General features: G+C 37.6%; 2 protein-coding genes and 1 pseudogene across 2 annotated transcripts; all 3 read left to right on the forward strand.

Annotated features, from left to right (window-relative positions):
* The first annotated feature begins 14007 nt into the window (after window positions 1–14007).
* Window positions 14008–18156, forward strand: LOC115918036 (annotated as a pseudogene).
* Window positions 18157–26183: 8027 nt separating this feature from the next.
* On the forward strand, window positions 26184–32819 carry LOC100894007 (centrocin 1-like). Its single transcript, XM_003727775.3, has 5 exons — window positions 26184–26233; window positions 29440–29550; window positions 30660–30824; window positions 31591–31696; window positions 32499–32819. Exons 2-4 carry the CDS (start codon window positions 29457–29459, stop codon window positions 31689–31691), a joined length of 360 nt encoding a protein of 119 aa, XP_003727823.1. The 5' UTR covers window positions 26184–26233; window positions 29440–29456; the 3' UTR covers window positions 31692–31696; window positions 32499–32819.
* Window positions 32820–34470: 1651 nt separating this feature from the next.
* Window positions 34471–44786, forward strand: LOC115922793 (centrocin 1-like). Its single transcript, XM_030982457.1, has 5 exons — window positions 34471–34553; window positions 37557–37667; window positions 38628–38789; window positions 43351–43456; window positions 44306–44786. Exons 2-4 carry the CDS (start codon window positions 37574–37576, stop codon window positions 43449–43451), a joined length of 357 nt encoding a protein of 118 aa, XP_030838317.1. The 5' UTR covers window positions 34471–34553; window positions 37557–37573; the 3' UTR covers window positions 43452–43456; window positions 44306–44786.
* Window positions 44787–50572: the final 5786 nt, after the last annotated feature.

The following is a 50572-nucleotide window of genomic DNA, read 5'->3' on the forward strand; positions in this document are numbered from 1 at the left end:
GTTTCCCTTTCTCTTCTCTTCTCTTTCCATTTCAATTTCCCTTTCCTTCCTTTTCTCTGTCTCTGTTAAGTTTCCTGGGAGGTGGACAAGGGCGTTTCGGCCCTCCCCCCAACCTACATTTTTTTGGCGGGATTAATCGCAACTGATCTCCCCTACGTTTTACCCTTTTCTTCCTCTGTTTTGTTCCCTTTAGCTCTTCTCTTTCCCTTACCCCCTTTCTCTCTCTCTCTCTCTCTCTCTTTTCTTGTGGGGGGGGGGGGGGGCAACAGCCTGGGAGGCCCTCCCCCGATCTCCTTCTTTTCTTCTTCCTCTTCTTTCTTTCCCTTTCTCTCCTCTTTCCCTTTCCCTTCTTTTCCTTCTCTCTCTCTTGTTAACGGGGAGGGAGAGGCCCCCCCCCCCCGCTAGGGACAAGACGTACTAAACGAAGTGAATTGACGGGCCAAGTCAGGCTATCTAAGAAACACCCTAATACACTTTTAGCTCTGTCCCGCGCCGCATCTGTTTTGCTACATGTATGTTGGTGTTCAAAATTGTACCTAAAAATTGATTTTCAGAGAGTAAAATGCTAGAATTTTCCCTACCATCGGAGGGAGAAATGAATTCTTGATATCAAGAAATGAATTTTTGATATCAAGAAATGAATTCATGATATCAAGAAATGAATTTTTGATATCAAGAAATGAATTCATGATATCAAAAAATCGAATTCGTGATATCAAGAATTGAATTCTTGATATCAAGAAATAATTTTCCGTTGTAAAGCAATGGTAATTCTTGATATCAAGAAATATGTTTAAATGATAAAACGGCTTGCCATACTACCGTGCTGTCCGTCATGAAAATGCATAAGATGGGGCCTTGTTCACGAGTATACAGTATAGTCGTGATACAGGCCCCCATGTCCGTGTTGTGGAACACGCAACGCCGTTGCGCGGCCTGTAGGAGACTCTTATAGTATACTGGTCATACACGCCCCCCAACTGCGGGGCCTGTATCACGAGTATGCCTGGAACATACTCGAGACTAGTAAGTTAAAAACCAAATATTGTAGACGAACACGTGGTGGATATCAATAAATATTATGCATATCTGCCATAGGCTTAGGAAGATTTTCAGGATTGGGGGGGGGGGGGGGGGGGGGCTCCATCATTTGTTTTTGACCCGCTGTTTGAAGATTCCCCCCCCCCCCCCCCCGTTGTCACCATTTTAGACAGTCTTCCTTTTTCTTCTCTCTTTGCTCTATCCCCATTTTTAGACCCACTAGGGAGGGGGGGGGGGGGGGGGGGTACGGTGATTAATTTGAAACACAGTATTTTTTGCCTTTTCGGTATAAATTATATACCCAATAGGATTTTTTTCTTCTCTCTCTCTATGACCTGAAATCGCTGCATTCTAAACCCTTGATATTTAAAATAAATCCCCTGAATGATTGTTTTTAACATGGGTTAAATATATTAAAGAAATATGGCGTCGGAGGTTTAAATCACGTTCGGAATTCCATATGCAGTTAAACCATGCGAGCACAAAGCGCGAGCCGAAATGTTTCGATATAATGACTTGATAATGTAGAGTGGGTAGGCAAAGGGCGTGGTTCCATGCGCGTAGCTAGGATTTTATTTTAGGGGGGGCGATAATGAGCACCCTTTGCGTGCGAATCATTTAAAGAGCGCGCAAAGCAGGGAGGGGGGTAGTTTCCCCGCGCGAAGCGCCGAAGCTCTGAAAGAAGACGATTCTTTATACTTTTCTCGACTCTTAATCCTTGTCTGAATTCAGTCTCTCTCCCCCCCCCCCTCCTGCGCGAAGCGCGGAAGCTTTGACGTATTATTAGACAAAGAAGACGATTCGTTGGACCTTTCTCGACTCTTGATCCTTATCTGTAATCAGTTCCCCCCCCCGCCGCGCGAATCGCGGAAGCTTTGACGTTTCATTAATTTATTAGAGAAAGAAGACGATTCGATGTACCGTTCTCGAATCTTAATCCTTATCTGATGTCAGTTTCCTCCAACTCTAGCACGAAGCGCGAAAACTTTGAAGTTTCATTAAATTATTAGCGAAAGAAGACGATTCGTTGTACCTTTCTCGACTCTTAATCCTGTCTGAATTCATTCCTCTCCTCCTGCGCGAAGCGCGGAAGCTTTGACGTATTACTAGCGAAAGAAGACGATTCGTTGTACCTTTCTCGACTCCTTTTCAGTTGAAGAAATTAATAAAAGTAGGCCTACTTGAAGAAATCGTTGAATTGTAAGATATTCAGATTTTTTATATTAAGTTAAACAAAGTAATAGGTGTTAAAATAACACACATTTAACACCTTTGGAAAAAATAATACGCTAGGAACGTGAAAAACAAAACTTTTATTATCACACATACCTATAATCAGACATATTTAAAAAACTGAAATGTGGCACCGCCCAAAAAATAAAAATTTGAGATCCTCCTTCGTCTTTAATTTGCACCTGGAAATAAATTGTTTGTTCCTCGTCTATGTCATCGCAGCGAAAAAATTTCAGACTTTTCTTCTTTTGAGGAGCTTTCACATGCAGCCTCAGACAAATGTGCCAAAGAAGTTTTCTCTTCTTGTGTTCCTGGAAACAAAGTTTTGTTGGCAATAGTAACGTTAGACAGTCATAACCCACATCCAATGAATGAATCGCGGTTAATGGAATGATATTTTTTTCTGACCACTATAAAGAACAAATCATACGATATCATTCCGCCTACATCAGATCTGATTAAAAAAAGGGCAATGAATTATTTAAAAAAAAATTACTTGATGAAGTCCGGGGAGATGAAGATGTGCCTGTGATGATCTTACTCCAATGCAATGCAAGGCTATAAGCCCCCCTCAATCAATCTCCCAATATTTATAAACTGTCAGTTTTAATAATAATTTGAATACTAAGTCGATCTGTAGATTTAGAAACGCATAAAGCTTCTAGCCCAGAACATAAGTGTGCAAATATATTTGGGGAGGGCGGGATCAGTGATAGCCTATCCGAGCCCGAACAAAATATTGGGAGGGGGGGATGGGGGGGGGGGCTCGATGATATCCAAGCCCCTCAAAAATATCAGGGGGCTCCGTGATGTTATCCGAGCCCAACAAAAATATCGGGGGCTCCGTGATATTATCCGAGCCCCACCAACAATAATTGGGGGGGGGGGGCTGATGATATCTGAGTCCCTCCAAAATATGGGGGGGGGGGGCTCAAAGATATCTTAGCCCCACCAAAATATGGGGAGGTGGTGCTCAATGATATCAGAGTCCCGCCAAGAAAATATTTGGGGGTCTCAATTATATCCGAGATATATATATATTTTGGGGGTCAATGTTATGCGAGATCCGATGTCTGAGCCCCCCCCCCCTCCCCAAATAAATATTTATAAAATGTTTATATTTGAATGGTAAGTCTGTAGATTATAGGTATACATGAGTTTCATGCCTAGAATATAATGATAGGGGAGGTGGGGGTTAATGATATCCGAGCCCCGCAATAAGTATTGGGTGTGGCTCAATGATATGTGAGCCCCACTTAAAATAGTGGGGGCTCAATGGTATCTGCGCCCCTAAGGACTCAATGATATCTAAGCCCACCACAAAATTGGGGGCTCAATGATATCTATAAGCCCCGCCAAAAATATTGGGCGGGGTTCAATGATATCTGAGCCCCCCCCCCCCAAGATTTTTCATTGGGGGGGCTGTGCCCCCGCAAGCCCCCCTCCCCGGTTCTTAAGCCTATGTCTACGATCATGACTGAATCACCATGGTATCACCGATTTCTAGCTAGCTCTAGCTCTAGCTATAGAAAAAAAGATCGGTGTGTGTTTCTATATGGCATGCAACGATGGGTATGATTGGTCAACATTAAACTAACGGTAGTGTGTTTTACTTACGCTACTGAATTACTTAGACAGTTGCGTTAATGAAAACTAAAGAGCTTACGTAGGTAAAATAATCCCTAGAATGAGTATACGTAAGCTTTTCATCATTTGACTAACGTAACTGTTTAGTAACGCAAGCGCTACTCTGTAAAATCATTGGATACTAAGTGTACGTTAGTGTTTCCTTATTGGTTACGTTACTAGTTAAGTTTATGGCGGGGATGGCCTTCCATACCCGCCCACCAAAGCACATGCCACTCCCAACGGTGAATGGAGCCACCCGCATCCAGGCACCCCGACAAAGACCCACGCACCCAACCCGAACCCACTGCGAAACTGGTCCATTATGTTGCACATTTTAAAAAACCGGCTTTATGGTACTAATTATGCGTAAAAACAGAGCAGAGGCAAGATTGAACGGTGGGTCAATTGGCAGGTGTTAGAGTTACAATTACAAGGAAAATATAAATATATAACTGGCTAACTGGCTAACTGGCTGGCAAGAGACTTTCAAAAGGGTCATCGCTTGACATTAGCATTGCATGAATGACATTCGGTACAAAGGATTGTCTGTAACGACAGCGGTTGCTCCTCGGTACGCGTAGGCGAATACCTGAGCGATTGAATCCAAAGAAATGATGTAATGGATGTGATGGGTCATTCATTATTGTGTGAACTTTAAGTAACATACGTTTTTCATACACAGTACTGATAGGGGGAAGATCTGAATAAATTAACCGCTGGGCAATTTTCTTGGGTCTATCTAACTTTCTCCGATTTTGTTTTGAAAGATTACCAAAAGTGCACAAAAAATTGAATGTCAGGATACTCTGTATAAGAGATTGGTAGAAGAGAACTAGAATCCTATTATCCACATGAAATTCCTTTAGTTTCCTTAGAAAGTATAACCTTTGACTCGCCTTGCCTGCTACGATTTGGGTGTTCCTATTCCAGTTAAGTTTATTATCAACAGTTGTTCCCAAGTACTTATATTCAGAAACTCGCTCAATGCTTTGATCATGGATAACCAACGAGTCAAGAGGCTGAGAGGAACGACGAAAGTCAAATACCATTTCCTTGGTCTTTTTTACGTTAAGAACTAGATGGTGCCGATCGCACCAGTTTACAAATTGATCAACTTCTCTAACATATGGGCTGGAATCTCCTTGAAGGAAACCAGTTATCACAGTGTCGTCTGCGTACTTAATTATTGAACAATTATTATTGGTGATGGTATAGTCACTAATATAGAGCGAGAAGAGAATTGGTGAAATTACACAGCCTTGAGGAGCACCTAGATTCAGACATTTGATGATAGAGTTCAGATTATTACACTTAACCCATTGTGGTCTGTCTACAAGGAAATTATGGATAATCCTAACTAGACATGGTTTGACATTCATATTAAGTAGCTTATCTATCAGTATGTAAGGAACAATCGTATTAAAGGCACTTGAGAAATCTATGAACACAGACCTAACGTAAGACCTAGGAGTATCCAAATGTTGATACAGACCCTGTAAAAAAACAAGTACTGCGTCTTCTACACCTCTATTGTTCTGATATGCAAATTGAGTCTTGTCGAAAATATTAACCTGATGGTTTCTAAGGTGTTTTAACAATAACCGTTCAAAACATTTCATAGGATTGCATGTAAGGGCTACTGGTCTATACTGATTCAGTTCACTAGGGTTTTTCATCTTAGGAACTGGAATAATAATCGAGGATTTCCAAAGACTAGGGATCCTACCAGCATTCATGATCAATTGGTAATACGTGTAAAAACATAGGCAAGTTGTTGACTACACATGTTCAAAACCTTATTAGAAATGTGGTCTGGACCAGATGCTTTGTTTACATTTGTCTTCGCAAATACATTTCGAACTTCATGTTCACTAAAGACAATTACCTCATTTGAATCAATTACAATATTTGACAGCCTATCTATTATTACATCATTCTCTGTAGAAAAGTCATGAACATCGAATCGGGCATAGAATTCACTAAGACTATCAACAAAATCCTGTTTACAATCCATTACTCTCCTATTAGTGTCCTTATAACCGGTCATTGTTTGCATTTGCTGCCATGCAGCTCGTGGGTTGTTTTCATTAAAGTTCCTTTCCAGTTTTCTTTTATACAGCACTTTAGCTTTCGCGACTTGCCGGTTGATTTCTTTCTGTATCTCCTTAACACATGACTTCTCTCCTGAAAGAAAAGCTTCGCGTTTCCGTTTCAATAACACCTTCAGTTCCTGAGTAATCCATGGCTTGTTGTTTGGATATGACTTTACATCTTTAAGAGGAATCGAAGATTCAACGCAGAAGTTGACGTACTCGGATATAACTGTAGCTGCTTCGTCTATCGACTCAGCTGAATCTACGAAGGTGTCCCAATCTGTGCAATCGAAGCTAGCACGCAGTTCCTCTATGGCTTCGGACAGGCGCGTACGCAGGATTTTTTCAAGGGGGGGGGGTTTTAACATTTATAAATCGGTCCGAAAATTTCGCAACGACTCAGCCAGCCGGGGGGGGGGGGGGGGGGGGGGGGGGGGGGGGGGGGGGGGTTAAGAGGACACATTTTTTTTTTTTTTGGTCCCAAAAAAATCGCAACGACTCAGCCGACCGCTGAATAAGGGGGGGGGGGGGGGGGGGGGGGGGGGGGGGGGGGGGGGGGGGGGGGGGGGGTAAGAGGACACTTTTTTTTTTTTTTTTGGTCTCGAAATTTGGAAATTTGACATTTTGCTCCGTTGGGGGGGGGGGGTAAGGTCACCTTTTTAGGTCGGCCATGGGAATAATTTTTTTTTTTTTTTTTTTTTTTTTAATAATTAAAAAAAAAAAAAAAAAAAAAAAAAAAAAATCCAAAAGGGGGGGGGGGGGGGGGGGTTTTAGGTTTTTTTTAGGGGGGTTTACACACAAAAAATTTCCAAAGGGGGGGGGGTTTAACCCCCCAAACCCCCCCCTGCGTACGCGCCTGGCTTCGGAGCTCCACACACGCCGTTTCCTGGCAACCGGTTTGCTGCTTTTCAGCTTCTGTCGGTAAGACGGGAGGAGAAAAATGTTGTTGTGGTCGGAGTTACCCAACTGTGGACAGGACTTCGATGTGAATGCGTTCGGAATGTTGCAGTAACATAAATCAAGGGTGGCATCGTTACGTGTAGTCTGTTGAACAAATTGATTGTAGGTCGGAAGCACCTCATCCAAATTGCATTGATTAAAGTCACCCAAAATAATCTTAGCTGAATCCGGTGATAGTGCCTCGAGTTCATTGACCTTTGAGGCGATGAATTGACTGGCGATATCAACATTAGCATGTGGCGGAATGTATGCAACTAATACGAAAATCCTGTTAATCTCCCTCGGCAAGTAAAAAGGTCGAAGCCCAACAACTAGTAGTTCGTAGTCGGGTGTACAAAACTTCTCTCTCACAGTCCAGTTATTGCACCACTTATGATTAACAAAGACACAGACACCACCTCCACGGGATTTACCTGATTCTGAAGTTCTGTCACCTCTTATAATCTCGTAATCTCCAATGTCTATGGCGCTGTCCGGGATATTCTCGTGGAGCCATGTTTCCGTAAAGCACAGAAGGCACGATTCTCTATACTCATGAAGAAAACGTATATTTGCACGGAGTTCGTCAATTTTTTTTTTTTTTTTAATTTTTTTTTTATGTGTTTTATTGGTTTTCAAGATACAAATCAACACATGAATCAAAGAAATCAATTTGAAAAAAAAAAAAAAAAAAAAAAAAAAAAAAAAAAAAAAAAGCAGCAATACAAAAATGTTAACATAGAATTGTCGCCAGAAGAATAAGACAAAATGATTTTCATTCATAAAAAAAGACATGTTAGGTGTTTTCCGCGTTACTTATATAACAAACATGGTACATAGTACATTGTACAGGGTATTTTTTTTTTTAAAGCATGTTAAAAGCAAAAATACAATTTGCAAAGGAGCTCAAAGGTAACATATTCAAATGTTAAATCTCCATTTCCGAAAATGAATAGGGAGTTTGTTATTTTTTTGGCAATACAATACTCGAGTTCTTTATTGGCCGTAATATAGCATTTATAACCTTCGAAGTTTGGTGGTTTGCTTTGGAATTTGCATATATAAATATAATATTTAAGTAAAAGAAACAAATATGTAAGGAACCTATCAGATTCGCAACCGAACATTTTTTCAAATGTTGAGACATTTAGAGGTTTATTAGTTTTCTGAATAATAGCTTTAACAGTTTCATCCCAAATAGGCTTAACATTAGGACATTCAACAAAAATGTGACTATATGTCTCAGGGTCAGTATTACAAAATGAACAATTGGGGGAGACCTTCCTTTTAATTTTATACAAAAACTCATTCAAACCTATAGCTCTATGAAATAACTTAAAGTAGAAAGAGCGAATACGAGTACTTATAGTGCATTTAAAGTTATTCACATGAGTCTTTTCCCAATCAACTTCGTCAGGTTCTTGGAGGTCATTCCAAAATAAGATTTGACGTTCTGGAGAACATGACTCTAGCATTGTACTGTATGCATATTTTGGAATTTTTAGAGTTTTCAAGAGCTTAGTTTTAACGTCATCAAATATTTTGTCAGGGGTTAAGTCAGAAGTGACTAGCAAGTCATTTGGTATATTTCTCAATAAAAAATTGTATTTCCGCCTGTCTTTTTTACCAATATCATAATCCAGAATAAGCTCTTCAAAAAGTTTATTACCTGGGTGGGGAGGGTTGAGTAAATCACTGATATAGACAATTCCTTTGTCCAACCAATCTTCATATAAAAAATAATGTTTTGATTTTGAACAGATATTTCTGTTAAACCAAATACACTGACAAGAGCCAATTGCGGAAAAGACTGTACCGAACTCAGTTTTAGCAAAATTTTCTCTAAATATATACCATGTTTGAAGGGATTCAGCTAATTGACATGAACCTAATTTGTTTAATATACTTTGAGGAGCATATGCTTTCCATAGTATATCCTCTCTGCTACTGAAATTATTTAAAATAGACATTTCAATGGACTTCCACACGCTTTGATATTTATCATCAAGAAGCATTTTGACCCATGACATTTTTTGAGCAATAGAGAATGTGTATGGATCTATCATTTTTAAACCACCCAAAGAGTAATCATTACACATGAGCCTTCTTTTGACCCTATCACTGCCACCATTCCATATAAATTTATACAGTATTGTATTTAACTGTCTAAAAAATTTCTTAGGTATTTTAATACACAACACAGAAAAAAAATAAAGAACTTGTGGCAGCAATAGGGTCTTTACGACACAGATCTTCCCGACCAGAGATAAATTTCTTGCGCGCCAACAATTTAGGGTGTTTTCAATGGATTTGAGTTTTATCTTATGGTTAAGGTCATATAAATGATCTGTGGTCAAAGAAAAGTGAATGCCTAAAGTCTTAAAAGTAAATTTATTCCACTTCAGACCTTTCTCACAAAATGGATACCTTTGACAACCCTTCAAAGAACCAATCCATATTGCCTCTGATTTTGAAATATTAAGTTTACAGCCAGAGCTCTCAGAAAAAAACCCAATAGTGTCGAATAATGATTTAAAAGAGTTATCTGAGCCATCAATAAAGCACGTAGAATCATCTGCTAACAAAGAAATTTTCAGTTCATTTTCTGCAACTGGGATACCTTGAATATTAGGATTTTGTCGAATAGCAAGAGCCATAGATTCAATAACTAGCAAAAATAAATATGGGGATATGGGACACCCTTGGAAAATACCTCTTTCCATATTAAGTGGTCTGGTCAAATTACCATAGTTAGATACATAACTTTTCCTACCGGAGTAAAATACTTTTATCCAATCAATGAATTCATTACTGAAATTGAATTTTCTTAGTACACAACATAGGAAATCATGGGAAACACTATCAAAAGCTTTTTGAATATCAAGGAGAAGGATTGCACCAGGAATTTGTTCTGATTCTGTATATTCAATTATATCAATAATTAATCTCACATTGTTTCCAATATTCCTTCCTTTTAAAAAACCAGATTGGTCTGGATGAATCAAATCTGAAAGAATTTTTTTTACACGGTTTGCTAAAGTTTTGGCTAAAATTTTGTAATCTACTGTTAACAGGGATATAGGTCTGAAATTTTTTAAGTAGGAGGCATCCCTGTCTTTTTTTGGAATCAAGGTAATAACTCCGTTTCTTTGTGAGCTAGACATTAGTCCATTCTGTAAGGAGAAATTAAATGAGTCTATAAGCATATCAGAAATATCTTTCCAAAACACAATATAAAATTCTACAGGTAATCCATCCAAACCTGGTGACTTGTTATGTTTCATTGAAGCAATTGTATCAAATAATTCCTTTTTAGAGATGGGTTTATCAAGAAGAACCTTATCAACTTCATTTAATTGAGGGAATTCAATAGAGTCTAAAAAGTCCTCCATTTCATTATCTGAATTATTGTCACCACAGTGTTTTGTGTAAAGGGTTTGATAAAATGAATTAATTTCCTCCAGTATAGCGTGTTGATTAACAATAATATCATCATCTTCATTCTTTAATTTGAAAATACTTTTCTTCTCTCCAGTTCTTTTTTCTAAATTACAAAAATATTTGGAGCTTTTTTCTCCTTCTTCAGCCCATCGAAGTCGTGAGCGAATAATTAAACCTTTGGTTTCCACATCTAAAATATCATTTAAAGCCTGGGTTAAAAAATCCTTTTCATTAATAAGCTCATTGTTATTTAAATCAGCACTTAATTTTTCTCTATATCTTCTATTTCCGCCAAAAGGTATTTTTTTGCAAAATCCTTTTCCTTCTTTTTACGTGTACAATATTCTATACAAATGCCAGTAATGGTGCACTTTAAAGAGTCCCATAAAATATTTGGATTGCAATCGCTTTTGGAATGAATTAATTTAAAATCTTCTATTTTGTCAATGATAATTCTACTAAAGTCTGCATCATTATGTAAATATTTGCAATTCAGTTTCCAAAATCCTCGGCCCCTTAGTAGTTGAGCACCTTTAAAATTTAATGTAACAAGGGAATGGTCGGATTGGATTCCTGGGATTATTTTAGATTGCAAACAATTGGTAACAAAATTATCAGAAACAAGAATGAAATCAATCCTGGATAACACTCTAGGTTTTTTTTGATGTCTCGTATATTGCTTCAGGTTTGGATGAAAACTGCGCCAAATGTCACAAAGATTAAATTCATCCATAAGTGTTATTAACATTTCCTTTGATTTGAAATTTGAGTGGGTGTCCCTACCCCCTTGATAATCCATGGGCCCCAAAACAGCATTAAAATCCCCAGCGCATAGAATGGAGGTGTAATCGAGTTTATCCACTTTACTGAAAACTTCAAGAAAAAAATTGGGGTCATCATTATTTGGACCATAGAGATTAACTAAAATCACAGGTACCTCATTAATGGTAACAGATAAAATCAGGTATCTCCCATCGGGGTCAATAAAAGAAGAGTTAAGGACCAATGACACCCGATTTCGAATCAAAATGGCTACACCTCTACTATTTGAAGCGTGGCTAGAAAACCATGCTTTTTCACCCCATTGTTGTTTCCAAAATTGTTCATCTGATTTAGAAGAGTGAGTTTCTTGTAAAAATATTATGTCACTATTAATTGATCTTAAGTAATGAAAATTTTTTCTTCTTTTGACATGATCTTGTATACCCCGACAATTAAAAGTAGCTAACCTAACATTCATGGTATATACACATAAATACACACCAAATCACTACACTTGTAGATGAAGATAACACTGAAATAAGAATTGTGGTCATAAAAACCAGTCCTATGTAACAAAGCTGCAAAATACTGATTGCTGCATGATCATTTGAAATTAAAAAAGTAATTGACATACATATAGATGTAAGCATCATCAAAACGACAAGATTAAGACAATAAAAAAGAGAAAAAGGTTGCACGAGAACGAACGGCAAAGGCTTCAAATCATAAAACAGCCCAAACCAAAAGTGCAAAGGCATGCAGAACAGTTCTGAGCAGAAAAAAGGGTAAAGTGACTTTTCGAACTCCCAATCTAACTAGGAAAAGAGCATTCTGCAAACATATAACAAAAAATGTCTTGTGTTGTTGGAGTCAGAGGGAGAAACAGTAAGAATTACAGACAAAATGAAAATGGCACAGAACTTTTATACTGTTGTAAATTGTAACTGACCAGGGCCACTTAAACTCCACATCTTGTAAAATAAACTTAAATTACACTCTTATATGTTTAAAAGTTCACCCTCACCAAATAAAGGAGAGTTAGACATCTGTCAATAACATCCAAGTTACTGTCAACTAGCTTGTTAATGCAAGTTCTTTTGTACAGATGACATGAACGTACGGATGTATATTCTCCAAACAAAGTAAGAAACTTTCAAATAATGTGATGAATAAAAAATGTTGAGTGCTGTAGACTCCACGGTGAAATAGCCAAAAGCAATTAATTCACACCTACGTGTATCTCCATAGACCTATATAGGAATTCTTCAGCAGAACGTCATAAAACAAACATAATACTCAGGGATGAAACTGGAATGTCACATGAATGATATTATCCCATAAAAGGAGGACAGCAGAAAGTTAAGCGATGATCATCTTTCCATCTGGATTCCTATGACATAACTTGTCCGGAAAAACGAAAAAAGGCCTTTTGCCCTCTTCCTTGAGACGCTTGAATGAACCAGCCTTAGCTTTTCTGAGTTGGAGAACACGTTGCGAGAGATCCTCCGCAACGAAAACCTTGTGGTCTTGGTATAATGATGTAGTAGCCTTAAGCTTCTTAATGCAGGCTTTTCGGGCCCTCTCTTTCGCAGTGTAGGCGCCAAAACCTAAGTGGATCCTCCTGGGATATTGTTGAAAATTCTCCTTTACCTGGGGCCGAAATGATGGTGTACGGTGACATCGTTGAATATCCTTGATAACATCCTCAGGCACCTCTGCAAAACGCATGAAATCTTGAATCACCTTCCTGCAGTCTTCCTTGTTATCTGATTCCTGGATCCCAAAGACTACGAGATTATTTCTTCTAGAACGATTTTCAAGATCGTCTAACTTGCTTTCCAGCTTTCCATTCTCTATTTGCAAGGCCTGTACAGCATCTTTCATATTATCAACTTCAAAAGACAGACATTTGATCTTCTCTTCATGATCTGCGACTTTAAAAGTAAGGTCACCCAGTTTTTTGTCGAGAAGTGACTCAATACGAGCCTCTTGTCTATTCTCAAAATCAGCAAAGAATTGTACGAACCATTGTGGTGGCTTGTTCATTGATAGGTCGGCTACTGCCGCTGGGGTAGAGTGGGAAACTGATGAGAGAATGTTCCGTTTCGCTGGGGGGTCGCACACTGTAACGTTCCCGGCGGTTGCCGGGGAAGCCTGGTGAGGAACTGCTGAGTCCGCGTGCTCATTGTTCAACTTTAGTTTCTTACTGAGTGGCGAGTTATTCTCCATGATTACGCATAAATCTGCTCGTAATATTGACTATAAGTTTAACACAGTATCACAGAAGAGTTGAAATTGATAGAATTTACCGTTTATAAGTCACACATATTCGTCACCGGTGATAAAATTCTGCTCAAAATTGCTCTCGACGCAAATCACGTCCACATGCGAAACGCGGCCATTTTCCTCCGGAGTTCGTCAATTTTGTTGGGTAGGGATCTGACATTACCAAAAACGATAGAAGGCAACGGTGGTTTAAATCCTCGTTTCCTCACTCGCTGTCGAACCCCACCTTTCTTTCCTCTTTTCCGTGGTAGAATTTCACGCGGGAAATCGGCGAAACCACGTGGTTTGCTACCCGGGGCCTGGGCGGGCCGGTAGCTCAACAGTTCTATTCAATTCGTCGTATATTTATATATATTATAGTAGTATAATAAGTGTACTGTTATACATGTCTTGGGGAAAAATTCCAACCGACGGTGTTTCAGCGTTTGAAAATAGAAAATTGCTATTCTATTCAATTCGTCGTATATATATTCTTGCACTAGCAGTATAATAAGGACGAGCATTTTCGAGAAATGCGGAACCAGCAAAATTGGAATAACGCCCAATTCTCGTTTCCTTTGTTCTTCCTTTTTTTTTAACAAAAAGAAGCTAAACTAGTCAAGATGATGATCAAAGTAGCTCTTGTGCTCTGTGCTATTGTGGCAACCAGTATGGTGTGCGCAAAGAATTTGAAGAGCAAGCAGAGCAAGATGCATTGGACACTTGTAAGTATATAAGTCAGCCAGGGACGCCAATGCTTGAAAAGTTTTGATCGCCCTTTCAAGAAAACTGTCATAAAATCCCTATAGCTATTGTTAGAAAAACTGTGAAACTAAGACATTTCGTTAACACATAATATTGTCGTACGATTCTCTTTTACTCGGGGGGGGGGGGGGGCAGTAAGAATATAATTGGTACACATGACCACAGGTTTTCCATCCCCTCCCCGAAACAAGTTTTTATCCAATCTTCAAAACTTACCCTTTCGATTTTTTTTATCGAAAATTTCCCCACTATACAAGGTTAACCCCTTTAGAACATGTCCTCTTAAAGGTATTATGTCCAATTTGCAGGCCAAAACATGAAAAGGTTAATGTTTCCAACGGCATTTGAAAGATAATATTAATTTAGAACTTCCCTCAAAACGAAAGGGGCTTGAAAATTCTTTTAGTTGGAAAATAACGAGCATTAGTTGTCGAATCGACTACGTGATTGCAATCATTTTAGTAATAGTCTGATTTTCAGACCCTTGTACCGAATGGACGTGCGTTTGTGCTGCGCAAAGATTCAATCAGTTTAATTGTGGCCATTACAAGAAGTGGGTTATTGATGTAAACAAATTCTCATGTACCTTTTCAACTCATTTTATGTATGTTATTACCAAAGAAAAAAAGAGAAGTCAATCGGTCACTCAATAGTGTCTGACAGTAAAATCTAGAAAGTAAACGGGTTCCCTTGCATAATTTGAATAATATAACACTGCTAACGTTTACATCTCACAGATAAGACATACGTCACATATTCATAGTTCCTGCAAATTTCTTCATAATTTGATGTTGGTTGCAAATGGGACATAGGCCTAGTACCTTTAAGAAGATATTATTAATCCCTTAAAAATTGCTTTAAATAACTATTATTGATATTGACAGCACAATGTCTAGGCAAGTGTACTCTAAATGCGTTTCAACAAACACAACAGACCCCCCCCCCTCATTTTTGCCTAGCTATTTGATTCCCTAAATGCGTCACTCGCCTTAACCAGCCGAAACCTTTTTGGTCGCGAATGTGTCTACAGCAATATATATTTGCTTTATTTTCATTAAATCTCGTTTCTATGGCAACCATGCAGTGCTGAATATGATGCTCTCGGAGGAAGTTGCATCTCCTGATGACGCTGTTGCCTTGCAGAGCTGGTTCAGTCGCGCGGCTCATAAAGTCAGTCATGCAGTTAGGAGTGGCATCCACGCTGGACAGGGCGTGTGCTCGGGGCTTGGTCTTTCTCCAGAAGAAGCTCGTAAGTATAGCCGCAGAAATATAATTATGAACAAAGAAAAACAATAACAATAATGGCACTGATGATAATGATGATGATGATGATAATGGTAATTGATAATAATATTTCGTAAATAATAATTATTAGTATTATCATCATTATCCTCATCATCCTCATCATCATCATCATCATCACCATCATCATCAGTAATAATGATACTATCATTATTTCATCATCATTAATATTACTGGAAATAATTCAAACGTTTGGACCAGGTTCATGTGTGGAGACAGCTAAAAAAGCCAACGGGGTTTATTGGTGCTGCCACCGAAACATCGTACCACGTACCCATTTCAATCCTGGGTGGGGAGAAACAATGAAAATAAAATGCCTTGCTTAGGGACATATAGTAAGTGCCTTGATGGCTATTGAACTGACAATCTTAGATTCTCCGGTGAGTGTTTTAACCCCCCCCTAAAAATATCAATAAGGCCCTTTTATTTCTTCTCATAATAGCCGCCCGGCACATTTCCCAAGGCATCCGGCCGGGCTTTTTTTTCATGATGGCCGCTAGCTTTCATGCTTATATTTTCCCCCTAAAAAACATTCTTTTAGCAGTATGTTTTTTTCATTAAAAAAACAAACAAAACAGAACAAAACAGGTGGCCTCAAAAAAAAAGGGAGCGGGCGGCGCGGGGACGCTAAACATGATTTATTGTGTGAATATTTTTCCTAACTAGTCCCCCCTCCTCGTTTCATCATACTTGCAAATTTCATGTATATCTTAGGCGTTAAAATTCTGTCTGCGGTCCCAGAGATGAGAGAAGAGGATCTCAGCGAAGAGGATCTTCGAGCGATCTGCGCTGGTGCACATGCCCTTGGCCGTTAGACTCGGTACGTATTTTAAAGAACAATATTAACATGAAACAATGTTATTATGCTGGTGAGCACTATTTTTTTCTTTTTCGCCGTCGAAAATGATACCCCGCCCCCTTAAAGGTACTATGTCCCTTTTGCAGCCAACCTCACATGCTGTAGAACTTTGAAGGAATTATGGATATGTCATGTATGTCCTATCTGTGAAATTTAAACGTTAGCAGTGTCCTCATATTCAAATTATGCAAGGAAACCCGTTTACTTGCTAGACTTCACTGTCAGACACTATTGAGTGACTGACTGGCTTTTTTCTTCTTTGGTAATAACATACATGAAAAGAGTTGTAAAGGGTACATGAGCATTTGCCTACATCAATAACCCACTTCTTGTGATGGCCAAGATTAAACTGATTGAATCTTTGCGCAGCATAAAACGTATGACCATTCGGTACAATTGTCTGAAAATCAAGACTATTACTTTTGGGCTCTATAGCCCTAAAGTCGATTTGACATCTAATTGTCGTTATTTTCCCACTTGAAGACATTTTCAAGTCCCACCTTTTTTAGGAAAGTTCTAAATTAGTATTATCTTTCAAATGCAGTTGGAATTTAACTTTTTCATTTTTTTGGCCTGCAAATGGGACATAGTACCTTTAAGCACCAGGGGAGGGGGGGGGGGCGTCTCCAAATAACGGTAAAAATTAACGTGTTTTTACCTATTTTTTTCCCAGGGGAGGAGACCCGGGCCCTCCGGATCCGCCTGGGGTGGGGGTGTGGTGGCAAGCCTGGGCAAAACAAAACTATAAAAAAATCCACCACTTATAAACCTTTTACATGTATTTTGCTTTAACAATTTAGATACCTGTCAAATCTCAAGTAAGCAATGTTTAAGAATACAATATTGTATGCCTATACTTACGTTCTTACTCTGACATTAAAAAAGATACTTCTCTCAGTTTGGATGTTCCTGCAGTATCAGTTTTAGAATTGTTGATGATTGCAATTGTTCAATAGTGATAAATATGGAGTCATTAAAAGAATTATCTTCTAATAAGAAATACAACGTACATGGCATTATATAGGTCTATATGCTTCTTTCTTCTCACCGTACCCCCTCTCCCTTTCTCTCGTTCCCTCTCCATTTCCCATTCTTTCTCTGTCTCCCTTTCTCCCCCTCTGCCCCCTCCCCTCTCTCTCTCTTTCCTCTTTCTCTGTCTCTCTTTCTCCCACTCTCTCTCCACCGTTTTATGTCTCCCGGCCTTTCTCTCCCTCTCTCTCCCCTTTTCTCTGTCTCTCTTTCTCCTCCTTTCTCCCGTCTTTCTCTGATTCCCTTTTCTCCAGAACTCCTCATTATGTTTTAAACAAAATCTACTGTCTTCTTTTATTTATCACATAGGAAGGGATCGTGATACAACATTTGGAACGCTTGATGCTGATTCTTCCTTGAGAAACAATGAAATAAAAGCAAGAAATTGTCAACTTCCATCATGTTTTTGCAATTTCCTTATATTAATTAGAATCTTCTTTATCACTCCTGTATTGTTAAAATCCTTAAACCTTGTTTTCCCTCTAAAATGAAATGACGGTGAGTGGTTTTTGATTATTAATACATATTTTGCCTTTAATTTAATGTATCCAATCATTATACATCTTTCAAAGGTGTTTACAAATATGTAGGGTTAAAAGTACACCAACCTTAAAATCTAGCATAACACTACAGCTTTTCATCAAAAGCTTGAAATTAAAAATGTTCCCTCTGTTTTGCTCTTTTTTTTTCCTAAAAAAAAGTACCAACAACAAGACATTGTAAGCATGGTATAAGGGGAATAATAAATAGTATTGGTAATAATGCTGATAATAAAATCACATGAACTTGCATACCATAGCTAGCGTGTTTGTTTTGGATATTTTGTTACATGATATAAAACCAGCAGTGTATGATTGATAAAATATTGTTGGCATGCAGGGAAAATACGAAAAACAACAACACTTTGATGGGAAAAAGTGTGAGAGGCAAAAATAAAACAAAGTAAAAAGGTTAAATAGAAGAATGAAGAGAGAAAGAGAAGAAGAGGGAGCACGGGAGAGGAGAGATAAAGGAAGAGAAAGTGAGAGAGAGAGGAGGGGGGGGGGGGTAGGGAGGCAAGGAAAGCGGACAAAAAGAGAAAGAGGAGTGATAACAGAAGAGACAACTAAAGGCAGAAAGGGAAAGAATGAAAGAGAGAGAGAGAGAGAGATGGGGTGACCAAGGTGATGCGAGAAATATGCACTTGAGGGGCATTTGAGATGGAGAGAAGAGAGAGGAGAGCAGAGAGGTCGGTTTATCTTACCTGTAAACCTATGGCTAGGACGGTCTTATATGCTAAAGGCACTTGCAGTGCCTTAAAAGGATGTCACATGTAGCAGTCCACTATGTCAACGTGCAAATCTAAAAGTCCATATTGCTTCCTCCGCGGCTACTTCGTTGCGGAGGCATACAAACAAAATTTTACAAAAACAAAACAAACAAAATATTACACTGCGATAAATTGTATGAATGGAATATATAGAAAGATCACTCAATCTGAATATATCATCTGCCGATACTTTTGTCTCTTCGATACAGACGGCTTCATGCCCTGTGCTGCCTTCAGGAGGTGGTTTTGACTCACTCTGATCACAAACCCATCTTCTGTGACTGTGTTGTTTGATATCATACCCTGTTATTAATATTGAATTAATGATATGCATTGAGGCAAACAAAAAGTAATGTATTTCTCGTCCGGTCTTTCTTCAAAAATCAGTGAGGGAGGCCTTTACTTTTTTTTTTTTTTTTTTTTATTTCTTTATATTTTTGTCAAGATGGCCGCCATTATAGAATGGCTGCCGAGACAAAGCTTTTGATCATATATTGTATGTATGTAAAGTAGATAATATTTTATCACATAACTTTGTCTTCGATTTGTCAAATCAGAAACAAAAATCAGAAATTGAATGATTTTCTCTCTCTTTCACAGACCACAAACAAGCACTAAATACTAAAGTGAAAAAAGTTAGTGCTTGCCTGTGGTAAATGACTATGTACTACATGTACAAACAAAACACAGTGGCACAGCAGTATATGATTGTTCTTTAATCAATGAGCAACGTTTAAACTACCGAGAACTAGTATAGAGATGTTAACAAATATCTACAGTGCAAGATGTCAAAATTAGTTGTCAATGACTATGATTATGGGACCTCAACATTCAACTGCAGTAGCATAGCTACCTCACATTCGACGCCTTCTGATGACGGCTTAAAAAGATTGCTATTAAAAGAGCTCGGTTTGGGCTGCAGCACTGAGAAAAATGTCATGGTTTTACAAGTTTTAGTCTCACACTCTTTTAAATACTGACATGAGGAAAGTTAAACATTCTCGCAATAATACATGCAGATCTGTATCAAAACTTAGTACCTGTTAGTTTTCAGTGGCCATATCTGACATTTCCGTTTAAAGGCGTAGCTGAGCACTGGTCAACCACATATAATTATATTGTGTAAAATATGTATCAAGCAAACCTGAGAAAACTTTAAAATCCTTACATTACTGCATGTTTATAGAACTTGTCTAAGGAGATGTAGGATGTTTCCCCCTCTTTTATAAGAAAAAATACATTAATAAGATAAAATAAAGTAGCATCAAAGCAATTATGATATAAGCCCATGCACGGCTCTTTCTTTTTCTAAATAAGGTGTAAAAACTACGTGCTGCTGCACATTTACATTTTACAAGCACACATTTCTATACCTGACAATTACACGCGTTTTTTTTTAATACTCTGATGTTTCAAGTATAACTATGATTTCTAAAAAAATAAAATTGAAAAGACAAAATTGAAAATAACAAATATCGGTGCGGGCGGGTGGGGATCACGTAATTTTTGTAAATTGGCCTTATTACAATCAGAGCAGTTTACATTTACACAAAATCTATTGATATCAGTTACACTAAAGTATATATCTGGTTCAACATAATATATGTAAATGTAAAGTATGCTGGATTTTTTTTTGATCCTCAAACTTATGGTTCTATGACATGAAGATACACATAGCACCAGAGGCGGTGCTCGTGAAAGGAGGGGTAGGGGGCACAGTGCCCCCACTCTTTCGAGTACACCCAAAGCGACCCTTTTTACTTAGGAAAATGCCCCTATTAATTTGTTAAAGTGCCCCTTCCCCTTTTCACCTCTCATAAGTGCCCCTTTTAATTTGACACATACCCCTCATATTGCTCCGGTTGTCTCATTTTTGCTCGCCTGAACATTGCCAGCACAAACCACTGACCTCCTGGACGGATCATCGCCCATTTCCATTCACTATACGTTACGTACTAAAAGGCTGTATTATCTGACCGTTCATGAATATTCATGTATTTGCTTACCTCGGCAAAATGATTGCTTTTACTAAATGGAAAAATTACGGTGGGGGTTGCATGAAATGGACATAATGAACCAAGCAGAAGTTATCTATGATAATTCATGCTTCTTATCCTTCGTGTACTTGACCTATAATCTTAAAATCGCTTGGCAAACTGAGTCCAAAGTTCGACTTGTTTGACATGTGTATTATAGGCAATGACGAGCTTGAAACCTATTTTGATCAAATTACGGTGGGTTAACTTTCAAAAGTCAATGGGACTTGAGGGTTTCAATGAAAGAGCTAGTGATAACGTACGTCGATCGGGTTGGATGTGCTTTTCTTTTAAACAAAAAATAAATTTTTAACGATTTTGGGGGTAAAATTCCATAGGCTAACATGTTAGGCTGCTGACTCTGACGATAGGGGGCGTTGTGAAATGAGATTAAACGGAGCTATATGTTTATTTCGAAAAATTTCCATTTACCCTTGCAATAAGTGTCCATTTTTCATTCTCATAAGTGCTCCTTTTAATCTCTAGTAAGTGTCCCTTTTCATTTATTGATAAGTGCACCATTCACGTCTGATAATTGCCCTATTAAAATCTGAGAGGTGCCCCTTTCCTTTGTACACATTTCCTATGCCCTTTTTAATAACTACCCCTTTGTAACTCGAATAAGCACACCTTTTCACAAATGCCTCTTTTCACCTATGAAAAGTGTCTATTTTCATTCTCAAAAGAGCCTCTTTTCATTTCTGTTTCTGGTAAATGACACTGCAGGTACGAGAAGTTACTCCTTTTTCAATTCAGATAAGTGCCCCCTTCATGCACCTCCGATGATTGCCCCATTTCAAACGTGAGAGATACCCGTTTTACTTTTAGAATTACCCCACCCCCTGATAAGTGCTCTTTTTATCACTAATCACCGCCCCTTTTCATCTTAATTAATTGCCCCTTTTATTTTGACACATGTCCCTTTTCCTTCCTAATAAATGCCCCTTTTTTACTTATAAGTGCCCCTTTTCTTTCAACAAATTGACATTTTCCTTTATTATAAGTGCCCCTTTTCATATTTGGTTAGTGCCCCATTTCACCTCTGATAATTACCCTTTTAACAATGATACGTGCCCCTTTTCCTTTCTAATAAGGGACCTATCCCCTTTTCGCCTCTAACATCTGATAGTTACCCCTTTTCCGTCAACAAGCACCCATTTCTTATTCTCATAAGTGCCCTTTTTCATCCGTGGTGAGTGGTTCTTTTTTAGGTGAAAGAAGTACCACATTTTCACCTCTGATAACTACCTTTTGTACTTTGAGACGTGCTCCTTTTCTTTTCTAATACGTGTCTTATCCCTTTCGATAAGTGTCCCCCTTTTTTATCATTAAAACAGCCCCTAATTTTAAGCGACTAGAAGCAATTTCCCCCAGAGCTCGTTCGCTACGCTCGGTAGCATTTATAGATGATATAATTATGTTACTTATCAAAGGTCTTTTCAGTCTTCCGTTATGAGAAGGTGCTTAGAACCCCATCAGGATTAGTTTTTTCCTCTTTATAAGATTTAATTTTCGCACTGCGACCTCACAAATCTTTACATTTTTAGACCATCACACCCAACTGCAAAGTATGATGCTTAAGCAATATCTTATATCACGTATAAATAAAAAGAAATATTGAAATCATCCCTGATAATGTTACCACAATGTAGGGGTATAGTTATACCAATGTCTAAAAAATTGTTTATTTTAGCTTCGAGATTTCCCTTTGTAGGTGCCCCTTTTTTCAGAAAGTGCCCCTTTTTGTTGGTGCCCTCCACTTTGAAATTCGCTCCACCGTCCCTGCATGGCACCCAGTTTCTGTATATACACTCAAAAAATTCAGACCTACAATTCAAAAGATTTGGAAGACCAATAATCTTCATAAACTTACGAAAAAACAGTAAATGGGGAAATTTCATTTTAAGAGCAGGCAGGATATTTTGTGCTTGTAAAGAACCATGAAAATCTTGAGTTCGCAAATCAAATTATAAAAATACTGTCTAAAATTTTCAGGAAAACTTATCAAACTTTCACCAACCAATTTCTTTGTGTATTTCTCAACAATAGCATCAACCTGAAGTTGAAAAATATAACAATAACTATTCATTTTATAAAACGGGGCCCAGTTCTGTTAAAAATTAATTTTTAAAGTAAAATTTAAATCAAATATACATAATACAACAGCAGCAACGAATACATAATTAAGTTACATAAGTTAAAAAATCCAATAACTAAACTATCATCACTAAATATTGCAATAAAATATAAACAATAACAACAAAAGTACATCATTACAATTACATCAATAGAGGACTCTCGAGCTGTGTAATAACTAAATCCCCCGTGGCGCATTCTTTGAGTAAGAGATGGCAACGCTTATTCAGAAACTGTTATAAATCTACATAAAATTTCAAAGTTCGAACAAGGATAAAAAAGATCCAATGTATATTTTATAAACATACAATTTGTTGTACGTCTCAATAAAAATCGAGGGCGCCAGGAGGGTCAAATCTGACTGACATGAGCGCTATACAAGAACCCACTATTATTATTATTATTATTATTATTATTCTACATACGAGAAATGTTAAACATCGAATTTCTATTTTGTTTTAATGGATGGAAAGTTTGTATTCTCTTTTTTTGCAAGGAAATACCCAGTTTCTTTTTGTGTCTTGACAAATGATTTAAATGCAATTTTAGTTGGTAAACTACTCTTGAAATTACAGGTGTATATAAAATATTTTAAGAGCAGGATTAAATATGACAAAAATTTGTTAGAAGGGGTACCAAAAAGCATTTCAAAAGTGGTTAAATTAAAATTTGAATCAACTTTGAGGTTAATTAATGTTAACACTTCATTTCAAATACCTTCTCACATTCACAAAATTGATTTTATACAAAAATGCATTCAAAGCAATAGCTTTATGAAAAACTTGGGAAATAAAAGGAACGTAAACGGGTATCTATGGTGCAACCAAAATTATTAACATGAATCTTATCCCACTTTTTATCTTGTGGTACAGTGAGTTTATCATGCCAATAATCATATCGATTTTGAGGAGAACACTGATTACGAAGTACTTTGTATGCATGTAGGAAGCCCCTGTTACATTTGCCCCGCCGTGTACTGTCGCCGGTCTCCCCAACATAGTTTATGGGGAAACGTTTTTTTTTGGTCGCGTGCCCAACAAAAGGTGCAGTACCCATTGTTCGAAATTATGTAAACTTGGTACAAAAAAGAAGAAGGAGGGGGAGTTGGAATCTACCCCCACCCTTTTATGGTTGTTATGGGGCGAAGGGGGAGGAGAGTCGCGGAGGGGGGGGGGGGGGGCGATGGTAGTGAGGTCCCCGGGCCCCCCGGCTCGGTTGGGGGGGGGGGGGGGGGTACCTAGATTTAGTTTGGCCGGGGATGTGCCGCTCAAGCCTCGGAACCCCCAAACGTTTTTAGGGGTCTATTTTTCTCGAAAAATTGTGCATATTTTTGAAATTTTGAAAAAACGGACCCATTTCTAATGGTATTTCCGTTAATAGCGGGACCCATGTTTAGGGATTTTTTGTAAAAAAGTGACCCATTAGAGCGGTTCACCCCCGTATGTTCTTATATGTGAGTCCTCTCCCCACCCGGGACTCAGAAGGGAGGTGGGGCGTGGATAATTATAACCTTTGGACAATTAAGACACAGGTCAATATAATTATGTAGCTTCAAAATATAAATCTGGAGTTTCACAACAATCAAGAAGTAATAAGGCATATACTTTCACTTCACATCCCCTCCTCTCCCTCCCCCTCTCTCTCTTTCCTCCAATCTCCCTCTACCACTTCTCTCTCTCTCTCTCTCTCTGTCATAATCATTTATACCATGGGAATCTATCTAGATCTCTATGATGTATACACACACACATTGGCGCATCGAGGCTGCAATTACGGCCAAAGCCTGGCTGGGGCAATTATTTTTCACTTATTAGCCCAGCAGGCTTGCGCCAGGCTGGGATCTGAGGCTCGGTTTCCATTCGAAAGGCGGCAGCCGGCGCATGCTTTTGAATGCCATTTCCTACCGCCAGCGGTAGCCGGCTGAGCTAATTTAAAAAATGCAGCCAGGACGCACAAGTGCAGTTAGCTGCCGCTGGCTGGTATATTTATTTTTGATGCCTCGCCTTAATAAGTTATCCAGGCCGCAAAATAGAGTTACCCTTTTAACAGGCTCACGGTGGAGAAGAAGAAAACAATCACGTACACACACGCACACACGCACACACACACACACACACACACACCACACTCAATCACTCTTCAATCTCTACCTATCATATTTCTCTTCTTGTTGTACTTTTGCCATGAACCCCCTATATTATATATTTTGTTTGCTTGTATCTAAATTAAGGGATTAACCTAGATAGGTATTTATACTTTTGTTATTCCTCCACTTAATTGGTTGTACATGTATCGTTTTGCACACTTTTATTTTATGTTGGGTGGAAATAAATTCAATTCAAGTTCAATTCAATTCAATAATATTTGTCAGGGGTCACACTTAAGGCACCAAGCTTCGCTTATCTTTGAGCCTTGGCAAATTCTGTATGAACAAGTTTATATCTCTTTATATGTCTTTCAATTATATTGAGGTTTTATCATGTATTCAGAACTGAATACATAAATGAAATTAAATATTAAAATTCAAATAAATTCCATGACCTACAAATTAAAGTTGTCTTATTGTAATGAAGCTTCTCATGAACAATATAAAGCTAGGCTACGACCAACATAGATTATATTATTAAGAACAAATCAATAGGCTAAGGACATATTATATAATTGTAATAATGGATTGATTTTAAGCAGGCACGTAGCCAGAGTTTGATGGGTTTTTTTTTTTTGGGGGGGGGCACATACATGTAATCGATCGAGGTAAAAAAAAAAGGGGTTTAAAAAAGTTCAACCGATCCTGGATTTTATATATATATATATTTCCCCCCGTGGGTACGTGCCTGCTTTTAAGAAATCCAAGCGCAGAAAAGTTTGAAACCTCACCAGGGTCTACCCGTATGTGAAGCCGGATATATTCTCAAAGTTGCAAGCTTTGGCATTGGTCATTTTGTGAGGCCAAGTCGGAGGAAAGATCGTATGCGGGTTGTTTGTTGATGGATTGCTGGCGCTGCGGTCAAGGGAGAGGTCATAAGTGTATCCATCATTATTTTGATAATCTATGATCTAAATGAATTTTCATTACATTGACCTATATACTTCATTTACCTTAAACTCGGTCATTACATAAAACAAAAAACAACACAAACAAAGATCCGCCCATATACATGTATCTATATTTCTTTTTCTCATTGAATAAAAAGTCTCTAAAATCAAAGCAAGGTTATCAGTTATCAAAACATCTGGCCAACCCCAGCGGCCCTATCAATCATTACACGCGAGCAAGAATGACCAAAGAGGCACAGATGAAGAAAGAGGTGAGGAAAAATTCCATAAAAGGGAAGCCATAATCGGTTCGAGTCATCAATTCAAGAGCTCATCTCACCCGCAACAAGCCAGATTGGTAAGCATCTATTTTCTACTTTGCAGACTACTAATTACCGAACTTTTCTTCCAAACCGATTTTTCGATAATATATATTTTGGCCCATTTCTAAATCTTGTTTCGTTCAAATGGCATCTGACCTATTTTAGTTGTTATTGTTCACCAATACGATGCATAACATATTATACAATCTGCCTTATAGGTTTATTTACTTTTAATTTATATCTTTGATGTTTAATGTTTACGCTTGATTCGTTAGGTTTCCCATTGTATATTATAAACATGACATCATTAGTCATCGATCTACAATCGTATGAAGATATCAATCATGTAGAGGTGATGTGGTCCTGAGGAAGAGTCAATCAAGACCGGATTACGTAATGTATCGTTGTTTTGTTCGCACAATTACAAAAAAAAAACACAAGTCTATTGAAATAGCTTTTCAGTTGGATATTGCGAAGGTATTTGCAATCGTATATACTGTTAGCATCACCCATTCAATTTATCTCTAAAGTCAGCAGCGCAAGTATAGGATTTTTAATTTTTTTAATGGCAACCTGGGCAAATTATGAATTTGTGCCGCCTCTATCCAAAAATTATGAGCTCAAAATACTCATAATTGCTATTTCATTTCTCGTTCATATCGTTCAAAAATTATAGCAATGTATTGAATTTTTTCAACGCATTTAATCCAGGAATCGGTATTAAACCCAAAGCTTGTAAAGTCTAGGAGTTATCTAAGCGAGGGAGGAAAAGCGACCATGTGTGAAATTGATTGATTGATTCTATTCGTTAAATATTAGGCCTAAGTAAATTTGCATTAGATGAAAAAGACTCAATAGAAAGGAAATACCTTCATGCGATAACGCGTAAATTGGCGCATTCTGTTAAACTATTTCAAATACAAAAGAATCCTAACGGGTTAGGCTTCTTTTATAATAAATGAAAATTCATGCAAAATTTGCATTTTCACCTTTCAAAACGCGATTTCTAAAGTGTTAATACATGTTTTGGGGAAAAATTCCAACCGACGTTGTTTCAGAGTTTAAAAATGAAAAAATACTTTTCTATTCAATTTGTCGTACATATATTCTAGCAGTATATTAAGGACGAGCATTTTCGAGAAATACGGAACCAGCAAAGTTAAAATAACTCCTAATTTGTACAGGATCGCATTACTTGGCCCACACCGATCCTTTATTTTTTAAACAAAAAGCACTAAAAATTGCCGACTTATATACTATTCAAATAGCTATCATTATGTTTAAGTATATTAATAATCTGCTCCCTTCGTCTTTTGATGACATGTTTAAGTTCAATAGCTCTGTCCATACCTACCCAACTCGCATATCCGGAAACTTTCATCTCACAAACCCAAGACTGTTAATTGCCTCTAAATCAATTCGTCATCATGGTCCAGACATCTGGAATAATCTTTCAGACAATATTAAATCTTGTTCGACCATATACTCCTTGAAAGCCACTCTAAAAAAAAAACTATCATTCAATCTTATGAATCCCATACTCCAAATTAATATATTCACATAAATATTCATATTCGTCATTCAATATCCTCATTTTACTCAACTGCTACATACAGCACCAGCACCTCCATCTGCAATGCACCCACTTGATCAGTAAATATCAATTTCAGTCACGAATCTTTTTATGAGGCCGCCATCAATTTCAAGCCTTACCGCTCTCGATGGCGGTCTCCTGCGTTCATTGATTGGATTATATATTATATTATATGTGTTATATTATATTATATTATATGTGAGAGTATGTATAGGTGTATATGTGTATGTGTATGTATGTATGCATGTGCTACAGTGGCGTACCTGGGGTACTCCGTCAGGGGGGGGGGGGGCAAGCGACCGAAACAAACAAAAAAGGCGATGCTAATTTTCACTTCTGGCGAGCGAGCGAGCCAAAAAAAATCTTTAAGTAACGTTTGGTATATAAACTGGTATTGTTGCAAGTTGGGGGTGGGACCATTCACTTGTTAGCGACGTTAATTTCATTTTTTTGCAAACGAGCGTAGCGAGCAAGAAAAAAAATCACTTCTTTTTTAATAATTGCCACTTAAACTTGGTTCAATTGTCCCATGCAGGGCGATTTCATACCCATTTTAGCCAGTGAGCCAAAATACGTCTTTCTCTCAATGAATTGCTATATAAAATTTGTTTCATTGTTTGCAGGTCGGGGGCGGGCACAATCGTGTTTAAGGCAATGTCAATCCCATTTTAACGGGCAGGCAACCCCCTACATTTATCTTTTTAATGATATTGTAGCAGGTTAGTGGTGGGCACATAATTCCACGAGCTAGCGAGCGTAGCGAGCGAGCGAAAAAAATCACTTCTCTTTTATAGGGAAAATATGGTACATAAAACTTGGGTTCATTGTTGCATGTCAGGGACGTGATTATTAAAAGCGGTGTTATTTCTATTTTGGCGAGCGAGCGTAGCGAGCGAGCAAAAAAATAACTTCTCTTTTATAGGGAAAATATGGAACATAAACTTGGGTTCATTGTTCCATGTCAGGGACGTGATTATTAAAAGCGGTGTTACTTCTATTTGGGCGAGCGAGCGTAGCGAGCGAGCAAAATTTTTGTAATGATAATTGGTTCATAAATTTCAGATTTTTTTGTTGCAGGGCAGGGCTTACACAATCATGTCTAAGGTGATGTTAATTCCGTTTTGGCGATCACGAGCACACCAAAACTTCTTTGAATAACGTTTGGTACATAATTATTAACTGGTTGTTGCAGGTTGGGGCGGGCACGTTAGCGGTGTCAATTCCACTTTTTTCTCTTTCTTTCCTTTTTTTCTTCCCTTTTCTTTTTTTCTTTTTCTTTCCTTTCCTTTCTTTTCTTTTCTCTCCCCTTTTTTTTTTTTCCCCTGGAGCCCGTCAGGGAGGTACGCCAGTGATGTGCTATGTATATGTATATATATATATATATATGTATATGTATGTATATGTGCGTATATATGGATATATATATATATCTATAAAAAAAAAGTTTAAGCTCACTTCCTTATTTTGCATTCATTATGTATCATGACTTATTGTTTATCTTATGAATTGTTTTGTATATTATCTTTGTAAACACATTTTATATTATGTATTGTATTATTTTGAACGCAGAAATAAAGGCAAACAAACAAGCAAACAAACAAATAAATTCTCGTTCCCTTTGTTCTTCCTTATTTTTTAAACAAACAGAAGCTAAACTAGTCAAGATGATGATCAAAGTAGCTCTTGTGCTCTGTGCTATTGTGGCAACCAGTATGGTGTGCGCAAAGAATTTTGAAGAGCAAGATGCATTGGACACTTGTAAGTATATAAGTCAGCCAGGGACGCCAATGCTTGAAAAGTTTTGGTCGCCCTCTCAAGAAAACTGTCAGAAAATTTCTATAGCAATTGTCAGAAGAACTGTTAAATTAAGACATTTCGTTAACACATAATTTTGTCGTACGATTCTCTTTTACTCGGGGGGGGGGGCAGTAAGAGTCATGACCACAGGTTTTCCATCCCCTCCCCGAAACAAGTTTTTTATCCACTGTTCAAAAGTTACCCTTCAATTTTTTTTTCAAAAATTTCCCCACTAAAAAAGGTTAACCCTTTAGAACATGTCCTCTTAATGGTACTATGTCCCATTTGCAGGCTAAAACATGAAAGGTTAATATTTCCAACGGCATTTGAAAGATAATATTAATTTAGAACCTTCCCTCAAAACGAAAGGGGCTTAAAAATGTCTTTTAGTGGAAAAAAAACGAGCATTAGTTGTCGAATCGACTTTAGTGATTGCAATCATTTTAGTAATAGTCTGATTTTCAAACCCTTGTACCGAATACACGTACGTTTTGTGCTGCGCAAAGATTCAATCAGTTTAATTTTGGCCATTACAAGAAGTGGGTTATTCATGTAAACAAATTCTCATGTACCTTTACAGCTCATTTTATGTATGTTATTTTAAGAAGAAAAAAAAAAAGTCAGTCAGTCACTTAATAGTGTCTGACAGTAAAATCTAGAAAGTAAACGGGTTCCATTGCGTACTTTGAAAAATAGAACACTGCTAACGTTTACATATCACAGATAGGACATACGTGACATATTCATAATTCCTGCAAAGTTCTACAGAATTTGATGTTGGTTGCAAGTGGGACATAGTACCTTTATGAAGAAACTATTAACCACTTAAACATTGCTTTAAATATTAAACTATTATTGATATTGACAGCACAATGTCTAGGCAAGGGTACTCTAAATGCGTTTCAACAAACACAACAGACTTTCTACCCCCCTCATTTTTGCCTAGCTATTTGATTCCCTAAATGCGTCACTCGCCTTAACCAGCCGAAACCTTTTTGGTCGCGAATGTGTCTACAGCAATATATATTTGCTTTATTTTCATTAAATCTCGTTTCTATGGCAACATGCAGTGCTGAATATGATGCTCTCGGAGGAAGTTGCATCTCCTGATGACGCCGTAGCCTTGCAGAGCTGGTTCAGTCGCGCGGTTCATAAAGTCAGTCATGCAGTTAGGAGTGGCATCCACACTGGACAGGGCGTGTGCTCGGGGCTTGGTCTTTCTCCAGAAGAAGCTCGTAAGTATAGCCGCAGAAATATAATTATGAACAAAGAATAACAATAACAATAATGGCAATGATGATAATGATGATGATAATGATAATGGTAATTGATAATAATATTTCGTAAATAATAATTATTAGTATTATCATCATTATCATCATCATCATCATCATCATCATCATCACCATCATCATCAGTAATAATGATACTATCATTATTTCATCATCATTAATATTACTGGAAATAATTCAAACGTTTGGACCAGGTTCAATGTGTGGAGACAGCTAAGAAAGCCAACGGGGTTTATTGGTGCTGCCACCGAAACATCGTACCACGTACCCATTTCAATCCTGGGTGGGGAGAAACAATGAAAATAAAATGCCTTGCTTAGGGACATTAAGTAAGTGCCTTGATGGCTATTGAACTGACAATCTTAGATTCTCCAGTGAGTGTTTTAAGCCCCCCCTAAAAATAACAATAAGGCTCTTTTATTTCTTCTCATAATAGCCGCCCGGCACATTTTCCAAGGCATCCGGCCGGGCTTTTTTCATGATGGCCGCTAGCTTTTATGCTTATATTTTCCCCCTAAAAAACATTCTTTCAGCAGTATGTTTTTTTCATTAAAAAAACAAACAAAACAAAACAAAAACAGGTGGCCTCAAAAAAAAAAAGGGAGCGGGCGGCGCGGGGACGCTAAACATTATTTTTTGTGTGAATATTTTTCCTAACCAGTCCCCCCTCCTCGTTGCATCATACTTTCAAATTTCATGTATATCTTAGGCGTTAAAATTCTGTCTGCGGTCCCAGAGATGAGAGAAGAGGATCTCAGCGAAGAGGATCTTCGAGCGATCTGCGCTGGTGCACATGCCCTTGGCCGTTAGACTCGGTACGTATTTTTTTAAAACAATATTAACATGAAACGATGTTATTATACTGGTAAGCACTATTTTTTAATTTTTTTTTCTCCGTCGAAAATGGTACCCCGCCCCCTTAAGCACCAGGGGAGGGGGGCCGTCTCCAAATAACGGTAAAATTAACGTGTTTTTACCTATTTTTTTCCCAGGGGAGGAGGCCCTGCCCTCCGGATCCGCCTGGGGGGGGGGGGTGTGGCAAGCCTGGGCAAAACACAACTATAAAAAATCCACCACTTATAAACCTTTAACATGTATTTTGCATTAACAATTTAAATACATGTCAAGTCTCAAGACAATAGTAAGCATTGTTATAGAGTATAATATTGTAGGCATACTTCTTTCAGTTTGGATGTTCCTGCAGTATCAGTTTTAGAATTGTTGATGATTGCAATTGTTCAATAGTGGTAAATATGGAGTCATCAAAAGAATTATCTTCTAATAAGAAATACAATATACATGAGTTTGAATTGGTATATAATGCTTCTTTCTTCTCACCGTGTCCCCTCTCCCTTTCTCTCGTTCCCTCTCCCTTTCCCATTCTTTTTCTGTCTCCCTTTCCTCTCTCTTCCCCCTCCCCCTCTCTCTCCCTTTCTCTGTCTCCCTTTCTCCCAATCTTTCTCCTCTTTTTATGTCTCCCGACCTTTCCCCTCTCTCTCCCCTTTTCTCTGTCTCCCTTTTTCCTCCTTTCTCCCATCTTTCTCTGATTCTCTTTTCTCCACACTTCCTCATTGTGTTTTAAATGAAAGATATTGTCTTCTTTTATTTCTCACATAGGAAGGGATCGTGATACAACATTTGGAACGCTTGATGTCGATTCTTCCTCAAGAAACAATGAAATAAAAGCAAGGAATTGTCAACTTCCATCATGTTTTTGCAACTTCCTTATAATTAGAATCTTCTTTATCACTCCTGTATTCTTCAAATCCTTAAACCTTGTTAATCCTCTAAAATGAAACGATCGTGAGTGGTTTTCATTATCAATAAATACTTTGCCTTTACCTCCATGTATCCATTCATTATACATCTTTCCACGGTGTTTATAAATATGTAGGGTTAAAAGTACACCAACCTTTAAAATCTAGCATAATACTACATCTTTTCATCATAGCTTTAAATTAAAAAAATGTTCTCTCTGTTTTGCTCTTTTTTTTCCTAAAGAAAAATACCAATAACAAGACATTGTAAGCATGGTATAGGGAAATAACTAATAGTATTGGTAATAATGCTGATAATAAAATCACATTAACTTGCATACCATAGCTAGCGGTTTGTTTTGGATATTTTGTTAAATGCTATAAAACCAGTAGTGTATGATTGATAGAATATTGTTGGCATGCAGGGAAAATACGAAAAACAACAACACTTTGATGAGAAAAGTGTGGGAGGCAAAATTAAAATAAAGTGAAAAGGTTGAATAGAAAAATGAAGAGAGAAAGAGAAGAGGGGGAGCACGGGAGAGCACAGAGCAGAGAGAGGAGAGTTAAAGAAAGAGAAAGTGAGAGAGAGAGAGAGAGAGAGAGTGAGAGAGAGAGGGAGAGACAGAGAGAGAGATAGAGAGGGGACGTGAGGCAAGGAAAGGGGAATTATGTATACCATAGAGATCTATGTAGATCTTTATGGTGTATACACGCACACACACGAGCACACACGCACGCACACACATCACACTCAATCACTCTTCAATCTCTACCTATCGTATTTCTCTTCTTGCTGTACTTTTGCAATGAACCCTATATTATATATTTTGTTTGCTTGTATCTAAATTAAGGGGATAACCTAGATAGGTATTTCTACTTTTGTTATTCCTCCACTTAATTGGTTGGACATGTATCGTTTTGTTCACTTTTATTTTATGTTGGGTGGAAATAAATTCAATTCAAAATTCAATTCAGTTCAATAATATTTGTCAGGGGTCACACTTAAGGCATCAAGCTTTGCTTATCTTGGAGCCTTGGCAAATTCTGTATGAACAAGTTTATTTCTCTTTATATGTCTTTTAATTATATTGACTTTATATCATGTTTCAGAACTGAATAATTAAATGAAATTAAGTATTAAAATTCAAATAAATTCCATGACCTACAAATTAAAGTTGTCTTATTGTAATGAAGCTTATCATGAACAATATAAAGCTAGGCTATGACCAACATATATTATTTTATTAAGAACAAATCAATAGACTAAGGACAAATTATAAAATTGTAATAGTGGATTGCTTTTCAGAAATCCGAACGAGGACAAGTTTAACACCCTACCCGGGTCTACCCGTATGTGAAGCCGGACATATTCTCAAAGTCGCTAGTTTCGGCATTGATCATTTTGTCAGGCCAAGTCGGAGGAAAGATCGTATGCGGGTTGTTTGTTGATGGATGACTGGCGCTGCGGTAAAGGGAGAACTTAAACAAAAATAAAAACCATAAGTTTGTCGAGGTCATAAGTGTATCCATCATCATTTTGATAATATATGATCTAAATGAATCTTCATGTACATTGACCTATATACTACACCTACCTTCAACTCGGTCATTAAACAAAAAACAAAAAACAAAACAAAACAAATATCCGCCCTTATATATTTATATTTTTACATTTCTCATCGAATAAAAAGTCTCTAAAATCAAAATAGAGTTATCAGTTATCAAAACATCTGGCCAACCCCAGCGGTCCTATCAATCATTACACGCGAGCAAGAATGATCAAAGAGGCGTAGATGAGGAAAGTAGTGAGGAATAATATCCATAAAAGGGAAGCCATAATCGGTTCGAGTCATCAATTCAAGAGCTCATCTCACCCGCAACAAGCTGCCTTCAGAACCTTCTCACCAGATTGGTAAGCATCTGTTTTCTACTTTGCAGACTATAATCACAGAACTTTTATTTTAAACCGATCTTTCATTAATATGTATTTTGGCCCATTTCTAAATCTTGTTTTGTTCAAATGGCATATGACTTTTTTTTTTTTTTTATTGTTCACCAATACGATATATATTTTACAATCTGCCTAATAGGTTTATTTGCTTTTAATTTATATCTTTGATGTTTAATGTTTACGCTTGGTTCGTTATGTTTCCCATTGTATATTATAATGATGATATTATTAGTCTTCGGACTACAATCGTGTATCAGTGTATGAAGATATCAATAATGTAGAGGTGTTGTGGTCCTGTGGATGAGTCAATCAAGACCGGATTACCTAATGCATCGTTGTTATGTTCGCACATTTTAATGTTGGACAAGTCTATTGAAATAGGTTTTCAGTTTGATTTTGCGATGGTATTTGCAATCTTACATATTGTAAGCATCACCCATTTGATATATCTCTAAAGTCAGCGGCGTGAGTATCAGATTTTTTATTTCTTTTAATGGCAACCTGCATCGGGCAAATTATAAATTTGTGCCGCCCCTATCCAAAAATCATGAGCTCAAAATATTAACAAGCTTAGTTCTCGTTCATTTCGTTTAGAAATTATAGCAATGTAGTGAATTAACGCTTTTAATCCGGGAATCGGTAACCCAAAGTTTGATAAGTCTAGGAGTTATCCAAGCGAGGGAGGAAAAGCGACCATGTGGTAAAATTGATTGATTGATTCTATTCGTTAAATACTAGGCCTAAGTAAATTTGCATTAGATGAAAAAGACTCAATAGAAAGGAAATACCTCATGCAATAACGCGAGAAAGCGAATCTTCAGAAAATCGTGTTGGAATATAAATAGAATTACACTGATTGGTGGACAATTTTCTTAAGTTTGATACTTATGTCAGTCTGAAAAATATGTAAATTGGCACATTCTGTTAAAATATTTCCAACACAAAAGAATCCTAACGGGTTAGACTTCTTTTATTATATATTAAAATTCATGCAAAATTTGCATTTTCACCTACATAATGGAAAAAACTCCAACCGACGGTGTTTCAGAGTTTAAAAATGAAAAAATACTATTCTATTCAATTCGTCGTACATATATTCTACTACTAGGTTGAGCGTACTCGCACTGATTTGACAAGCTTTTTCTATTCAGTTCTATTCTCCATGATCTTTGGGAGCTCCTGTCTTGGTAGACAGGTTTCTTTTTCTAACTGGTCAATGTAAGTTATTGCTGGGCGCCCTCTGGTGCGTTTGCCCCTTGAGGGCTACCAGAAGAGCATTTGTGAAATAATTTCACTCTTGCTCCTCCAGCAGTGCCCACTGAAACGGAGGCGACGGTCTCTCAGTCTGGCTGAGATCGGTGTAATGTCCCTATACAGTTCAATATTGGTCATATGGTCACTCCAGTTGACATTTAGTGCTGCTCTCAAGAGTCTTGTATAGCAACCATCCAGTTGTTTTGCCAGGCTACTCGTCAATGTCCAGGCTTCCGATCCAAAGAGCAGTACAGTTTCCACTGAAGCCCTTAAGAAACGACTTTCAGTTTTCTACCGAGGTTTGATTTCCAAATGGCTGTCAGCTTTTTCAAAGCTATCCAGGCTTTCGCCTTTCGGATATTCAGGTCTTATTTTTACTGATCAACCCACGAGCCAAGATACTGAAAGTCTTCAGCTTTGTCTTGTCAGCAGTACAGATCTCGCCTTCACGAAGGTTGTACATCATGAATTCTGTCTTAGTACTGTTTATTTGTAGACCGATATGGCTTGCTGCAGACTCTACTTGTTCTAGGAGCTTCTGTGCCTTTTCCAGATTGTCTGAGATTAGTGCAATATCATCAGCAAAGTCGGTATCTGTGATCATTTCAGCAGGATATCTGCTACTTTTACTTTCCTGTAGGGTGAAGCCTAGATCCTCGAACCCTTCAGTAGCCATTCTTAGAGCATAATCCAATGTTATGATGAATAGGTATGGTGCTAAGGTATCTCCTTGAAGCACTCCTGCTAAGATGTTAAAGGAGTCAGTCTCTCCATCCGGTGAACGTACTTGAGCTGTGGTATCTTTGTACATCAATCCTACTGCTGTAACTATTGTGTGTGGTATTCCATAGGCTCTTAAGATCTCTAACATCTTCTTCCTATTGATTGAATCAAAGGCCTTCTTAAAATCCACGAACGTAAACACTGCCGTCAGATGCTTTGCTTTAATACCTTCCACCTGTCTTCGCAAAGTTAGAATTTGCGCTACTGTAGATCTTCCTGGACGGAATACATTCTGGTTCTTGCGGAGAAGGGGTTCCAGGTGAGGACGGATTCTATTCAAAAGCATTTTGTTGAATACTTTTGCAGCTACTGGGGTCAGTGCTATATACCACGGTAGTTTTGAGGGGGTACTGAGATCTCCCTTTTTGGGTACAGGGATTATTATGCTCCTAGACCACAAGTCTGGTTTCTCGCCATGGGTAAGTGATCTGTTGCATACTTCCAGAAGTTGTTGGTCAAGGGCACCAGACTTCCATACCTCTGCTGGGATTCCATCCACAGCGGGGCATTTATTATTGGAGAGGGAGGTAACTGCCACTTTGAGTTCTCCAATGGTAAATTTGCTTGTTTTGATTGGGAGTGTCTTTTGGACCATCTTCCTTACTGTATTGTTGTTGTCTGGTGGAGGTTGACCAAGTAGATTAGAAAAGTGATCTTTCAACTGGTTTAGTCTCTCTTGTGGTGTTTTACCTCTAAGCTGATCCACTGGGGTCGAGGCCTTTCAGTGATCTCTTTCACAATATTCCATACTTTCCTAGTCTGCTGTTGGACTGCACCAATCTCTATCTCAGTGCATTTTTGAGCTATGTGACATATATATTCTAGCAATATATTAAGGACGAGCATTTTCGAGAAATACGGAACCAGCAAAATTGGAATAACTCCCAATTCTCGTTTCCTTTGTTCTTCCTTTTTTTAAACAAACAGAAGCTAAACTAGTCAAGATGATGATCAAAGTAGCTCTTGTGCTCTGTGCTATTGTGGCAACCAGTATGGTGTGCGCAAAGAATTTTGAAGAGCAAGATGCATTGGACACTTGTAAGTATATAAGTCAGCCAGGGACGTCAATGCTTAAAAAGTTGTGATCGCCCTCTCAAGAAAACTGCCAAAAACCCCTAAGCTATTGTCAGAAAAACTGTTAAATTAAGACATTTCGTTAACACATAATATTGTCGTACGATTCTCTTTTACTCGGGGGGGGGGGGGCAGTAAAAATATAATTGGTGCACAAGACCACAGGTTTTCCATCCCCTCCCCGAAACACATTTTATCCACTCTTCAAAACTTACCCTTTCGATTTTTTTTCCTCGAAAATTTCCCCACTGAACAAGGTTAACCCCTTTACAGCATGTAACTGCAGGCCCAAAAATGGAAAGGTTAAAATTCCAACGGCTTTTATAACTACCCACACAACGAAAGGGCCTGACACGTCCCCCCCCTCATTTTTTTAAGGGGGGGGGGATCGTTCTCCCCCCCGGATAATTTAAAAAAGTAAAATAAATAATAAAATTCAAACGTGATTTATTTCTGATTCGATACCAGTGATTTACAAATGTTGCTGAAATGGCATGGTTTTTCCCTGAGTTTCCAGGGGCTCTGCCCCTGGACCCCACCAAGGGCCCAAAGACGGGCCCATGGTTGCTTATCTGAGAGTAAATGAATGCCTAAAAACCCTGAGGTTCCGGGGGCTCTACCCACTGGGCCCCACCAAGGGCCCTACGATGCTCATCTGATTGAACACCCCCTTTACCCCACTCCAATTAGTGACGTGCATGCCAGTATCACAATAAGGTATCAAAATATGCTCATCAGACCGTAATTAAATGCCTAAAACCCCTGAGCTTCCGGGGTCTCAGCCCTCTGGACCCTATAAGAGGCCCTAAGGCGGGCCCCTGAATGCTCATCTGATCGTTATCAAATGCCTAAAACCCCTGAGTTTACAGCAATATATATTTGCTTTTTTTTTCATTATATCTCGTTTCTATGAAAACCATGCAGTGCTGAATCTAATGCTTTCGGAAGAGGCTGCATCTCCCGATGCTGTGGCCTTGCAGAGCTGGTTCAGTCGCACGTTTCATAAAGCTCGTGACCTAGTTAAGAAAGGCATCAGCGCTGGACAGCGCATCTGTTCGGGGGTTGGTCACTCTCCAGAAGAAGCTCGTAAGTAGCCACAGAAATATAATTTATGAAAAAAGAATAACAATAACATTAATGGCAATGGTGATAATGATAATGGAAATTAATAATAATATTTCGTAAATAGTTGTATGTGAGATTGCTTTGCTAAATATAAAATACAAGAATCTGTTCCATATCTTTAAACTATCATTGATATCTGATAATTAAACAGTGAGTAAAATAAACCTACCAAACTACATAAGGCACTGTTTTTTTTTAAAACTATGACCAAATACCTAAATGGCCCTTTGAGAGCCTGAAACTTTCCAAAGATAAAGAATTAGAAATCAGTAACAACTTTTTCTTGTAGCATGGACCTAGGTTAACCTCCCATAGCTTAACGAAAAAATTTCATCGTTGCTTTATGCGCATGAGTTATCCCTGAACAGCAAATTGTTTACGGAATTTCGTAACAAAATTGACACGCCATTTTGGTCGGAGTTGAAAAAAATATATAGCCACAAACAATATGTTTTTTTTCTATTGATGATTAATGAGCATGAGTGGATCTTAAAGAAACTTAACAGTAATCTGAATCAACTCCCCTATTTTAATGAAAAAGTGCAATTGAAAATGGCGTTTCGGACGTTACATTTTCCGTAAACATTGTAGACCCTCATTTAACCCACTAGAACAACAAATTAATGAGATTGTATATGGTTTGAGTGAGTTTATTAGTTGCTCCAAGTGATTTTATTGAAAGAAACTATAATTTAATTATAGTAGCGCTTATATTAGAAATATACTCAAAATTTGAAAAAGTCGTCTCATTTTCCGTAAACAGTTTTGTAACGTCCGAAACAATTTTCAAGTTGAAGTAGCAGAAAATATATGAACAGCAGGATATATCTATCATAATATTTTGTTAACATCTCATGGCAGCTACCCACCAAAACAAAGAAATTTGCAATACATTACTACAATACTATTTTGTAGTTAAAACCAATTTTCCGTTAACAGTTGTAACGTCCGAAACAAATGTAACGTCCGAAACAAAAAATACCAATAAAATGATAATAATCCATATTTTAAGGTATCTAGAGTGAATAAATCATTATGAAATAAGTTATTATAAGTCTTAACACAAGTCAAAACACAAATCAGGTCTTTCAAATCCATTATTTTTTTGTAATCACAAGAATGGTGTTTCGGACGTTACAAAATGTTATTGTTAACACAAAGTCGACAAATTTCACCTAATTTTCCATCATATCTGCAAGTTACTATTTCACAATGGACACTCCTGTTAAAAACACTATTTTGACGTTACATTAAACTGTTAACAGACATTTTGATACTTTAACTAGTTCAAATGAGGGGCAATGATAGATGTGAGAATAGCAAATTTCATTTGTTTAACCTCTCCTTTTGCTATTTACATTGGTGTGTGTTTGCAAATCATGGGGTTTTCATTTTTATAGAGGTTGTTCCAAATGATGTCATATAACCAAAGATTGTATGGTCAATTTACACTATCTGGTAGGTTACAAAAATCAAAATCACCCACTTAAGCAATACCCAGTGTGCATGGTCATGACATAGATATGATACAGGTATATGAAGTTGATAAAATCAAGCAAATTAAAATGTTTTTCTAAAAACTTATGAGAAATATGTATTTTCATCTGAAAATACATTTTAAAAAGGGCACTCAGTACTGTAACTAATCTATGTAGAAAGGATTACTACTGCCATTATACAAAACTGGAATTGGCATTTACGCTTAGTAATGATAACAATTTATCAAGCAATTTTATGAAATTGGTTTGCACACTACATGACACACTCATTGGTTGCATACATGTACAATTGATGAGCACAAAGGCTTCCATTATAAAACAATAATCAGTAATCAGTATCCGATTCCTATTATAGAAACTTGTACAACATAATGTTGACATAGCTGTAGATCTGCCAAATTTCCAAATGACAAGAAAATGGATTACCGATTTGTGGGGGTAATTAAAGCATGAACATGAAAATAAGGTGTAGCCTCTTCAAAATTAATCAATTCATAATTTTTTCCTTTCATTGGATGAATCACCCTCAAATGTACTAGCCTTATGTACAAATACTTTTCAATTGCTTGACCCTCATAACAAAATGTACATGTTAATGATCATTTCATGATCCTAAAGATATAGTAACTTCCTCAAATGTATGCAAAAATATTGGGATGTACAATGAATTAGTATTCCCATATTTCTTATTACTTAAATGGCTGGGGATACTTTTGTATACTTTTATTTGTTAAAAGTATTTTTGTAATGTTTTGCTTACACTGTACATGTATGTGATAGTGATATTATTGAATGACACACTACATGAATCTAGTTTAAGGCAAAGTACAAAGCAAGCCGATTAAACATCTATGTTGTAAAGTTTGAAGAAATTGATGATCTGGTTGAAATGTTTACATCTTGTAACATCCGAAACAAACTAGAGCATATATTGTACACTATTGTTCATAACCTGCAAAAGAGAGTATGTTTGTAAGTGAATTTTCTAGGAGTTGTGATGACTACAATTGCTATTAGCTCCATATTTCACTTTGTTAGATCACATAAGCATTTTTAACTACACGTTCCTGAAATGAACAGTATACCTTACATAAATTGAGTAGTCGATGAAGACAAACTAGGTATATGTGCAAAACTAATTAAAACTGCACAAGTTTTTCAATAAATATTAAAGAAATATTTTTCTGCAAACAATTAATGTAACTTAGGTCAATAATACCTAAAGAAAAGCAATTAACTTGAATAAAGTTATGATGTTAACAGTGTGTAACGTCCGAAACACCAGTGGTGTGACATATGAAAATTATTAGGCAATGCACTGGTTCCCCAATTTTTTTGGATGTATTTAACTTATATCATCAGTTGTTATAATAAAATAAGTTTGACCTAAGAAAAAAGCCTTTTACCTGTTGAAATAAAAACTTTTTATTGTCAAACCCCTAATTTGGAGCTATTTTTCACTTTCAAGGGACACAAAATCTGTATTTTTCAAGATAGAAACTCAAAAAAATTTGCATGAATAATCTCTGAAACATATTCTTAAAGACCAACATATTTGTTGGTGAAGTTAATAGCAAATGAGTTTTATATCACAGTTATTAGATATGCTATAGTTTACAATAAAATTGTAAAAACTCAAAGTATTCATATCTGGTGTATAAATAAGGAGATAGATTAAGGTCCAAAATTTGCATTTCTCAAAAATATGAATAGTCCTGATCCTAAAAATACATGTTTGAAGTGAGTAAACATGATTTCATTTCAGACCCTATTGTGGATACATTTGATATATGTTTAAAAAACCAGTGCCATAATACAATGAAATACTTGATTGAAAGTAGGGGAGTTTGATGTAGTGCACAATAACCCCTCTGTTAATAATCGAATAGTCCATGGTGTTCATGCATATTCATGTTTTTGCTTGCCTCGGCAAAATGCTTGCCTATACTAAATGTAAATATTACGGTGGGGGTTGGATGAAATGGACATAATGAACAAATCAGAACTGATTTATGATAATTCATGCTTCTTATCCTTCGTGTGCTTGTCTCATAACCTTACAATCGCGTGGTAAATTGAGCCAAAAGTTCGACTTGTTGTACATGTGTAGGCAATGACGAGCTTGCGACCTATTTTGATTAAATTATGGTGGGTGAACTTTCAAAAGTCAATGGGAAATGAGGGTTTCAATGAAAGAGCTAGTGATAACGTACGTCAGGTGGATGTGCTTTTCGTTTAAACAAAACAAAAAAGAATTTTTAACTTTTTTTTTTTTTTTTTTTTTTTTTGGGGGGGGGGGGGGGGGGGGGGGGGTAAAAGTCCATAGGCTAATGTACATGTTAGGCGGCTGGACTCTGCCGATAGGGGGCGTTCTTAAATGAGACTAAACGGAGCTACATGAGTGTCGAGCCCTTCCTAAGCCAGCCAAATTAACGCTCGCATTTTTAGAAGTAATTGATCTTTATTTCATTCAACATAAAAACATCATAAAAAACATATACAATTCAAAACATAGTATAACAATGAAAATAAAGTACAACAACAACAAATCTGTCATATGAATGTGGAGACAGCTAGAAAAGCCAAAGGGTTTATTGGTGCTGCCACTGAAACATCCTACCACGTACCCATTTCAACGTTGGTGGGGAGAAATAATGAAAATAAAATGCCTAGCTTAGGGACATATAGTATTTTAAGCCCTCCCTCCCCCCCCCCCCCTCCAAACAAAAAAAACGTTAAGGTCTTTTTTTTCATCCCAACATAGCTGCCCGGTACATTTTCTAAGACATCCGGCCGGGCTTTTTTTATTATGTTTATTTTTTTCCCCCAAAAAAACTTCCTTTTACTAAGCAGTATGTTTTCGTTTTTTCATTATATAAAAAACAAAAACAAAACAGGCGGCCTTAAACAAAAAGGGAGTGGGCGGCGCGGGGACGCTAAACATGATTTTTTTTGTGAATATTTTTCCTAGCCAGTCCCCCCTCCTCGTTTCATCATATTTTCAAATTTCATGTACATCTTAGGCGCTAAAATTCTGACTGCGTTCCCAGAGATGAGAGAAGAGGATCTCAGCGAAGAGGGCGTTCGAGAGATCTGCTCTAAAATACATTCCTTTGGCCGTTAGACTCGGTACGTATTAAAAAAAAACAATATTAACATGAAACAATATTATTATACTGGTGAGCACTAATTTTTTTTTGCCCTCGAAAATGGCTCCCCGCCCCCTCCCTCCCCCAAGCACCAAGGGGAGGGGGCCCGTCTCCAAATAACGGTAAAATTAACGTGTTTTTACTTATTTTTTTTCCCACTCTCTCTGTCTCCTTTCCTCCCTCTGCCCCCTCCCCCTCTCTCTCTTCCTTTCTCTGTCTCTCTCTCTCTCCCTTTCTCTGTCTCCCTTTCCTCCCTCTGCCCCACTCCCCCTCTCTCTCTTCCTTTCTCTGTCTCTCTTTCCTCCCTCTGCCCCACTCCCCCTCTCTCTCTTCCTTTCTCTGTCTCTCTCTCTCCCTTTCTCTGTCTCCCTTTCTCCCACTCTCTCTGTCTCCCTTTCCTCCCTCTGCCCCCTCCCCCTCTCTCTCTTCCTTTCTCTGTCTCCCTCTCCTCCCTCTGCCCCCTCCCCTCTTTCACCCCTTTCTCTGTCTCCCTTTCCTCCCTCTGCCCCACTCCCCCTCTCTCTCTTCCTTTCTCTGTCTCTCTCTCTCCCTTTCTCTGTCTCCCTTTCTCCCACTCTCTCTCCCCCTTTTTATGTCTCTCGGCCTTTCTCTCCCCTTTCTCTTCCCTTTTCTCTGTCTCCCTTTCTCCGACACCTCCCCCTTTTTTTCTTTATGTCTCTCCTCCTTTTTCTCCCCTCTCTCTCCCCTTTCTCTGTCTCTCTGTCTCTCTTTCTCCTCCTTTCTCCCGTCTTTCTCTAATTCCCTTTTCTCCACAACTCCTCATTATGTTTTAAACAAAATCTATTGTCTGCTTTTATTTATCACACAGGAAGGGATCGTGACACAACATTTGGAACGCTTGATGTTGATTCTTCCTCGAGAAACAATGAAATAAAAGCAAGAAATTGTCAACTTCCATCATGTTTTTGCAATTTCCTTATATTAATTAGAATCTTCTTTATCACTCCTGTATTGTTAAAATCCTTAAACCTTGGTTTCCTTCTAAAATGAAATGATGGTGAGTGGTTTTCATTATTAATACATATTTTGCCTTTACTTAAATGTATCCAATACATCTTTCAAAGGTTTTACAAATATGTAGGGTTAAAAGTACACCAACCTTAAAATCTAGCATAATACTACATCTTTTTATCAAAAGCTTGAAATTAAAAACGTTCTCTCTGTCTTGCTCTTTTTTTTTCCTAAAGAAAAGTAACAACAACAAGACATTGTAAGCATGGTATAAGGGAAATAACAAATAGTATTGGTAATAATGCTGATAATAAAATCACATGAACTTGCATACCATATAGCTAGCGTGTTTGTTTTGGACATTTTTGTTATATGATATAAAGCCAGTAGGGTATGATTGATAAAATATTGTTGGTATGCAGAGAAAATACGAAAAACAACAACACTTTGATGAGAAAAAGTGTGAGAGGCAAAAATAAAACAAAGTAAAAAGGTTGAATAGAAGAATGAAGAGATAAAGAGAAGAAGAGGGAGCACGGGAGAGGAGAGATAAAGGAAGAGAAAGTGAGAGAGAGAGAGAGAGAGAGGAGGGGGGGGGGGTAGGGAGGCAAGGAAAGCGGACAAAAAGAGAAAGAGGAGTGATAACAGAAGAGACAACTAAAGGCAGAAACGGAAAGAATGAAAGAGAGAGAGAGAAAGATGGAGTGACAAAGGAGATGCGAGAAATATGCACTTGAGGAGCATTTGAGATGGGGAGAAGAGAGAGGAGAGCAGAAAGGTCGGTTTATCTTACTTTAAACCTATGACTAGGACGGTCTTTGTGTATGCTAAAGGCACTGGCAGTGCCTTAAAAGGACGCCACACGTAGTAGTCCACTATGTCAACGTGCAAATCTAAAAGTCCATATTGCCTCCGCCGCGGCTACTTCGTTGCGGAGGCATACAAACAAAATTTTACAAAAACAAAACAAACAAAATCTCACACTGCGATAAATCCGTATGAATGGAATATATATAGAAAGAGCACTCGATCTGAATATATCATCTGCCGATACTTTTGTCTCTTCGATACAGACAGCTTCATTCCCTGTGCTGCCCTCAGGAGGTGGTTTTGACTCACTCTGATCACAAACAAATCTTCTGTGTTTGTGTTGTTTGATATCATACCCTGTTATTAATATTGAATTAATGATATGCATTAGGGCAAACAAAAAATAATGTATTACTCGTCCGGTCTTTCTTTAAAAATCAGTGAGGGAGGCCTTTACTGTTATTTTTTTATTTTTTTAAATATTTTTGTCAAGATGGCCGCCATTTATAGACAAAGCTTTTTGATCATATATTGTATATATGTAAAGTAGATGATATTTTATCACATAACTTTGTCTTCGATTTGTCAATCAGAAACAAAAATCAGAAATTGAATGATTTTCTCTCTCTTTCACAGACAACAGACAAGCACTAAATACTAAAGTACAAACAGTTAGTGCATTCCTGTGGTCAATGACTATGTACTACATGTACAAACAAAACACATTGGCACAGCCGTAAATGATTGTTCTTTAATCAATGAGCAACGTTTAAACTACCGAGTACTAGTATAGAGATGTTAAAAATATCTACAGTGCAAGATGTCAAAATTAGTTGTCAATGACTATGATTATGGGACCTCAAAATTCAACTACAGTAGCATAGCTACCTCACATTCGACGCCTTCTGATGACGACTTAAAAACATTGCAATTAAAAAAGCTTGGTTTGGGCTACAACACTGAGAAAAATGTCATGGTTTTACAAGTTTTAGTCTCACACTCTTTTAAATACTGACATGAGGAAAGTTAAACATTCTCGCAATAATACGTGCAGATCTGTATTAAAACTCTTAGTACCTGTTAGTTTTCAGTGGTCTAGGACATATCCGTTTAAAGGCGTAGCTGTGCACTGGTCAACCACATATAATTATATTGTGTAAAATATGTATCAAGCAAACCTGAGTAAATTTAAAAATCCTTTCCTCATAAGCAAGTTTGAAACTATTTTTGGGGTTTGGGTTTTCCTGCATGTTCATAGAACTGTTCCCATGTTTAAGGGGATGTAGGGTGTTTCCCCCTTATTTATAAGAAAAAATACATTAATAAGATAAAATTAAGAAGCATCAAAGCAATTATAATATAAGTCCATGCACAGCTCTTTTCTTTTTCTAAATAAGGTGTAAAAACTACGTACTTCTGCACATTTAGATTTTACAAGCACACATTTCTATACCTGATGTAACTTCAAACTGGTTCTATGACATGAAGATACATGGGTAGGGGTGGGGGCAGGGGGCACAGTGCCCCACTCTTTCGAGTACCCCAAAAGTGCCCCTTTTTACATAGGAAAATTGCCCCTTTAACTTTGTAAGAAGTCCCCCTTTTAACATAAGAAAAGTACCCCTTTTACTTTGACAAATGCCCCTTTAATTTGTAAAAGTGCCCCTTCCCCTTTCCACCTCTTGTAAGTGCCCCTTTTATTTTGACACATACCCCTTTCATTTCGACAAATTTCCATTTACCATTGCAATTCGTGTCCATTTTCCATTCTCATAAGTGCATTTGTTAATCTCTAGTAAGTGCCCCTTTTCAGGTACGAGAAGTGCCCCTTTTCACTTTTGATAAATGCACCCTTCACGTCTGATAATTGCCTTAATATAATCTGAGAGGTGCCCCTTTCCTTTGTAAGAATTTCCTATGCCCTTGTTAATAACTACCCCTTTTTAACTCGGATAAGCACACCTTATATTTTCTCATGTGCCCCTTTCCTTTCTAATAAGTGCCCCTTTTCCTGTTGATGAGTGCCTTCATTTGAAACAAGAGACCAGTTCCCCTGTTCACAAATGCCCCTGTTCACCTATGAAAAAAAGTGTCTATTTTCATTCTCATAAGAGCCCCTTTTCATTTCTGTTTCTGGTAAATGACCCTTTGCAGGTACGTGAAGTTACTCGGATACTCGTTTTACTTTGAGAATTGCCCCACCCCTGATAAGTGCTCTTTTCATCTTTAATGAGCGTCCCTTTTCATCTTAATTAACTGCCCCTTTTATTTTGACACATGCCCCTATTCCTTCCTAATAAACGCCCCTTTTCCTTCTTATAAGTGCCCCTTCCCCTTCTCCTAATTACCCCTTTTGATCTATGATAAGTGCCCCGTTTATTCTAACAAGTGCCTCTTCTCATAAAAGCACCCTTTCACCTCCGATAAATGCCCCTATTAAAATCAGATCGGTGCCTCTTTTCTTTCAACAAATTGCACATTTTCCTTTATTGTAAGTGCCCCTTTTCATTCTCATAAGTGCCCCTTTTCATATCTGGTAAGTGCAACATTTCACCTCTGATAATGACCCTTTTAACAATGATACGTGCCCCTTTTCCATTCTAATAAGGGACCTATCCCATTTTCGCCTCTTATAAATGCCCATGTTAAAATCTGATGGTTTCCCCTCTTCCGTCGACAAACGCCCATTTCTCATTCTCATAAGTACCCTTTTTCATCCCTAGTGAGTGCCTCTTTTTTTAGGTGTAAGAAGTGACACATTTTCACCTCTTTGAGATCTGCTTCTTTTCTTTTCTAATAAGTGTTTTATCCCTTTCGATGAGTGTCCCCCTTTTTTCATCATTAAAAGTGCCCCTAATGTCAAGCGACTAGAAGCAATTTCCCCCAGAGCTCGTTCGCTACGCTCGCTAGCATTTATAGTTAATATAATTATGTTACTTATCAAAGGTCTTTCCAGTCTTCCGTTATGAGAATGTGCTGATATCCCCATCAGGATTGTTTTTTCCTCTTTATAACTTTTTAATTTTCGTACTGCGACCTCACAAATCTTCACATTTTTCAGACCATCTCACCCAACTGCAAAGTATGATGCTTAAGTAATATCTTATATCACGTATATATAAAAAGAAATATTGAAATAATCCCTGATGATGTTACCACAATATAGGGGTATATACCAATGTCTACAAAATTGTTTATTTTCGCTTCGAGATTTCCCTTTGTAGGTGCCCTTTTATCTGGAAAGTGCCCCTTTTTACTTTGAAATTCAGACATAAAATTCAAAAGATTTGGAAAACCGATAATCATTAATTCATAAACTTACGAAAATACAGTACACGGGGAAATCTCGTTTTGAGCAGGCAGGACATTATGTGCTTGCACAGAACCATTGACATCTTGAGGTCGCAAATCAAATTATAAGAATACTTTTTAAAATTTCCAGGAAAACTTACCAAACTTTCACCTACCAACTTTCTTGTGTAATTCTCAATAATGGCATCAACATGAAGTTGTAAACAATATTACAATAATAATTCATTTCATAAGACGGGGCCCAGTTCTGTTTAAAATAAATTTTAATTTCTTCATAAAAATTATGTTTCAATGCATTTAAATTTTTATTACGTATTCTGAACTGAATGAAATGAAATAAATATTAAAAACCAAATACATTCCTTGAATAAGTCTATTACTTATGAAGCTTAGAATATATGTAGGGTGCATTGAGATCAAAACACATCAAAAACCAAGAGCAAACAGTCCAAAGACTGACACCTGTCTTGGCTACAAAGTAAAATTTAAATCAAATATACATAATAAAATAACAGCAACGAATACATAATCAAGTTACATAAGTTAAAATATCCAATAGCTAAACTATCATTACTAAATATTGCAATAACATATAAACAGTAACAACAAAAGTATACATCATTACAATTACATCAATAGAGGACTCTCGAGATGTGCAATAACTAAATCAGGCACAGATCGAGAGGTAAAAATGCATAAGACTATATAAAGGGGTTAAAAAGATTAACGGTGAAAGAGAGGGGAATACGGCTGCTAAAGAGAGAGAGAGAGAGAAAGAGAGAAGAAAGGAAATAGGAAGAAATCTCAATATCAATACGATCAGTTTACTCTGTAAATTCAGCACAAGTATCCAAAGATTGTAGATACTATTGCAATTATTCTGAAATACATGTACGTACAGGAAAAAGAAACATGTGCAATCTACCAAAGAGGAATAGAAATAGAACAAGGAGGAAAAGAGAAGAATTCAAGAAAAAGAGGGGAAAACACAAGATAGGAAATGAGAAGTTAATAGATTTACACAAGTTTCATAATGTTGATTACCTTCTCTGCCTGTGGTATAAATGAATTTTGGTATCTGAAAGGACGGCAAGCTGGTTGGCAAAGAGGGTCACTGTTTCTCAACTGGCGAAAATGAACAATATAAAGCTAGCCTATAACTAACATAGATTATTATACTTAAGAACAGATCCTAATAATGGATAGCTTTAATGAAATCCGAGCGCGGAAAAGTTTTTAACCATTTGTAAAGCCGGATATATTCTCAAAGTCGCACGCATAGGCATTGTCTGGCCAAGTTGGAGAAAAGATCGCATGCGAGTCTTTTGTTGATGGATGGCTGGCGCCGCTGTAAAGGGAGAACTTTCGCACGCATAGGCATCGATCATTTTGTCTGACCAAGTCGGAGGAAAGATCGTATGCGGGTTGCTTGTTGATGGATGACTGGCGCCGCGGTAAAGGGAGAACTTTTTTAAAAAATGCCATTATTTTGTCGAGGTCGCGTGTATCTATCATTATTTTTATATTCGGATATAATAGGTGCCCCTTTTTACTTTGACAAGTGCCCCGTTTTCATTTTAATAAATGTCCCTTTCCCCTTCCTAAAAGTGCTCCTCTTCAGGAGCAAGATTTGCCCCATTTTTACCTCTGAACAGTGCCTCTGTTACTTTAACACGTGCCCCTCTTCTTTCCTAATAAGTGCCCCCTTTCCCTTTCTTATAAATGTCATCTTTTCAACTCCAATAATTTAAATACCCCTAACCCCTAAGGTATGAGAATTTTCCTATTCCCTTCTGATAGTGCCCATTTTCCTTTCTACTAACTGCCCCTTTTCACCTCTGATAAGTGCCCATGTGTATGCTTGGAAGTAAGCAACTAGGTGGCGACGGCTTTAAGTCGTCTCCGAGGTACTTGGCAATAAGGACTAAGGCATGGAAACTCGTGACCTTCCGGTTACAAGACCGCTGCTCTACTACTGAGTCAATGCGCCTTCTAGTTCAAA

Source organism: Strongylocentrotus purpuratus, unplaced genomic scaffold (genome assembly GCF_000002235.5).
Source record: "Strongylocentrotus purpuratus isolate Spur 01 unplaced genomic scaffold, Spur_5.0 spur5_scaffold_12, whole genome shotgun sequence".
NCBI lineage: Eukaryota > Metazoa > Echinodermata > Echinoidea > Camarodonta > Strongylocentrotidae > Strongylocentrotus > Strongylocentrotus purpuratus.

Bases quoted from the DNA above. Each gene is read 5' to 3' on its own strand.
- LOC100894007 (XM_003727775.3), top strand. From the start codon at position 29,457: ATGATGATCAAAGTAGCTCTTGTGCTCTGTGCTATTGTGGCAACCAGT. The intron at 29,551-30,659 runs GTAAGTATATAA...GGCAACATGCAG, and splicing joins GCAAGATGCATTGGACACTT to TGCTGAATATGATGCTCTCG. The intron at 30,825-31,590 runs GTAAGTATAGCC...TGTATATCTTAG, and splicing joins TCTTTCTCCAGAAGAAGCTC to GCGTTAAAATTCTGTCTGCG.
- LOC115922793 (XM_030982457.1), top strand. From the start codon at position 37,574: ATGATGATCAAAGTAGCTCTTGTGCTCTGTGCTATTGTGGCAACCAGT. The intron at 37,668-38,627 runs GTAAGTATATAA...AAAACCATGCAG, and splicing joins GCAAGATGCATTGGACACTT to TGCTGAATCTAATGCTTTCG. The intron at 38,790-43,350 runs GTAAGTAGCCAC...TGTACATCTTAG, and splicing joins TCACTCTCCAGAAGAAGCTC to GCGCTAAAATTCTGACTGCG.